The following is a 72,089-nucleotide window of genomic DNA, read 5'->3' as shown; positions in this document are numbered from 1 at the left end:
GACACTCTCAATGCTTGTAGCGGGATTGCAACACTGATGACAATTGAAGCAATCTAAATTACAAATATATAACCGCATATAAATACGCGCGTCGATTACTGGGGTCAGGAATTGACATTGAAGTTTTAGTTCAAATGCAAACAATTTTGCTTTCGAAAAACAAAAATTTTTCTGTGGCTTCGTATTCGAAATTCTATCAAAACCAACAACTGAAAGATGACAGCAGATAGGAATGAGAGTACAATTTTGTTTTTTTCGGAAATAAAAACAAAATAACGGGAATTTCAAAAACTGCGGAAAAAACTTTAGTTTTTGGTTTCTTAATTGAAAGTAAAATGCTGTAAATATAATTTTTCACTGTAAACAATCTCTATAATTTGTTGTTAAATTTTTTCATTTTGTATAAAACTGATATATAATGGTAAAAAAATTTATTCCATTGTGACTTAGTTTTAAGTAAACTTGACAATGAATGCAATTTTTGGAAACGGTCGCTCTTGAAAAAAAAATTTTGATTGATAATTCTTTTTTCTCTGAAGCGCTCTCAAAGGAACCACTTGTATTTGTAGATTTGTTCTTTTGCGAGATAATTGTCCAGATTTCTAATGTATGCTGTTTGAACAAATGGAGGTTTTTTCTCATTTGTGTCATGTTTCCTTACAATATATGATTTTTGTTTTGTTGCTTTGAACAAACATTTTTTTTCATAATTTCTATCTACCTATACTTCTGCAATTTTTCATTGGACACTAAAAAAGTTACAATCAGATCCTTTTGCTGCATTTTCTAGAAAACCTTATGGTGTATTATGGTTAAGTGCATTACGGTGAATTATGGTGAATTATGCATTATGGGGAAGCTTTCCTCGTTATTTGAGTAGCAGAAAAACACTTAGAGAGTTATACCTGAAATCAAAAGACTTCTTTATGCCAAATTAAATTGGTTTCAATTCATCCGCTCATTAGAATCGTTATAGAATAGTCAAAAAATTAAACAGAATAAAACAACTCGCCGTGTTACTGCTGATGCAAAAAAATACTAAAGTGAATTATAACGTTATGACGCCTGGTTCGTTAAAACAAAGAATTAAAAGGAATGTATTTTAAATAAGTATCTTCTGAAGATTTAATCTCAACACCTGTCAGTTCAGACAATTTTTTATGGAAGCAATGAATATTCTAAACAACTGTATGCAAATGATATTTACATTGAACAGGATACAATATAACAAAACCATTTCGATGGTGTTTGGGAAAAACTTGTCAGATCTTGCAAAAAAGCTGTCTATAATGTACTCAACAGACAGCCAATGAAGGAAGATTCACTCTACACATCACTCTGGATTGTCAAACAATTGATGAAAAAGCGTCCGATAACAGAAGTGCGTGGAGACGTAGAAGACCTCGAAGCATTAATCTCGAATCTTTTCCTCGTTGGACTCTGAAACGTAATTTGGCCGAATCTTTTGTTCTCTTGTAATTCAGCCAGCTACAGATGAGTATCCAGAGATCAGCAGAAACTGCTGACTGTTATCTGGAACAGATGGATGACAGAATAGTTACCATCGCTGCAGCAGAGGAACAAATGATCGAAAGAAGAACTCAGCATTCCAAATGTTTGAGATTTGGTCTGGCTAATTGAAAACGACGTACATCCATTCGGTTATCCATTGGGAAAAAAGGTGGAATTATCCACTGGAGACGACCACACATCTAGAGCTGCAATGGTCAGTATCGCTAATCGAACCTACAAAAGGGCAATTGACAAATTGATACCAGTTGATAAAGATCGCAAGTGAATTATTTTTGAATTTACCCAAAAACTGGGCCGGCTATGTTGCGATCAGAAATTTAGGCTTATACAGATACAAATACATATACAGGTACACATAGAGTCAACGACAAATTTAAAAATTTTGTAAATCATTTCATTCCATTGCGATAACAATTTATAGTAAAGCTGATAATGAAAGCAATGTTCGAGAACATTTGTTTTTGAAATCATTTCAGCTTTTAATTGACAATTCCTGCTTCTCTGGTTCTTTTTTCTCACAACGTGCTGCGATCAGAATCTTATGCTGGGAAACCAAACCCTAATTTTGACCAAGAGAAAGCATCTTTCAACTTTGTTGATTGTACTGCTTAATTTTACCTTAAATTCTGAAACGAAAATAGCTTTATTTCTAGAAATGTCAAAAATTAGTTCAAAAAAATTGGCAATTTTGCTATCTTAAACCTGGCTTCAATGCTTCCCCTTACCTATATTGTGCTAACAAGAAAGAGTCTAGTATGTCGTGGTAACAATGCTAAATCAACCTACGCCGTAATGAGGTGTTTAAATCCCCGAAAAAGTGAATATTTGTCCAAAAGAACCCGTGAAAACGCGAAACTTGACCTCAAATATCTCTCAATGTCAAAAAACTAGGACCCTAGGGGGGCCGGCACACTCCCTGGGGCAATTCCTACAACATGGTGCCACTCACCATCGCTAGTTTCGCAAGTTTTTGAAGTGCTGGCGTACGGCGCAAACCTGATTTTTAGCTGTTGTCACCAAAATATCTTAAATTTTTTTTCTGCTACGTTTCATACCGCAACCATTGTAAGCATTGCAGCTAACAGTGATGCCTTCTAACGTATTCAACCACACTAGATATCAATTAGAAGCGACGTAAAATTTTTAAATCGTATTTTTTTACGATAAAAAGAAATTATAATAGAATTTCTTTAAAATAGTGCTAAATTTGATAAGTTGTGTCATATGTACATGATTTGTGTTGAATGCGTTTGCTCTGTTAAAGAAGGCAGGAGACAACCAAGTTACTCCAGAGCTTTACGTGTTAAACTAATAAAAGATTTTATGTTTTAACAAGGAATGATTAAAATTCAATACGAAATGCGAATCTCGTTTCACTTTCATAATGTTTGTTTACAGTTAAATATTCTGTTTCAGCCCATGATTTTCACCAGAGTAATAGATTAGAAAGTTCCCCATTTTAACAGTACAATGGAATTTTATTGATTAATATCACCATGGACCTCAGAGCATGAAACGATGGTCAAAGACATTTGTTTACTCAAAGCTTATTCAGTAATTCAAGTAGATTTCCATTATTTAGTCTTCTTAATGTTCATAATTCGTTAAACAACGTTAATAATGCTGTTTTCTGTTGTTTGTGGTATATTTTGTGTCATTCTGGAATTTTAATAGACTTTAGATATCAATTGGAACGTTGCGACTTTTAACGGTTGCGTAATTTTTTTCTTCGGCTTGCATGAAGGATTTTTTTGTTTAGACTTGTTGAGGTCAACAAAACTTGAATTAACATGAAACAGAAAGTTTTGAGAATTTCAATTAAATTTTTTGGAATTCGAACTATTATTTCAATGTCAATTTCCGCCACCGGTACTCGTCGCGCGTTTATAGTTGCCGTTCCAATTTTGTGATGTGGCAATTCAAAACAGTTACAAAAAAGACATGAAAATCAGTTAAAAATCTTTTTAATCAGAGCAGTCCATTTAAAAATCGATTTTCAACGATCATTTAAAAGACTGAAATCACAATTGGTAATTCAAAACAGATAAAAATTTGAAGCTCTATATGTTATAAAGATTTACATGTAATGAACGAAGTTCGATCATTTTTGGCCATGCTATTCAACATATTACCACCAGAACTTCGTAAAATGACAAGAAGGATTCTCCTGTGGGCTATCACCTCGTTGAATATTGTAGTACAGAGCAAAATTTTGAATGGGACACTCTCAATGCTTGTAGCGGGATTGCAACACTGATGACAATTGAAGCAATATAAATTACAAATATATAACCGCATATAAATACGCGCGTCGATTACTGGGGTCAGGAATTGACATTGAAGTTTTAGTTCAAATGCAAACAATTTTGCTTTCGAAAAACAAAAATTTTTCTGTGGCTTCGTATTCGAAATTCTATCAAAACCAACAACTGAAAGATGACAGCAGATAGGAATGAGAGTACAATTCCGTTTTTTTTTGGAAATAAAAACAAAATAACGGGAATTTCAAAAACTGCGGAAAAAACTTTAGTTTTTGGTTTGTTAATTGAAAGTAAAATGCTGTAAATATAATTTTTCACTGTAAACAATCTCTATAATTTGTTGTTAAATTTTTTCATTTTGTATAAAACTGATATATAATGGTAAAAAAATTTATTCCATTGTGACTTAGTTTTAAGTAAACTTGACAATGAATGCAATTTTTGGAAACGGTCACTCTTGAAAAAAAAATTTTTGATTGATAATTCTTTTTTCTCTGAAGCGCTCTCAAAGGAACCACTTGTATTTGTAGATTTGTTCTTTTGCGAGATAATTGTCCAGATTTCTAATGTATGCTGTTTGAACAAATGGAGGTTTTTTCTCATTTGTGTCATGTTTCCTTACAATATATGATTTTTGTTTTGTTGCTTTGAACAAACATTTTTTTTCATAATTTCTATCTACCTATACTTCTGCAATTTTTCATTGGACACTAAAAAAGTTACAATCAGATCCTTTTGCTGCATTTTCTAGAAAACCTTATGGTGTATTATGGTTAAGTGCATTACGGTGAATTATGGTGAATTATGCATTATGGGGAAGCTTTCCTCGTTATTTGAGTAGCAGAAAAACACTTAGAGAGTTATACCTGAAATCAAAAGACTTCTTTATGCCAAATTAAATTGGTTTCAATTCATCCGCTCATTAGAATCGTTATGGAATATTCAAAAAATTAAACAGAATAAAACAACTCGCCGTGTTACTGCTAATGCAAAAAAATACTAAAGTGAATTATAACGTTATGACGCCTGGTTCGTTAAAACAAAGAATTAAAAGGAATGTATTTTAAATAAGTATCTTCTGAAGATTTAATCTCAACACCTGTCAGTTCAGACAATTTTTTATGGAAGCAATGAATATTCTAAACAACTGTATGCAAATGATATTTACATTGAACAGGATACAATATAACAAAAATTCCTTCACGCAAGTCAAAGGTAAAAATTACGCAAGAGTTAAAGCTTTAAAGTCTAAATTACGCAAGAGTTAAAGAAGTTAAAAATTTTAAAGTCTATAAAATTTCAATATGACAGAAACTATACAACAAACAACAAAGAACAGCATTATTAGCGGTATATAACTAATTATTAACATTAGGAAGACTAAATAATGGAAATCTACTCGAATTACTGAATAAACATTGAGTAAACAAATGTCTTTGACCATCGTGTCATGCCCTGGTTCAAAATGCCATTAAACAAAAAAATTCCATTGTACTTTTAAAATGGGGAACTAAATAACCTAATACTCTGGTGAAAATTATAGGCTAAAACGGAATATGTAATTGTAAACAAACATTATGAAAGCACAACGAAATTCACATCTATATTGAATTGTAATCATTCAGTGTTAAAATATTAAAATCATTTGCAAGTACAACACGTAAATCTCTGGAGTAACTTGGTGGACCCCTGCCGTCTTTAGCAGAGCAAACACATTCAACACAAAACGTGTACGTATGACATAACTAATCATATTTAGCACTTTTTGAATGAAATTCTAGATTGAATTGGTTTTATCGTAAAAAATACAACATAAAAGTTTTAAATCGCTTGTAAGTCATAGCTAATGGGATTGAATACATTAGGGGCATCACTGTTATCTGTAATGCTTACAATGGTTGCGTAATGAAACGTAGCAGACAAAAATAATAAATGTTATTTTGGCAACAACCTGCTATAAACCAGGTTTACGCCGTACACCAGAACTTTCAAAACTTAAAAAATTGCACTGGTGAAAAGCACCATGATGTTGGACTTTCCTCAATGAGTGTGCCAACCTCACCCCTTTTTAGGGTCCTAACTCTTTGAACTTGAGGTATATTTGGGGTCAAATTCGCGTGTTCACGAGTTCTTTTGGACAAATCTGCACTTTTTGAGGGAGTTAAAAACCCAACGAATTACACCATTGGTTGACATATTATCCTTAAGCAATAAACACGATAGACTAGACTGGTTTTCTGACCTAATTTTCGACATTTCATGAAATAAATCTATTTTGGTTTCAGGATTAAAGGTAAAATTATGCAGTACATTTTATAAAGCTGAAGTGTTCTTTCTATTGGTCAAAATTAGAGTTTTGGTTTCACAGCTTAAGTTTCTGATCGCAACACGCCGTCAGAAAAATGAACCAGAGAAGAGGGAATTGTCAATTAAAAGCTGAATTGATTTCAAAAAAAAAGTTCTCGAACTTTGTTTTCATTGTAAGCTTTACTTAAAACTGTTATCGCAGTGGAATGCATTCATTTACAAAATTTTCAAAATTGTCATTGACTTTATCTGTATCTGTTTCTGTATCAAGTTACGTTCAGGTGTACCACGATGAAATGATTCGGGGTTAATGCTTCGTGGTTTTCCACGTCTCAACTCACTGCTGTTATTGGACGATTGTTTATCAATCAATTGTTCGACAATGCAGAGTGTTGTGCGGAATGAATCTTCTTTCATTGGCTGTCCTTTGAGGACAATATACTTAACTTTTTTGCAAGATCTGACAAGTCTTTCCCAAACACCATCGAAATGGGGTGTTGCTGGAGGATTGAAAGACCGTTTGATAAATTTCTCAGCCAGCTGATTAGTGATTGCCTCCTCTGTCAGCTCCCTGAATGCCGCCTTGAATTCGTTGGCGGCACCCATGAAATTGTTACCGTTGTCAGGCACTTTTGTTTTAGGCTGCCTTTTTCTAGCTATGAACAGCTCCATAACAAGTTTCAAGTGGACAGCTCGCACACAAAGACAACTGAATATGCATAACCACTTTTTATGTTTCTTTTGAAGAGCTTGACTTCTAGAGGTCCAAAGAAATCTATTCCGCAGATTGTGAAGGCTGCACTCGGTCCTCAACTCTGCTTTGAGATAGATCGCTCATCTGGGGTAAAATTGCACAGGCATTACTTCTCTACGTCACAAAATTGTGTTTCACTGATCTGAGAGCATTTAGTAACCCAGAAAACCAAAATCGTCTGTGAATCATGCTGCACCCTCATGATGGTACTTCTGATGTTCTTGATTGAGATAAAATTCAGCTACCCGATTATGGCAGCTCAAATCGATAGAATGTTTCTACTCGAAATCCATCTTTGCTCTCCGTATTGGTCGTTTGGCTCGTAGTGCAACTTTGGCATCAAAGAATGGAGCCAAAGTAGCAGTTTCATTGTTGGAAGAAATTTCCTGTCCAGAAAACAGAGCTTTCTTCGCATTTGGAAATAGTTCAGTTTGCACTGATTTCCAAATAGTCGACTCAGCTTTTGAAAAAAGTTCATTTACATCCTTATTCGTTTTCCACTTTAAGATGTAAGTGATTGTTCGTCGTAATCGTCTAAACTGACTGAAACGTTGCCACTGAACAACTGTCTCTTTCGATGTCTTGTTTACAAAACATAGATATTCTTCAATTTCTTTTGTTGCGGGATGATGATTGTCTTTGACCAGAGCAACCGGCTTTTTTAACCAGTCCGATCCTTTGATCCAGTCTCTGTTGCTTAGTTCTTCAAAACTAATTCTTCGAGTTCCGAGGTTGCTTGGATTCTTTGCTCTTTGTATGTGATGCCGCTCATGTACAGTAGAGGTATCCAAAATTCAGCAACTCTGTTGGCGACAAATGTTGGCTACTTGTCGTTGCTGGATCGTATCCACAGGATCACGGTAATTCGGTAGTTGATTCCGACCACATAAACACTTGGTGGAATTGTGTTTAATATTCTGCAAGAATAGCGTTCTTTAAACAATTTCCTGTTAGCGCAGCATTGAGTTATAATATCGGTTTTGTGTGGTGCTTCACGGGCGCAACTTTAGCTTTACCAATATTTATGATACATCACGTTCTTGAGCTGAGTTTTCACTCAAATTATACGCCACCGCTCAAAATGCATCTTCTAAAGCATTACCGAAAACGTGAAGCTCATTTTTCACTGCTTCATCAGTTGTTCAATACCATCGTGGTACATGAAAATGGTTCTCCGCGTTGAGCTCAGATACCCAACTGAGGAAGTCGTCATTTAGATCGCTGCTGATGTTTGAGTCCCCTTGTTGACCACGCGTTTGCCATATACGTTTAGGATTATCCGGCCCCGAATAACGAAAGGCGCTAAAAATTCCAAAGCATCAAATACACTGGAGACTACTGATAAGACTTTTTGTTGCTTCCAGTGCGGTGTTGGCTCAAAACTGAGTCCTCGGCAGACTTTCAACGTGTCAGTAATGTTGATGCACTCCATTCCAAGCATCGTTAGTGCTTTTTCGCTTTCAATCTGTTCGCCGAAAGTCGTGGCCCACTTGGTGAGCTTGAATCCGCCATTAGTAAGCACATCAGTGTGATCCTTCTTGATAATAATCATCTCCTACTTTGTGTCAACAGAAACGAAAAGGTCGCCCATGTAAAATTTGTTTTGAACGGATTTGAGCAAAAACAACACCTGGCTCGCCAAAACAAAATCATCAGCATTATCCCGCGAACATTTTTGCAACGCGAAGTTTGCGTACGTTGGAGATGATTTGGCTCAAAAATGAGACGATTGTAACGGTAAGTCTGAACATTCCAATCTGCAATTTGCCACAGAAAACGTAAGTACTCAGCTCGTACTTCTACTTGTAAGAACACCTCTTCAATGTCTGCATTTAAAGCAAAAGATTTCTGTCGGAATCTAGCGAGATTTCCATTAAATTAGCTAATAAATCTGGTCCTGCTAGCAACGTCTCGTTCAAAAAAAAGCCACGGAACTTGCTAGCAGCGTTGTAAACTCCTTACATTATCCGGCTTATTAGAGTTACGCACAGAATGACGAGGCACATACCAGACGCCTTGATTACTTGATTTCAGCTCCTCACTCGTTAGAACAGAAATCTACCCTCCTTTGGTTATGTCAGAATGAATTGTCGCAATGTACTTGTCGAGTAGTTGCTCGTCCGAATTGAGTCGTCTTTGTAAGGGTTTGAGTTGTCCGAGAGCTGACTAATAGTTGTTGCTCAAGCCCTTTTGTTTTTCGTTCCAAAGTATTCTTACTTCGTAACGGTTACTTCGAAATTCACCGTTGAATTCCAATTGTTATCCGCTATTTTGTCTTCATGGGTCCGTTGATCAGCAAATATCAAAGTTCCGTAGGATTCCATATCCCACCACTTTTTAACAACTTCAGCCAATTCCGATATTTCCGGGTTCGCTATTTGACAAGAAGCATCACACACTTTCTCTCTTTGGCAAAGGTCCACTAACTGTCCAACCAAGTGGAAGTTTAACTGACTGCCCATGGTTTGTTACGTCCACTATTTTTATTTTCTAGCGGTCTAATCAACTCGTAAGTGTTCTGGCCCAAGATAACTTTGACTTTCTTCAAATCAATCTCTTTGAACGAGACGCAACTTAAACATGGATCATTTTTTTTCATTTCGCGAAGATCGTACACATTTGCATTGACAACTTGCATTGACTCTTGACTGTTATCCTTATCTGGAGACAGCTCTGTTCTTTTGAAATAGCTGGCCCAACTTTGGCCTGTGCTAACTTGCAGGTCAAGTTCGTACTGCCTTTAGGATTCTCTGCACCAACTTGTTCCTTCGTTTTCTGATGCAACAGTCTGTTGAGTGTTTTATCACAACCATCAGTTCCACACTTTGATGATTTCTGACATTCTCTTGCTGAGTGTTTTTCTCCGAGGCAAGACAAAAATAAATTTTTCTATTTAACTGCCGCATAGCGTTTGTCTACCGATATTGTCTTAATATTTTAGCAGTTCCAAATGCAATGGCTATCATTGTCGATTGGACATTTTGAACTCAACTTCGAAGAATCGTTTGATGCTTTGAACGAAGAACCTTGAGGTCGTTTGCTTTTCTCGGCATCAACTCTTTTTCATTTGACCCTGTATTAGGAGAGTTACTGTAGTTGAAACCACTGTTACCGCTAACTGAAGATCTATTGACAAGGTGCTCATGCTTTTGAGTCTCCTCTTGCACCCATTTGTTCAGTTCCATAAGAATGGGTAGCTATTGTCTCTTGAATTGACTTTCCACAAATGCGAACTATCTTCTTTTGATTTCAGATGGCAATTTGCTAACTGAGAATAAACAAATTGCTGCAAAATTCCAACAAAAGCTGCTATTGAGTCTACGAACTCAATAAAACCTATTGAATCCTGATGCTTGATAGCAGTGAAGGTTTGAATTTTCGCTAATTGAGCTGAAACAATCAAACTTGTTTGTCCAAATTTCCTCTGCAGAGTGTTCCAAGCTTGCTGATACATAGCTCCTGAGTACCCGAGTCCTGCAATGGCTCTTTTTGCTTTGCCGTTGACCAAGCTTTTGAGATGACCCATCGTCTCTTCGTTCGTGAGTGGACTGCCAGCAATCATTGAGAGAAACATTCCACTCCATTTCGGCCACTCCAGAGGGTTGCCCCCGAGGTCGTGATTCTTCAGTTTAGGTAAGCTACGTTGATGAAAAGATGATAAATCCTCACCAATAATTGATGATGTTGGGGTGAATTGAGATGATAATTTTACCGATTTTAAAGGACTTTGTCTGCGTTGCAAACCCTTGTCTGCGTTGCAAACGGATTCATCCCTTCTGTGGGTTTGTTGAAGTTTCCACCAGAAACATCTGTTTCCCATCCATCAACTCTTCTGCTGATTTTTGCAAGCAATGGTGCGCTGTAGATTGAAAACTCATTTTGCATAACTGATTCTCATAGCTCAACACTCTCTTGCTCAACATTGTTACTATTGATATGCTTAACGATTGGTTCGAAATCTGACGCCTTCTGAACTGTTGAATGCATATCAACGTGGCCTAGTTTTGCTTCCAAAAGACAAATCTCCTCTTCTTCTTAGAGACATCGCATCTTTTCTTCGTGTTTTATTTGCGCTTGTCCGAACTGTAACTGAAGTTTTCTTTTCTCGAGCTGCGTGCGTTATTTGACGTATCTTTATCGTCGTTCTTTTTGCCATAATTGCATCATCGCTTCACGTTTTGCGTCATGATATGACTTGCTGAAAGCTCCTTTAGCAGAGGAAATGGAGTTGTCTCTTGGCTGATCCTTTTCGGCTGATTCATGATGATTTACATCAGCGTCACCAGACGACTGTACAATTGTTGCTCTCTTTGAGCCTCCAATACCTTCACTATCATGAACAGAGAAAAAAGACACAACAGATTCATTGTCAAATCAAACTGTATTGCTCGGTTCTGTTTCTGTAGCCGTTCGTTGATAGCTTCAAAATTGTGTCTTTATGCTGCTCTAACTGGTAACGGTTTTCCCCTGTTCGTCATTTTCGTCTTTGGAGAACTCCGTTTCCTAGAATCTTTCGTTCACTTTGTCCTGTAACTTCTGTAACTCCTCCTCTTCAGTGAAGTAGTTGGGCACGTCTTAACAGATGCCTGTAAGACGGAAGTTGCTTTTATGTAGGAAGAAAACGTCTTCCCGTCTTTTTCTGAACTTTGAGTACTCTTGGTTGACTTTCACGAAAACTTCTTCTGCTGCTTCATCGTCGTTCCTCATTTTCTCATAATGTTGTTTTTCTATCTCATGGATTTCTCAAGGATCCCATGGGAACTTGTCGTCTTTTTTCGGTTATTGGAATTGCAATCATTCCAGGCCTTGAGCTGTTTCTCTTGAAGTGGTATTGATATGGTGCAGCAGTCACCTCGCCATGCGGCCCGGTCGTCAGTGAAATTGAGGAATCCTTTGGAGCTGGAGAAGTAGATTGAGTAGACATAACGCTCAAACTCGGCTTCCTGTTGATAAACTTCTTGAACATTTTGAAAGGAGAACAATGATTTTCAATGATAAATTTCTGGTTTTCGAGTAATTCTGCCAACGAATGTTTTTTAAAAGTGTGCGTTCATCGTTAGTTTTACTTAAAATTGATTGACGATCGAATAAATTTATTTACAACGTTTTTTTTGCATGTCCTTGACTAAATATATATGTATATATATATATATATATATATATATATATATATATATATGAATATATATATATATATATATATATATATATATATATATATATATATATATATATATATACAAATAGATTTCTGTAAATTGAGTTATAGCAAGAACGAGTAACTCATTTTGAAATCATTTACAGTTAAATTTGTATTTACATTTTAGTTACCTTTAAAACACCAAAAAAAATTTAAAACACCAGAAATCTTTATTCCGTTTTTAAAATTTCAAAAGTTTTTAAAATTTCCTGGTACTTTGTTTACATTTTCTAAAAAGGAGTTTTCCTCTCATTCCTATCTGCTGTTGTCCTTCAGTTGTTGGGGTTGTCAAAAATTTGAACTAATATGAACCAGAATATTTTTTGATTTTCGAAATTCTGTTTTTTTTTGCACTTCAACTAACACTTCAATTCCCATTCCCGTACCCGGTACTTAACACGCGTAATAATTTGCGGTTTTAAATTTTTGAATCTTTCAGTTGATGTTTCATTTGGTGTTACAAAAGTCTAGTGGTAACACGAAGGCTAATTTGGCCAACATAGATTGAATTGCATTCATTACAGGTAACTCCATCTAACACATGGGGTTTCGAATTTTTAACTGTATTGAATTACCACATGTAATTTCAAAATTTTAAATGAATTCTGATAACTGATTTTTAACTTTTCTGATTTCAAAGATTTTTAACTGATTTTAATTCCCAAAGATACTTTCAAGTTCCTGAATAATTTCTGATAATGTTTTCACTCTCCCTTGGGAGAGTGAAACAAACAGTTGTGAGAAATCATTTTATTTCATGACGCGATATTCGATAGCAAAACCATTTTACAGAAAAATCGTACGGTAGAAACAGCCAGAAAAAAAATTAAGAGATATTCTGACGCCAAAAAATGCAGTGATAGAAGATTTCCAAGTCGCTGTGATCAAAGACAATGAGGACCAATGCAGATTAATAACAAGTTAAATTAATAGGTAATAGCAAAATCTAAACATTGAGTCCGGATTACTGAAGTTGAAAGACGATACTGCACTTCCGGACTCAGTCCGAAAAGCAAAAACTGAGTAAACCTCATTCAGAAAGTCCTCTGACAGATGATATTGCCTATAAGATCAGCAGCACAAGACGGATAGTGGTCATATACGCTTCAAAATGTCCTATTTTAATGTTTAAAATTTATCCAATGAAAGAAATGCACTTAGTTCACGCCAACCATAAAAACGTCACAATTAACTTCTCGGAAAACGTGTTGTACCAAATGAAGAAACTCAAATTGACTTCAGTTGCCCAAGTTCCAAAAAACAAATGAAAATTCAATATTTGGCATGCATTGACTTTCTGTCAAAAAATTTCTCATTAAAAACATATCAAAAACAGTTGGTGACTATTTAGTGACGTTTTTGTAAGAATACATTAATATCCACGAAGTACCGTGCAATATATGTTTAGATTAAAGAAACTGTTGGTTTGGCAAACAATTGAAGATCTCTTTTGTTCAGAAGAGCATACGCGCAATTGCAGCTACTGTTAGTGATCAGAATGCAAATGGATTCGAAAAGGGGATTAAACAAACTGTTGAAAGAAATCTGTTGTGTGTCGAAATAGCCACTTCAAATGAGTATTTCTCTGAAAAAGATGTATTTTAATCTTTTTTTTGTGAAATCGGAACTCGCAAAACAACAAGCCACAAAAGTTCGTACATATCCGATAAATTGGAAGAAATCTCCACAAAGGAGTAAATGAATTGGAAAAACTTAATTTAATTGACAATTTCGAATAGTTTGAAGCATTATGTTGATCCAGAAAAATTCTTAGTTGAAGATTATCTGGCAACCTGCGTTCAGTAGCGCTACACCCCAGAAATGACTTCAGAATCGGCATTGGAAGAAGACAAATCTTATTGCTGTTGATAAAGAATCTTGTTTGCTCCGACATGCAAAACTCATAAAACCTAATTCCTGAGCGCAAAACAAGGTTAGGGTGGCTATCAAGCATGAGTTGTACAAAACATTGGCATTTTGTGCAACGGTCATTAAAACCCTCCGCCAAAATATTGACAATTGAAGAAGTTCGGAAGGTGGATGTTCGAGTATATAACACCAGTTTCCTTATAATTTAAACGGCACCACATGAAAATATACAGAGCATGCAATTGCGAAGCGTATTCCTGATATAAAAAGAAGTACGCCTTTGAAGTAGGTCCCTACTTCAAAGACGATTTTTTTTATATCAGGAATACGCTATAATTCAGTCGCACTATCGACAAACATCAACGTTCGAGATTTTTTTTATCTCGCAAGCCCAAAAAAAAACAAAATTTGCAAGAGCGCGGCTGAAATAACACGGTACAGAAAAATCAGCGTCCCCAGCAAATTCACAAGCTCAGACCAGCACAGAAACAGAGAAACGTTGCAGAAATGCCTTTACAGAACAATGATTTTGAAAGTAAAGGCAGCGGAAGAGCTCAAATCCATACGCTTAGTGCAAGTCAGCTCTGTCAGCTCGCAAAACAGCCGAAAAGATCGTACAAATGATACAAGAACTGATCTTTGGTTATCCAGAACAAGTAGTCGAAATAACTCACATTAGATCAATTAAAACCAACTGATCGACATATACGAGAAGAATGTGATCATTTTTACAGCTAAATTGATTTTCCAATTCCCATTTTCTAAATCAGGCGCCAAAAGTTAGACATCGAATCCGCTCAACAGATGTAAAACTCAAAGTCATTATTTGATTTTTAAAAATTCTTGCTCCCTTATTTTTTGAAAAAAATGGAAGAACTTTATGCTGACTATGGGCAAATAATTCGCCCCAAATGCATGGCGCGTGTATTGATATATCATAGCTCATAATACGGCGCCCTCCCGACATAAAAAACAAGGGAATGGTTAGTCACAGTCAGTGACACCAACCTGTAGGAACATACCCTCAATTTGAGTCGACATGGCAAATTGATATTGACGGAACCTAGGTATCAGGATTTGGAGCAGGTTGGCGCCAGAGAGCAAAGGTTTGTTCTTTAGTACGGATGATGTGGTAGGTATCATTCTTTAACCGACCTCTTCTCGACAATGCAAGCGTCACGAATTGTTATTCCGTAAAGTTTTTTAAGGTCTTAGATAGTTTCTGTGTAATTTTTTTTTTCTATATTGTGTTACCGGAGAGCCGCCTTATTTGGGAACTTGATAGCCCACAATATACCGAAATCGCATCTCTGGCCATTATGAAGGGTTGTTGTTTTATGTTTTCACGGGTCGTGTGCCAACCTGCTTGTACATGCCGTACGATTTCGTTTCGTAACAAGACATAAACTGACAAACCAGTTCATAATCCTGTTCAACATTGTCAGCGAAATGCATTGAGGCTAAACTTGAACTTGACGAAAGTGAGCCGCTTAGAACACAAGCGAACAGCGATTGGTGAGCACTTATTGTCTGCTGCAAACGTACTCAAACGAACGGATGGCATGGAAGACATCTTGTCCAAGTATCATCTCAATGACTCCAAAACTGTATCATACTGGATCTATGTTGTGGGTAAGTTTCTTGCATCGACTGAACGTCAATGATGTCAGAACAAACGTTTAATGGTTCCGTCACATAGCAACGTTCGGCGAAACCTTTGAAGTATTGACCTCTGTGAGGTGTGACAGTCATTTCAATCACTTTTGTGTCAATGAGTTCGTCCATATTCATAACCTTGACTGCCTATGCTCTACCACCGTTTTGATAAATTCAGAGCGGTACCATGCTAGCGGAATCTAACTTTGACGATATGGACGCAAAGAATTACTGCAATTTCGCAAAAAAACAAGACCGTAGCATTAGTACCGGGAAGTTTAGTTAGTTGCAATTCTTCACCTGACGTTGATATTTTGATGTTGTTTGTGGAGTTTTTAGCTGGAAAAATTATTCAACTCCATGCAGTAAAACGTAATGGGGGAGTGGCCATCTTTCCTACATCTACGGGGACACGTGCACGGCCTCAACATATGTTTATCAAGCAAACAAAAGAGATGCAATTTTGTCTCATCTAAAACCATGACTCGCTGCGCGGGAGCCTTTTCTTTAAAGGCTTTGCGTACAATGCAGCTAGCGATTACTGTTGAAGGTGATCTGTGTTGCGAAGTATGAAAACCCTAAAACCCTATTGTTGCGTATGTTCAGCAAAAGTTTTCGAGGCAACTTTTGTTTCTACTACTGAGTTGTTGGTATCCTCAGTCCTAACTTTAGTGGCGGTATTCTTCACTAAACTGTTTTCTTTGGCCTGCTCCTTTAACCAGTCGTTAAAATCTAGAGGAGTGGGTTTCACCCAATTTTTTTTGAAAGTGAAGATTGACCATTTTTCCTTTTCGGTTGTATTTTCTGCAGGGCAGTGTAGAGAAGCACATAACTCTTTAAGTCCAAGTCATATGATTCAGCAACAAGACGAGACCTGAAATCCACCCTAAATAATTAATATTGTTATTGCTAATAGGCATTTTCAATAGTTGAAAGTTGCTGAGTTTGTCCAGATGGATTTTACAATCAACTGTGGTTGTCCAAATTCACATTGTGAGTGATTTTCAGTGCTTCTTTGTACTTCAAGCTGCAGTATGCGAACTCAGAAATAGCTGTTTTAGTTTTTCGAGTTTCGAAGCTTTCGAGGTATACAAATTCAACATCATCAGATCTAATCTGAGAGTCAATTGCGCTTCTAAACTGACCAAACCTTTCGTGCCACTGTAACGGATCCCCACCGTAATGGGACAACTCTCACTCTGGTAGCTGATCATTCCTCTTGCCGGTTTTCGCGTCAGCCAATGCCTTAAAAAATGTCGCTTTTCGCTGATGGGGCTCGATGTTAAGGTGGCGCGATGTTAGTTGTTGTTGCGCAAGGGGGTTAACGAGGATACTGCAGGTTGCTGCGTGGTTACTATTAACAATTTGTGGGGAAAGAGATTGCCAAATTGGATGGCAGATAACAGTGTTGGCAGTGCCGGGTGGTAGCATCAGTTAAAAGTTATGAAATACGATTGGATTCTTTGTCAGGTTTAAGTAAAATTACACTTAAGGAGATATTTTGATGCAATTATGTACTGTGCCTGGCAGGCTTCAAGGTAATGGACAGAGTGTTGCTTTGGATTTTTGGTAACGTGTAGGTATGTCGTTGCGATTGCTGGTGTATACGACGGAATCACGAGAAGCTGAAGACATGATATTTGGTGAGGTAAAACTTATGGCAGCAAGTTCACAAGTGGGTTCCGATTTGGAGGAAGATTACGCCTTAGATGGATCATAGGGAGTTTCGCTCCATTTAGAAAGTTTAATTGTGGTGGAAGGTGTTATTTTTTGCAAAATGAAGGATGGGTAGATGCAACTGACCTTTGGTCTCAAGTGAACTTTTCAGTCTCAAGTGTACACTGATCGGTTTTGCAAAATTATGTACAAAAACATTTGGGTTCAGTGGTGACATAACAGATGTCTACGCCCACGGAGGTTGCATAGGTGGGGGAAATGGTGGTTGAGGAGCGAAATTTTGCAGGGCGGGCTTAACTTGGTTCCCTGGATTCTCAACACCACTGCCTGATTGACTGTTTGCCTGTTCCAACCTCTATCATTGCCCATTTTCTGCAGTTCAGCATTGAGACATTCTCGTTAGACCGCCTCTTGCAGCTCAGTACAGAGGGCATATCCGGGCAGTATGTACTGAGATAGCATTTCAATATGGTATAAGTTACCAGCAACATTACTTAAGTTTTCCTGAGGACTTTTTAGGTCTGCATCTTGATTGGTAAGGTTGGGCTTTACTGATTAACGACGTGACAAGTGCGGTCCGTTTGTCGCAGTCTGGGTATTACCAGGAGGAAACGAATTTACCAAATCCGGTGCAAGCTTCTGGTTTTAATCGGTTCCCCCATATTTATAAACATTCAGCTTGCTTCGCAAAACAATGAACGATTATCAACCAATTCGGCCTCATTTTTTATAGCTTCGGCAACACGCTGGCGATGATCTTCTTGAAATGCCATCTGTTCCAATTATATTACCACTTCCTTTTTTCACATGGCTATTTTGTATTTTTGTTTAGCGAGGCAATGGGCAGCTTGTTCTTGTTTCTCAATCTCCTCGCGTTTCGTTTTGCCATTAAAACGTCATGTTTACGCTGGTGGGCAGACATGGCGCGAAATTTTTTCGAATGAACTTGCGGATATTTGCCTTCGCCTCTTATGTTTTGGTCTGAGACTGAGTCAATGTAGTGCCGAGCCGCCTGCAAGATTTCATCTTTTTTTCTCAGTTACATCATCCAACCCCTTCTCAAACACAAGATAATTTGAGTAGGGGCTCTAAGTTTAACGTAGAGGTCAAAGAGTTGCTCGTTTTTCTCAACCAGATTGAGGAAACATCCTTCAACTTTAAGTTTCGTGTCTTGACGATCTAGGGCCTCAGTGATGTCCATGTTGATGTTAATTAGGACGGAAACCCCGGGCAAACGATGCACGACGAAGCGGAAAACAAAAAGGAAGTGATAGAAACGCCCGGCGAACGACGCACGACAGAACGGACAAGGAACGGAATTGCAGGGCAAGGAAACTGAAACGCAATGCACGGGACAGAAACGCCGGCAAAAGATGAAAGACGAAACGGAAAACGAAACGGACGGAACGGGATTGTCGGGAGAACGACACACTACGCCAAAGGACAACGGGCGGACTTAACGTAACAGTCGAGCGGTTTGCGCGCAACGAATCGCGAAGACGGGGAAAAACGGGCAAGAAACGGGCAAGCAACGAGTTAGGAGGCGTGGAAGAAAAATGCTAGCAGACCATAATAAGCAAGTCGACCAATTAAATTAGCTGTAACTCCAGAACAGACTTATATCACACCCTAGCAATACTCAAAACAAACCAAACAATCAGCATACTATTAATATGAAGCAAACTACAGCAAAAAGTAAACAAACTACATGAGCGCATTTGTAGACTATGACTGACAGCTGAAACATTCACAAAAGCACCTTGCCGTAACTGCAGAACAATTTTAGGTCACATCCTAGAAGGCAACAGGACCAAAACCAACTAACAGTCAAATCATACAGTTACACATGAAACTACAGCAGAATTTTGAAAATATACTACGGAAAGAGAGCCAGTAAACCTTACGGAAATAGAGTAAACCAAACCCTTCGTGCCACTGTAACGGATCCCCACTGTAATGGGACAACTCTCACTCTGGTAGCTGATCATTCCTCTTGCCGGTTTTCGCGTCAGCCAGTGCCTTAAAAAATGTCGCTTTTCGCTGATGGGGCTCAAGTCGTGGCATGCCTCAATCCCCCCAGCACAAAGGTGTAGGAACGGTATGCCCTTTTGTTGAAGGTATAACCAATGTGAAAAAAGGTGGCGCGATGTTAGTTGTTGTTGCGCAAGGGGGTTAACGGGGATACTGCAGGTTGCTGCGTGGTTACTATTAACAATTTGTGGGGAAAGAGATTGCCAAATTGGATGGCAGATAACAGTGTTGGCAGTGCCGGGTGGTAGCATCAGTTAAAAGTTATGAAATACGATTGGATTCTTTGTCAGGTTTAAGTAAAATTACACTTAAGGGGATATTTTGATGCAATTATGTACAGTGCCTGGCAGGCTTCAAGGTAATGGACAGAGTGTTGCTTTGGATTTTTGGGAACGTGTAGGTATGTCGTTGAGATTGCTGGTGTATACGACGGAATCACGAGAAGCTGAAGACATGATATTTGGTGAGGTAAAACTTATGGCAGCAAGTTCACAAGTGGGTTCCGATTTGGAGGAAGATTACGCCTTAGATGGATCATAGGGAGTTTCGCTCCATTTAGAAAGTTTAATTGTGGTGGAAGGTGTTATTTTTTGCAAAATGAAGGATGGGTAGATGCAACTGACCTTTGGTCTCAAGTGAACTTTTCAGTCTCAAGTGTACACTGATCGGTTTTGCAAAATTATGTACAAAAACATTTGGGTTCAGTGGTGACATAACAGATGTCTACGCCCACGGAGGTTGCATAGGTGGGGGAAATGGTGGTTGAGGAGCGAAATTTTGCAGGGCGGGCTGAACTTGGTTCCCTGGATTCTCAACACCACTGCCTGATTGACTGTTTGCCTGTTCCAACCTCTATCATTGCCCATTTTCTGCAGTTCAGCATTGAGACATTCTCGTTAGACCGCCTCTTGCAGCTCAGTACAGAGGGCATATCCGGGCAGTATGTACTGAGATAGCATTTCAATATGGTATAAGTTACCAGCAACATTACTTAAGTTTTCCTGAGGACTTTTTAGGTCTGCATCTTGATTGGAAGGGTTGGGCTTTACTGATTAACGACGTGACAAGTGCGGTCCGTTTGTCGCAGTCTGGGTATTACCAGGAGGAAACGAATTTACCAAATCCGGTGCAAGCTTCTGGTTTTAATCGGTTCCCCGATATTTAAAAACATTCAGCTTGCTTCGCAAAACAATGAACGATTATCAACCAATTCGGCCTCATTTATTATAGCTTCGGCAACACGCTGGCGATGATCTTCTTGAAATGCCATCTGTTCCAATTATATTACCACTTCCTTTTTTCACATGGCTATTTTGTATTTTTGTTTAGCGAGGCAATGGGCAGCTTGTTCTTGTTTCTCAATCTCCTCGCGTTTCGTTTTGCCATTAAAACGTCATGTTTACGCTGGTGGGCAGACATGGCGCGAAATTTTTTCGAATGAACTTGCGCATATTTGCCTTCGCCTCTTATGTTTTGGTCTGAGACTGAGTCAATGTAGTGCCGAGCCGCCTGCAAGATTTCATCTTTTTTTCTCAGTTACATCATCCAACCCCTTCTCAAACACAAGATAATTTGAGTGAGGGTTCTAAGTTTAACGTAGAAGTCAAAGAGTTGCTCATTTTTCTCAACCAGATTGAGGAAAGCATCCTTCAACTTTAAGCTTCGTGTCTTGACGATCTAGGGCTTCAGTGATGTCCATGTGGATGTTAATTAGGACGGAAACCCCGGGCAAACGATGCACGACGAAGCGGAAAACAAAAAGGAAGTGATAGAAACGCCCGGCGAACGACGCACGACAGAACGGACAAGGAACGGAATTGCAGGGCAAGGAAACTGAAACGCAATGCACGGGACAGAAACGCCGGCAAAAGATGAAAGACGAAACGGAAAACGAAACGGACGGAACGGGATTGTCGGGAGAACGACACACTACGCCAAAGGACAACGGGCGGACTTAACGTAACAGTCGAGCGGTTTGCGCGCAACGAATCGCGAAGACGGGGAAAAACGGGCAAGAAACGGGCAAGCAACGAGTTAGGAGGCGTGGAAGAAAAATGCTAGCAGACCATAATAAGCAAGTCGACCAATTAAATTAGCTGTAACTCCAGAACAGACTTATATCACACCCTAGCAATACTCAAAACAAACCAAACAATCAGCATACTATTAATATGAAGCAAACTACAGCAAAAAGTAAACAAACTACATGAGCGCATTTGTAGACTATGACTGACAGCTGAAACATTCACAAAACCACCTTGCCGTAACTGCAGAACAATTTTAGGTCACATCCTAGAAGGCAACAGGACCAAAACCAACTAACAGTCAAATCATACAGTTACACATGAAACTACAGCAGAATTTTGAAAATATACTACGGAAAGAGAGCCAGTAAACCAGCGATGTTGAAAGAAGTCAAGAAACAAACCAGCCGCATTTCGTGAATCAACTAAATCAAACTATAGAAGGCAACAAAACCAAAACAACAGAACAGCATACCGGCATAATTAACATACTGCAACGCAAACACAACCTGTTTCATCACATATTACAATGTACTACATTAAAACAAAATAGACAAGATAGACCGAAAACGGAAACCAAGATTCTGAGAGAGCAACGTTTTAGAAAAAAACCGGAAGTGAAGAACAGCCAAGTTGAGGGAAGAAAAAACAATGACGGTAACGAATCAAAGCAAGGTGAGAAGCAAAAAGTATGACACCGCGGCAATTTTGTTGGGTTTCACTCAACCAACGAACCTTCAAATAGAAAAAATTCATTTTGACAAAATTGTCAAGATTGTATATGCTTCTGTCGAAAGTTCTCTTTTTTGATCATTCCTTCCAAACTTCTGATTGCAGAGCGGTAATCCCCTAAACTGGACCGTTTTTCTCTTAAAAAGAGGGTATTCCGGATTCGCTATTTAGCTATTTTTTCGCATTTCGTTAAATTTGACCAACTTTTTTTTTTAAAATTGAACCTTTAAGTGTTACGTTCTCACATTTTGTGTCAATACGTGTTTGATTATTTCGCTATATAATCTATGTATAAGAGATTTTGCGAATTTCATAAAATTCGACCAAATCTTTTGACTCGGACAAATTTGATGTTGTTTTGTTTCCACAATGACAATGGTGAAGGCTATTTGTGGCCGATAACTATATTATATTGTTCATAGCGGGTAATCTTTTTAAACTCTCAAATGTATTTTCAAATTTCAAGTTTCGGATAATACTTTTTTCCATCTAACGGCATATTTTTTTTACAGCAACTATTGTTTGTTTGATTTTTCTGTCTAACAGTATTTTTTCAGTCTATGTGCGGTGAAGAACATATGAAGCACTTTTTTTCCTCTAAATAAATTTTTTTTTGTTAGATTTTGGCAATAAAGCAGTCCACACAAGAGGACAAATCCGGTCAATTTTTCTGTTGTTGTAATGGACGGGCCCAGCGGGAATCGTTCCGGACACTCCGGGCAGCGCAACGTAAACGATCTGCCATCTACATTGTGATCACTAGAGCAGAATATTCAATTACAAGTAAATACATCAAATGGTTTTAATGCGCGTCGCTTATGTTTGCTTTTCACTGAGTAAAGTTTCGGGTAAATACTTTTTTTTCAATGTGAAATCAACGAAGCAATGATCGTTTGTATTATTGAATTCGATAATTCAATGTAGAAAATCTTTTTATCCAAAACCGAACATCTCTTTGCTACGTTGTGCGCCGTAACTTGGAAAACTTTCGCACGTTGAGGATGAAGTTTATTATAAGTTTATTATAATCGGAAGATCGATTTCAAGTCAACAGTTTATGGAGCAATCAGATGTCTTTTTTATATCAAGTTAAAACACATGAGACAACGTACTAACATTGGTCCGTACAGGAGAACAAGTGAGATTTAGACGGCAAGGTTTTTTGAAGCGCTTTTACCGGTTTTTTGTCTTATGTTATTGACGTCAAAATTGCCTCAATCGATCAGCAATCTTCCCGAAAATGTAAAAATATTAGGCCAAATTTTTGTGTATTTTAATATTTTAATATGCAATTTTGTATATTTTAATATTTGAATCTGCTTTAATAATGTTTCGCCCGCTGCATATATTGTTCATTTCATTTTATTTATTAACAGTAACTAAGAATGAAAGTTTCGGTAGCAGAATTAACAAAAATGGAATGCTTCACTGGATTTGTCACCTTACTAATATTCAAATTAGAAATATTGGAAGAATGATTTTACTTTCAAGGATTTGCTCTCATTAGTTATTTTCATCTATCTACCCATTTAGCTCAATAAAATTATGTTCTATTGAGTCTATTCAAAACACCTATCCAAAAAAATACAGCAAATTATTTTTAAAAAAAAAACAGGAAATTTTTGTCGCATCTGGACAGACTGAAAAATGTTAAGAAACTGCAAATTAGAGTAAAACAATGCCATTCAAAAATGTTTTTCATTGTTCTTTTTTATTGAGTATCCTGAAAGAGGATTTTTATGTCAAATCTCTCTGTGTGTGTGTGTGTGTTTGTGTGTGTGTGAGAGAGTGTGTGTGTATGTGTGTGTGTTTGTGTCCCTCTCTCCCTCTATCTTTCTCGTTCTCTCTCCCTCTCTCTCTCTCTCTGTGTGTGTGTGTGTGTATAGAAGTGTGTGTTTGTGTGTGTGTGTTTGTGTGTGTGTGTGTGTGTGTGTGGGTGAGTGTGTGTGTGTGTGTGTGAGAGTGTGTGTGTGTGTGTGTTTGTCTCTCTCTCTCTCTCTCTCTCTCTCTCTCTCTCTCTCTCTCTCTCTCTCTGTGTGTTTGTATATAAGTGTATGTGTTTGTGTGTGTGTGTTTGTGTGTGCGTGTGCGTGTGTGTGTCTCATCAGCCAAGGCAATGAAGCAATGTCGTGTCAGAATTATGCACAAAATTTTTATTGCCAACAGAAATTTGAAAAAATGCTAAATTCAAAGAGAAAATTGTCTTTTTCTTATTTTTATTCATATTCTTTTTTATCAAAATTCAGCCAAAAAGTGTTAGCTTAATGAGTGCTCTTGCTGTTACTTGCGTTTATCGCAAATTAAACATGGCTATCTTATTTGTTTTTTACAGGTGATAATAAAAAATAAAAATAATTTTTTCCTGCGTAATCGCAGCGGAACAGCATCAGGCCACAGCGGCCTGTTCTCCGCTGCCCTTTTTTTATTCCCCACATTTCAGACTGTTCTTTTTATGAGCATCATTGCTCTTTTTGGTGACGCTCGCCACTATTTTTGCGTCTGAAACTTTTACGTGGTACCATCATTGCAGCCAACATTGGTCAAGCTATGGTCAACCTGAACCTATGGTTAAGTAAGAGCTCATCCTTACACAGACAGCTTCACGGAGGCAGGGGATTGAGCTCTCAATCATTGGCGTGTGAATCCCACACCTTACCTCTCGGCTATCACGCCACCATAATGTTAATTCTCCATTTAAAATCCAAATATTAATTTTAATTTTGATTTCCAAAATCTATGAATTATAATACTGCGGGAAATATAGAAGGTTTACAATAGTCGAGATCCAGACTTCCAAAAATAATGACCTCCGCCAAAGTTGTCTATAGCATGACTATGAAACGAGTTTGTATTGACATTGGTGAGAACCTCGCCTTCAGCTAGACTCAAAATTGTTCTACCTTGATAGAGTAATGATCAAATAGAGTAATATGAACTTCTCGACAACTTATTGATTAGTGAGGAACACCCCAACCGAGTATAGACTCAGAAAAAGGAAACGTGTCAGGATCTAAGGATCTACATCAGAGTTATTATGTTTCAATCCACGGTCTCTTCATGGGTCTTATTTCTTAAAAAAAAGTTTGTTTGCTGTAATGTTTCATTTTGCAGAGCCTTCCTAAGGGATTTGAGGTAAACCTAAAACGATGTTTTTTTCGGGGAAAATAGTGCAAGAGTGTATTTTTTTTAAAAAGTACACCGTCTTCTTACTGTTGTTTTCTCCACTCTATCTACACTCTTCGCAAAGAGTGTAATTTAGGGTGGACTGATTAAAAAATTTTAGGGAAAATCCTCAGCCCGGGCATTAATATTAGTTCAACTTTATAGCTAAAGCGATAAATGAATTCGCTCTCAAAACAAACTGCAAAGAACATCAGAAAAATTTAACGCGCACACATTTATTTCAAGCAGGTCAAGTCTTTCGAGCATCTTGGTATGTTACAATACTATTGCAGTTGCCATGTAACAGATGCAATGAAATGGGATCCATAATGTTCTGAAACTGCTTTCGGTCATTTTAGTCAGATCATTTGTTCATTCCTAAGCGCTGAATACAGACTAAAAAAAATTCAATAATTCTGTTGAAAATGAAAACAGTTTTGGTGAAGAATAAAAATTTTAACAGTATAAATGCGGAGAATAGCTTATCGGTGGGTGACCTGATGGCGCCTTGTTACTACATAAACTTCACATTCTTCTATGACTATGTGATTGATGAGGCTACTTTGGAGTCGGCACTCTCTAAAACTCTGGAAAGATATCCGGAGCTGAGTGGCAGGTTTGCTAAAAGACTGTTCCATAGATGTACAAATGTGAATGATCATCGGTTCACTATGCAACTCAAAATTCGAATAGCTCTGACACTAATATTGATAATGAATGTATTTAAGGAAGCTGGCTTACAAAAACCAATGTTCATCTATTTAATCTATACCCAGGTTGCTACTGGATGTTTGACTCGTAGGAACTTGCACGTTTGTTGCAAAATTTAACATACTACAAGTTGTAAGAACTTGCAAGTCGAATGGCTAGCTTGCACGTGTTGTTCAAAACTAAAAAGACATTAAATAGAGTTAAGGATTGATTGGTCACTAAGAATTGACCAGCTATATTACTGTGGAACAAAATGAGGAAGCACAAAACAAAGGTTATCAATTTTACGGTGTTCTGAAACAGACAATTTCAAGATTGTTAACTTTTAATATTTTTGCTCTTTTTTCGTTGATTCATTGTTCTTCTATATAGAAGACACCGGGCTCGAAATTTGTTTGTCCTGCTGTCCTTGCTTTGATTTGGTCATAGAATAAACGGTCGATAAAAAATACCCATAAAACAGGATTCCAAGTGAAACACTGTTTGAGAGTAATTACTCCTTGTGCTTGTTTTTTGTAGCATCGATAACTCCAATTCAGTTGATGGTCCTGTGTGACATCAATTCATTTCTAATGCTGGAATGTTTTCATGAGTTAAACATTAAGCAAAGATTGCGATTGACAGGGTTTCAGACACAAGTTAATATGACCCACTGAGCCTAATTACCTTCATTGCCATACCACTGTAGACCTTTATACCAGACTTTGGCAGATTTGGACTCAAACACTCAGACGGAAAACGTAAAATAACCATTTTAAGCTGCAAAATTGCCTGGTCATGAACGTTTGATAGCATCAATCTTGTTTAAACTTCACCTAAAATTTGAGGAAGATTTTTAAACTATTGATTTTTTAGACTTGCAATTGACCAGAAACAGCTGAAGCTAACAAACGAAGGGGTGCCGCTTCGGCATTTGGACACTTCCAAATTTTCACTGCAAGACCTCAAATTGAACAAGTTCTCTTACGAGTTTATCTCAGAACACTTCAAGCAAAACGTAGAAGGTTACAGTGAGGTTCCAATGATAGTGACGTCACAAAAATTGGCCGCAAGTTCGGGAATGGTGTTGCAGTTTGATGTTTTTCACACAGTGGTGGATACCAGTGCATGTTATCTACTGATTGCAGATTTCTGTTCAATGGTGAAAAGCGGCTCTTATCATTTTGAGGAGGTTAGTGATTTTTAATCGATGTTCGGGTAACTTTTGATGAAATTATCCCGACTAACAGTGAATTTCCATCACTTGATATAAATTTACTCACCCATAGTGGTCTTGATTAAGTTTATTAGGTGGTACCTTATTAGGAGGTAGTAAGTTTTATACAAGAAATTGTTTACTCAGAATTAGATCGAAATGGAGGGGGCTTCCAATAAAGTTACTGCTACTATATAAGGCTTTTGAATTGCACAGTCGACAAAATTAATGTAAAGCTTCCTTCGAATTATAATAAATGGGTTAAAAGTTATTCGAGAACCGAACTGGAATTCGACATTTCCTGAGTTTTGTACGTTTTATGCATGGGCGTCTCCAGCATCTGCAGCATCTGCAGGCAAAAATACCACTGATTAAAATATAATTTAATTGATTTTTTCCGGGACAAAACTATGTTCGAAATCACCGCCGACCAGACATATAAGAATTTATCTATGGAAATCAGAACTGTGCTTTTCATTATTGCATCGGGTATAATTTAAATTTAATTTTTTAGCCGTCAATATAGAATTTGTATCAGTTGATGTGAAACGTTTGTTTAACCTCACTGACCGTTATATTGGAGACCTTCCCGTTATAGCCCCCCGCCCACGAAACTAATACCCCATTATTATGTATTTACGGCAAGGTTTGCGTGTGAGAAAGAGGGGGTACGTTATGTGACCACATGTAAACATTTTTTTTCACTTAGCATGATTTTTAGTAATTTCTGTCTCCGATTTAGGTAGAGCAGGGGGTCAGATGCAAATACTTCTCCCCATCTGGAAACCCCCCTAGGTATCCACACCATGAAGTGGTACCCTTCGATCAGCCTCTCATACTCCAGTTTCCTCCCCAGTCGCCTTCGGAGACTACGACACTCTACATTACGAAGGACAAGTTGCAGCAACTCAAGAAAGATGTGTACGATTCGGGACTGGAAATTAAGGTAAAAAGTATAGGTTACCTGACTCTGCCTGAAGTAACTGGGAACACGTTGTGGTTTGGGATGTCATTGAAAATGCCGATATCATTCTCTGGCTGCATTGTTCTCTCTATGTATACAGGAACTTTTTAACTGGCTTTTTAACTTCGGGCACTGCAGACTTTGGACACTTGCTTGTTTTAACGCAATATACAGCATAGAAGACTTTGACGCGTTGCAAGAATGCAATCAGAAACAGATGCAATAAAATTTTTAAGCTTAGCCTCTGCTCAAGGATCGAATCAGTTTTATGTTTTTTAAATACCAAGCCTTCAAAAATTACCTGAACTGTTCGGTTTCAGTTGCAAACTTTCAGTCTGCACAATTGCAGACTTTCACTCAAAATAGAGTCACGCAGTTGCAATTCTCTGGAAGTTTTGTTTTCTATCAATTTTAGGGAAGAACACTTCGGGAGATAGAATGCAAACCTTCTACTAACGACTGCATGATCAGTATGCTCCACAAAGCGTATGTTGAAACATTGCCCTCTACTGAAGAAATCTCAGATGAAACCTCGTATGCTCTCGGAATAGCAGTGAACTTGCGGAAAATTCGAATACCCCCTGCGGCCAAAACGTTCTTCGGGAACATGCTCACGTCGTCAGTGACTCCATTCTCGAAGGGATCTGTTTTGAAAAGCAGTGTGTTCGATATGGCAGTCGAAGTCAGGAGAGGGATAGGGATGTTAAGTGAAGAATACATTCAGTCGTGCATCGACAAACTGGATCAGTTGAAGTTCTATCAGCATTACGGTATAATAATATTAAAAATGAATTCATGCCAATCATGCCCGGGTCGAGGATTATGGGTAAATTTTTGTAAGAAATGCGATGAATGCGGTGAATTTTTCTAAGAAATGCGGTGACTACGGTGAATTTTTCTAAGAAATGCGGTGATTGCGGTGAATGCGGTGAAAATAAATATTTCACCACATTTCACCGCATTTCTTACAAAAATGAACCGCAAAGTTCACCGCATTTCTTACAAAAATTCACCGCATCGAATTTTGTGGCAAATTAATGTAAGAAATTCGGTGAAAGTGGCGAATGCGGTGAAAAAAATAATTCACCATATTTCACCGCATTTCTTACAAAAATTCACCGCGAAACTCACCGCATTTCTTACAAAAATTCACCGCATATGGTTTCCAAAGTTTACTCAATCTACTTGAAATTCACAAGAAAATTCAAAGCTGTAAGGAACAGTTGGCGCAGTAGACTAAGCAGGTGAAGGCATGCAGGAAGTCAGAGGTTCGAACCCGTGTTGGGACGATCCTTTTTTGGAAGAATACTGACAACGCGGTGAAAATAAATAATTCACCGCAATTCACCGCATTCACTGCAAAAAGATTTAAGAAATACGCGCTGAAAATTATTTTTTTTTTCACCGCATTTAACCGCATTTCTTACGAAAATTCACCGTCAAACCTCGACCCTGGTGGTTTCCACTATCTTAGTTTAGCCCTACTTAGGGGAGGTTCAATTTGGATTAAGGTTTTCTAATGGATTCCATCCAGAAGGATAGCAGTAGTAACTGAATTTAGTTATTGCTTCCGCCTCAAAGAATTTTGCCATTTCTTTTTGGGATTTGTGATACCTCTAACTATAGAGGTATATAAATGAGCCACGAGTGCTTGTTCAATTTAGATAGATTGGATTCGAGGCGCGGATCCACTGTGATTGGTGTAGCGTACAATAAAAGTTCTTAATTTCACTGCGCAATAGTGTAGCGAATGGGACCTTATCCCAATGACGTAGGAATACTGTCTCGATTCTTCAGTCAGCTATTCTTGCATCAAAACAAGAGAGATTGAGATCAACTGAATTTGAGAATTACTAAGAAGAGAATGAAAGTTGATATTGGTAATAAAGTGGGGAGTGTGAACACATCTGAATATTTAACTTTTTAGTGGGAGGTAAAACAAAAGTGAAGGACAAGGAGGAATAACTTAAACTTAAACGACACAAAGACAACTAAAAATTTAGAACACTTTTCAAACCTTTACATAACCGTATCAAATATCCGTTTCTTTGACAAAAATTTGAAAACTGCAAGTGGACAAATTTTAAATTAAAAATAACATATTTACTGGTTAGTTTAATTATTATTTTAGTGCTCACAATAACGTTAGAAATTTCAACAAATAATGACACCTGGAATTGCTATGGCATTCCCAATTAAACTAGAGAACATTTAAACAGTCAACATTTATAAAAAAAATTAAACAAACGGCGCAATATAAGAGGCAAAAGCAGCGCCAATGTAACCCTTCAAATTAAAATATAATTTTATTACACGGAAATTTTTCCATTCAATTTGTTAATGATTAGCACAAAGTAACCTTTTTAAATGAGAATTAAGGTATCAACAAATAAGTTAAAAGTCCAAATATAAATATGAAATGTTAAAATTAAAACTGAAGAGTTTTAATTTAATTGACTATAATTTTGAAACAATTTAATATTTTTTCGAAATTGGTTCTGCACATCGAAAACGCTCACACTGATTTCCCGTTCACATTCATCATATTCGTAATCCTCGGGGGTTTGATGTCCCGAGGATTACGAACATGATACGAGGGTCCGATGTGCTTACAATTGGCAGTTCGAATGGAGCTTCGACTGCTGGTGGTTGTTATGTCTCCTCTCGTATGACCGTTTCGATGACAGGATTGTTTTGTTTTTGACGTTTGGGAGCGGGCGTTGTCTCTTGGTCACTGACGGAGCATACTGAGGTCTCAAATAAGTAGTAGTCCGGTGCCTTGTGATTCCTTTTCCCTTTCGAGGTCTTCGTACTTGCTGTCGAAGAGGCTTCAGATGTATTGGGTGTGGCGGACGATATACGGGTGCAACTTGTGGAGGCTTGAGGCTTTATCAGCTTTCCAGAGGACATGTCCTTCAAAATTTTACTATTCGCCGACGAATCTCTTGATGTGTTGTCTACTTTGCTATGCCTGATTTTGATGTCTCCTCTATATTTGTTCTTTAGCTCCTTCGAATGCAGAGCAATTTTCTCTTCAGTGGTTTTATCATAAGGGAGTGGACGCTTTTAAGCATACTGCCAAAATTCCGTTTTCCGTTCGGCTTTTGTGCCGAATTTGGCAATATCACTATTGCGCACCTTCACTTCAAGGACTTTTTATTTGCAAGGACACGACAGGCTCTTTAATTGCTGTCGTTGCCGGGGATGTGCGTACGACTGTACTACCGGGCGCTATTGTCACCCAAAGGCCTCGCAAATCCCGCTTCTACCGTTTCGACACTTTGCTGGTCAACTTTAATTCCAATGACCGTTCCGTAGAGGTATCGGGTTGATTAGCTTTGGAGTATAAAATGGGATACCGCCTGTTTTTCTCCCCGATATATATTCGGCCCGCGTCCACTTGTGCTTTCGTCATCGCCTCTTCAACAAGAAGGTCGCTCCGTTCCTCCGTTACCCAGCTCTTGTGGCCAGGGTAGTTTTCCAATGAGACTGTTTCCGCGTCTAAATAGTGATTGAGAATATTTTCATATGAAATTTAAGATGATTTTGGTGTTGTACATTATTACTGAGTGGTGTATTTGGTTTTCTTCCAAAATGTGCTTGGAAAGGCGTCACACTTGTAATCTTTGGTTTGCATATACGTAAATGATACACTTTTGACTTTATGAATTCTTTAATTGTGAATGTATTATTCTTTTCAGCTGATTCAACGCCGCTTAGTCGTCTTTTGATTGTTTTTTTTTATCAAACGCTCTACTAATCCAATCGCTCTGTGATCATTTGCAGGAGCTGTAAAAATGTTGATATTATTTTCTTTACAGGAATTTTTGACCTTTTTTCCTATTAAACAACGTGCTTGATCTAGTCTAGTATTTCGAGGAACTCCAAGCATTTGTATATTTTTGTCTAGGAATTTAACTACGTTAATTTCGTTAGCTTTATCGAAGATTTCTATTGTAGAATACTTAGAGAAGCGACCAATACATGGGAGGAAACGTATATCTTGGTCTTTTTCACTTGTAATTAGTCCACCAAGGTCTAGTTGGATGTCTTCATTAGGTTCAGAACAATTCACCAAAGGCTTCCATTTCGACGCTGGAATTACGGCTTCAAAATTTTTACCAATCTCAGTGCATAGTATGCACTTTGCAGCCTTATTGAGATTTTCAAAATGAATATAGGGCCAGAATGTATACTGCCCAAGGGTGATCATACCCCAACCGCCTGTTTGTGTGAGGTGCAAAAATTCAAGCAATTGTCTCGAAAAGAATTTAGTATAGCCACTCGTTCGTCAACGCACACACACCCCGAGCGAACGTGCAAGTCTCTCCAGTACAAATGGAGGAAATGATTGACGTCCTTGCATCTGTGTTCGTCTCCCTGGAGAATGCAATCCCTCACTTCTTTAAGAACTGCGTCCTTGCTTGTCAGCACCGCAAGCAATCCCTCTGTGAATAGCTGTGTTAATTTACTTTCAAAGACTTCCTGCTTTGAAAGTTCCCAAATGGGTGATGTAGGGCCCTCACTCGACGAACGGTTGGATGTGACCCCCGAATTAAGAGTAGACTGAAAAGTGACTCGGCTAGTTGTAGGTATTGGTGGAGTTTGTGGAGATGTATGGGATGCGCTCATCGTTGAAGTATTTTGAGACTGGAAAAGTGCTGTGTTTGTAGAGTTAGAAAGAAGCAATTGATTTGTGCGGAGATTTAAGGCAGAAAGCAATTTAGAATGGTTTGTTTGGTGGGCAATTGAGGCACGTGTGGAATGTGTGTGATTCACGCTGTTAAATTGCTGTGATTGACAGTTTTGTGGTGTGGAATTTATAAAAATAGCTGCAATTGCGTAACGAATGCGGGTAAATGTTTTAATCATAAATTCGCCATCATAATTATTTGTAACTTTTGCTTTTTGATTTGATTGGCGAGAAATGTAATCTACCAGCGCCTTTTTGCGCCTGGTATATGTTCAAAATTAAAATCAAAAGGTAGAAAGCGATCTACCCAACGAGTTAAATGACTATTGAAGGATTTGTGAGGTCTGTGTTCCTTCATAATTGAAATCAATGCTCGATGATCAGTAACATTGGTCAATGATTTTCCAAATAAAAAGTATGTAATGTATTCAACAGGCCACACTACTCCTAATAATTCTAGTTCATTAACACCATAGCGTTTTTCATTTGAGTTAAGAAAACGAGACGCGAATGCGTCTGTATGCCAAATTGTTGGTGATCGCTGTTCTAATGCAGCCCCTAATCCAGCTCTAGATGCATCGCATTTGATTCGTGTTTCCAAGTGTGGATTATAGTGTGTATGCTAATTTGTCTTTAATGTGTTGAAAGTGATTTTCAATTTCATTATTTCAATTGAAATTAGTGTTCTTTTTAAGTGAAATGGATGGCATAATTGAAAAAGATTAGGAATGAATTTACTAAGGTTGTGTACAGATCTTAAAAATGAGCGTAGTTGTTTTGAATTGTTAGGTGCCGTTAAGTTTAGGTTTGCTGATGTTTTAGTCTCGAGTTGTGCAATTCCAGACTGAGTAAACTTGTAACCCAACCAATCTATTTCTGTTTTAGCGGAGGGACATTGGGATAAATTTGTTTTCAAATTATCTTCGTCTACTTTTAGACTAACTTAAGTGGTCTTCTTTTGAACCGCGAATAACGACTATAATGTCATCTAGAAAACAATGAGTATTATCTAGTCCAAATAATGCGTAATCCATTACTTTTTGAAATGACGCCGGCATGTCGTTTAACCCGTAAAATCCAGTAATAAAACTATATATACCTGTAATTTAGACACTAACTATGTTGAAATTGCAATGGCGAGAGGTTTCCGGGTCTAAATTTAATTGACTGTAAGCGTATTTAAAGTCTAACTTCCAGAAATAAGCTGTTTCTTGTGAGGCATTTGTATTTAAATTTTGTTGTATCATGTCTATTAAATTATCATTCTTGGGCATTTTTCTGTATTGGTTTATTAAAGATCTTGTAATCTAATGCAAATTTAACAGTTTTATCTATGTCACAGTTATAACAATTGGAGATATGAAATTTGTATCTGAACAACTTTTCAATTTTATGTGTTTCGCATCTAAAAATTTTTAGGCTTTGTATTTACTAAGGGTTGAAGAATTATAGGGAGTCGACATCTTTTTAGATGAGTTTGTGTAAACTGTTTCTGGAATGTAGGTCTAACTGTGTGTTTTAATGCTTTACCAATTCTTGAGATTAAACCAGGAAAGTCAAGTGCTATTTGTTTCTTTATTAAACATTGATTTTCATCAACGTTTGAGATTTGTTTAGTTTTTGTCAGGGAAAGTCCAAACTGCGGGAAGAGATCTCGCCCAATTATTTGTCTATGACCATCCTCGACAAACGTAACATTGACATCTTCAACTGCCCAACCGTTGCATTTCCCCGACGTGTTATTTACACCAATAGTCTTGATTAATTCATTGGAGAAAATTTTCAGGTCGATATTTTCCGGAGAATGTACCCAAAAGCCTTCTTGACTATTCAATACCACTGCGTTTGCTAGTCTTCTAATGATGATGGTGCAAACACTCCCCGAATCCACTAATGTTTTTGTCTCGGTTTTTCCGAAGCGAATATGCACATTAACTGGTTCCACTTCTCTGATACTGTCACTATAAGAAATCACAGCTACACAGTTGTCATCAAATCCCTCATAATCACAGTCATAGTTAGCATCATAAATACTGTTTTTGCATCATAGTTTCATTCTGATTTACTTGTTTTCCTACCGTGGCAGAAGTAACAATAGTTGCAGCTTCAGACGAGATTTCATCGACTTTGTTGACCCTTGGCTTTGGCTTCATTGGAATTTTCATTTTTCGGTCAAATTTTGCAAAATGATTAGCTATTCCACTGTTTTTTCAGTTTTTTCCTCGTGCAGGACAGTTCTGATTGTGACAAGCTGACCAGCCGTAACCACAAATCGTTAGCTTTACAAATGTATTTGATGTTGGTCTGGGTCTGTTCCGAGAGTTTTGATTATCATTGATTGACGTGTTTGCTGCTTGATTCAAAACATTATAATCAGCTGTTGTTGATATTTTCAATTGAATGCCCATCTCGATGTTTATTTCCACTTCTAATGCTTTCTTGGCCGACCTCGTTTCTTTTAGTAGTTCATTCTGTATTTCTCCATCTTGCATATTTGCAATGAAAACATCTCGAATTGTAGATTTCTCGTGGCTACCAAGATCACAGTTCAGTGATAGTTCTCGAAGACATCCGTAGAATTCTTTGAACGGCTCTCCTTTGAGTAGTTTTCGTGTTAGGAAAGTGTAACGGTCGAAGGTTCTCTGCTTGGTTAAAACGTCATCAAAAATTTCCGAAAGGTCCTTTGTCGGGATTTGGTCATTTTGTATAGTTGGTTTTTGAAAACCAAATATCCGACGGCCTACCGTGCCACGGCTGAGGTAAGTAAGAGAAACAGCTTTGGTGTCAGAGAACGTCCATGGTCTATAACCACACAATGTTTCCGCCACGTCAATATTCTGACATTTGTTGAGCCACGCATTCTTAAGCTATCATTCCGAATCAGCGGTCTCTTTTACTTTGAGCCGTGCTGTTGTCCATATCTACTTCATAGATAGGTTCAGGGGGAAAATAACCTTATCTAGTGGTGCCTCTCGTAAGATGTCGATCAAAATGTCTTCGTTAGCGAGATTGGCCTGCTTCAAGTTTATTCTCCAACGTTCCCATCTCAACGGGGGTTCCAGTGTAGGTTGTTCCCAAAAGGTTTCTATTCCCAGAAAACCTTGTTCTTTAGTTGCTGACTTCGCCATGTGATACCTTTAACAATAGAGGTATATAAATGAGACACGATTGCTTGTTCAACTTAGATAGATTGGATTCGAGGCGCGAATCCACTGTGAGCGGTGTGGCGTACAATTACAGTTCTTAATTTCACTTAGCAATAGTGTAGCGGAAGCGGCACTATTCCAATGAGGTAGAATACTGTCTCGATTCGTCAGTAAGCTATTTTTGCATCAAAACAAGAGAGATTGAGAAGAACTGAATTTGAGAATTACTAAGAAGAGAATGAAAGTTGATATTGGTAATAAAGTGGAGAGTTTGAACAAACCTAAATATTTGATTTCTTAGTCGGAGGTAAAACTTACCTAAGTGAATGACAAGGAGGAATAATTTAACCTTAAATGACATAAGGACAACTAATAATCAAGTACACTTTTCAAATTAATATATAACCGTAACACAGAACTTTTTGGGATTCATCGGAGCTGTGTAAAAAAAAGATAGTAGATGAACGAAAGCGCATTGTTATACTTAGCCGCGCGAACAAAAACATTTTCTTCGCCCGCTTCTATCTCATTCCTCTAGCATAAGGCAACACTTTGCCACTGGACCTTGTATTGCAGACGTGTGATTTGATCTCCCAGAAATCCCAGTATGTATAGGTCACATCGCTATACACATAAAAATTGGCGTTAATCGAGAACCACGTAGTAGTTCGAGATGCAAGCAAGAATTGCAAAGTGACTGTAGAAGGATTCACCTAAAATTTTTATTGAAACCCGAAATGGAAAGTTTGAGACCTGGCACTGTACATAGGAAAACCTGGAATTGTAAAAACTGGCCTGGCAGAGATCTGGCATTTTAAAACTTGCGCGTAAGTGTTTCGAGGTAAAGTTCTGTTAAAAGCTCTTACTGCAATTGATAATATTATAGTAAACCAGGAAGATAAAATACTTTCAACTCAAGAACGTCCAACGAAGAGTACAAAAAACAATTGGAGAATCTGCAAATGTTTTTTCTTCCATCGCTCACCGTTTAATGATCATTATCATAGAAATTTTAGTTAAATTCAGATTCATAACATTAACTGCCTATTATTTTGTTATTGCAGTTAATGCAATAACAACTTACTGTTGTTTTGCAGTTACTGTTATTCAGCAGTCACTGTTTTTTGGTTATTTTGTTACTGCCTATTATTTTGTTTTTGCAGTCTTGAAAAGACCGTAAAAATGTTTAGCGACTAGCAAAATATAAAATGTACAATTTTTTTGCGAAATAGCTCTGAGACAGCTGATAAACTTTTGAGACAGCTGAAAAACTACAAAGAAACAGCTGATAAGTTTTGTGATGAGATAGATACTAGTGGCGCAAATGAAAAGCTTTGACAGCGCAATTTAGTATTTATCTTGCAGTGCTGTACAAAAACAATCTAGACCATGAAGTTAGACAGTAAAGACTTGAAAATTTTGACTCTAGATCCGATTTCTTCCCACAACTAATTCTCGAGAACAAAATCTCTGAAATAAGTGTTTCTTCATGACTAGAAGGAAGTAATCCGAATAATAGTTAACATTGCTTTAGGTGAACCCTCTTTGAACAAAAGCTTCAATTTACGTCCCTAAACGCCTTTTCAAAAAACTAGACTTGAATCTCCAGTAGAAATTACGACACCAGAAAGTCTATCAAGTTTTGAAATCCGTGCTGGGCAAAAAAGCAGCGCCCAGTGGACGTCGCATCAAAAACATAATGTAACCAGACTGCGCGACGCACAAAGCACAAAACAAAAGGCCAAACAGACGAAAGACCAAGATTCTAAACACATATATCTTTTTGAGTCAAGTTTTTCAATTACAGACGTTACCCAGCAGGGCGAGTTATTAGTGGGTGTCAGACATTAATACTGGTTTTTTCCGTTACGGTCTCTGATTTCGCCTTAAGAATTCCCCGGAATAATCAATCCAAAAACCAATAGTTTTCTTTACAGGTCCTCAAAAAAACAAAAAATCTGAATTTGTCCCACTTATTAAACTTTTAGCACTATTATGGACACTATTTCATTTACAAAAGGCTTGTGTCAAAAACTGAACGCAGTGACAAATTCATACGGCAAGAAATTGTTTTTACAAAACAATTTGACACAAAAACGTTTTGTCACAAGAAATTTGAAAAAATCCAAAATTTTTGGCTTCATTTTTTGATGAAACTCAATAATAAGAACTAAAACTCACTTTGGAGTTATTCTGCGAGTCGCATAAGTCATTTCTAGAAAAAGTGCAAACAACGCTCGAAAACGAAAATTGATGAAAAAGCATCATGTTCTGACTAAATATAATTCAAACAAATTAATTTTTATGTTGCATTGAGATGTGAAAACAGACGTTCAAAAACCAAAACAGAGGAAAAAAATCTTGTTGAACCCAAAAACTCAAAAAACGTCGAATTAGTTTTTGGCTGCATATTCTGATAAAAGTCAATTCCAATAAATCAAACTCATTTTTAATTTGGTTTCGAGAGTCAAATTGTAAATTCTAGAAAAAGGACAGATAGTCTTTCAAAAACAAAAATTGATGAAAAAAAATGACGACAGAAATTTCAAAAAACGTCGTATGAAGTTTTTGCCACGTTTTTTTCAGGATACTTAACTAAAAGAATCAAAGTTATTTGTGAAAAAATGTTGCCAGAGTTACCCAACGGAGGTGTTTTGAGAGGAAAACTCAAACCGTCAAAAAATGAAAACTCTTGCCAACCCAATCAAAAATACAAAAGCAAAAAGAATTTTTTTTGAGCAAAACATAACTTTTTTCAGACACCTTCTGTCTTACATATTGCAGTCTGTGAATCCTCTTATCCAATTCTGATTTCAGATGTTACCAAAGTAAGACGAAAAATGTCAAAAAAACAGTTTGAAAAATTTCCTACCATTATCATCGATATAATATTTTCATAAAGATCTCAGAAGTTATCTCATTTGAGCAAAAAATATGTAATAATTTAAGAAAGCAAACATTTGCAAAGATTATGCTACCTTAAGATTTTGAATTGCAGAAAAGTTTCACAAAAGCTCCCCGATTGACAAAATAAAAGAACAAAAATGAAAAAAAATAAAAATTTCAGTACCTACCACTTTTACAAGCTTCTTCCGGTTTATTAAAACTGTTCAAATATTCAGACTTTTCCTGTTAATTTTTTTCGCCCGAAAACATCGCATTATTTATGTGGAAGAGTAACATTAGCAGAGAATAAATCATATCGAGATTTTGAAAGGCAAAAAAGTCGCAGAAGACCAACCATACTCACAATAACTTCACAGAAAAAAACTAAAATTTCCGGAATTAATTCAGCTTGGATGACTTATACAAGCGTGTTGTGGTTAATTTAACTTGTTGAACTTTTGTACTCGTCATATAAAAATTGCTAACTAAACGCATCTCATTTGAAGCAAATTTCCTGGCTTAAGACCCACAAAAACATGAAAACTCCTAGAAGAGGTTCCAAACTTCTCAATTGAGAAAAATTCTGAAAAGTAAGCATAATTAAACTTGTGCGACTGGGATTAGAGAAGTAGGGGAAAGTTTCTTAGACAGTCTTTTAAGTGTGGTGGCAGCTTACAGGCTTTTTTTAGAGGAAATGATAAAATTTATGTAACAATTAATTCTGTTTTAAGTAACAATTGATCGAGTACGTTTCTAATTTTGATTTCGTGTGTATTTGTTACACAAAGAAGCGTTCATGTCAGTAGTGGATAAAACAAGGAAATCAACCACCAGCAAAATTTGGCCTGTTCTCCAAACGCTAATCGCGCATGTCGAATAGTGCCAAATTTTACTACTTGTTGATTTCCTTGTTTTACCCACTACTATACATTCTCTCTATATTCGGTCAAAAATCAATCAGAAATCAATTAAAATCAAAAATTAAACAAAAAATCAAAAAATCAAAGCAAAAGTTACATTTCACTCTTTAAGAGCGATTCACTTTTATTCGGGGTGATCCCCCAGTAGAAAGATTGCTCTTTGTCGCTCTTAAAGAGTGATTCCCTCTTTTTTTGATATATATTTTTTTACTTTTATTTCAAATTATCTATACTCTTCAATAAATTTATATTTTCTTTTACTTTTTCTATATTTAACCCATTATTAATAAGAAATGATACAAAATTATAATATTTACGCGAACTACTTTCCTCAGTTTGGCTAATAACTAAAGGACTTACAGTCTTGCTTTGCCAACTAGGATTCATTGTTTTCTCACTCAAATCAGTGTAAGGACCTTCGGTCTTGGTTCCCCAACTGCTTGGCTTGCCATGGACTTCGTCCGTTCGCAGATTTCTACTAAATCCTCTAGGTAATTCAACATCTGGATGTTGTTTCATTACATGAGCCCGTATCCCATCATATCTCACAACAGAAGTACAACATGGACAATTAACTTTAGCTGAAGTACAACTTCTAAGTGTATACTTACTCTCATCAAAATCAGTTAGTGGTTTTACATGATTACATTTATTACAACTTCTAATTAAGACTTATGGGCTAAGGTTAAGGTTAAGGTTAAGGTTAGGGTTAGGATTAGGGTTGGGGTTAAGGTTAGGGTTGGGTGTGGGGTCAGGGTTAAGGTCAGCGTTAGGGTTAGGGTATGAGTTAGAGTTAGAGTCATAGATAGAACTAGAACCAGAACCAGAGCTAGAACTAGAGCCAGAACTAGAACTAGAACTAGAACTAGAACTAGATTCATTTTTTAAAGAACAACCCCATGGAGAAAAATCATTAGCACAAACACCACTAAGTATTATATTACCACACATACATTTATAAGTTTTATCTTTATGACATGATTCATAATGATATTTTAAAACAGCAATGTTTCCATTTTTATAGTTACACTCTAAACATTTTGAAAGCATTTATATTACAGTAAACTATAATATTTACCTAATCATTTCGCAGACAGGACTTTGTCCATGTTTCACCATCGGTGTAACCACTTCGCAAATAATATTTAGCCATGATTTCAATTAAAACTTTAGTATTATCTTTAGATGTGATACACTCTGCTATATATTTATTTCCTAACGTATTGAGTGTATTAGTTTAATATCTCTTATCTAAAATCAATTCAAGGTCTAATTCTTTTTTATCTTTAACAAAATTTATAATCTCTTCTCTAAATTCTCCATTATTTCCATATAGTCTGGTTAAAAACTTTCCTCCCTTTCTATTCAAATTTCCCATCTCTTCATTTATATATTCTTATTGTCGTTTTTCTAAGTGTGTAGCAAGTTTACGTGCCTCATTAACAAAATCATTTCTAAGATCAGTGTAACTGGTTCCCAGATCGGTATATTCACTTTGCAAAGAGGACTTTGTCCATGTTTCACCATCAGTATAATCACTTTGTGTATTAGCAAAGCTACTTCGCAGCTCAGTATCATCATTTCCCATATCAGGAAACCTGCTTGACAGATCTTCTCCATATCCAACGTTAAACAAAGTGTTTGCTCTATTCAACATATTGCTTGCACTCATTGCCACCGCTCCAACCATTTTTTATTATTGAATCAGGATAAATATAACTAGTTATAACTAAACCCCAACCTAAAATTCCACCAATATTTGATAATTGTTTTAAACCTTTGCTTTAACCATCTCTTTTGTTAAAAAATCACTCTGAATTTTAAAATTGTTTGAAGTAAGAAGTTTATTAAAATAAAACTGATAATTATCATGATTTAATGGTATTTCAATCTGTTGCATTTATCATGAGTGGTTTCATATATGCTATAAGTTTACTTATCTCTTCTATTTCTAATTCATCTTATAAACTAAGAGCTTTTAAATCAAGGAAACACACTCTTGAATCATATATCATTGTTCTATTAATATTTATAATAATAAAAGTATTTTCCTTTTTATTATATTTAATTATACCATAACGAAGTTCATCTGACATTCCATCTGTACAATTATAACGGTTACTATTTAACTCACTAATTATTTTTCTAAAACCACGTTCACATTTATATATCTCATTAATGTTTTTAAATAGATCAGGTCCATTATAAGTTGTTAAATAAATAGTATCACAACTCATTCTTGCTGTATTAATTATTTGAGCTGGTTTATGACACATTGCAATCATTTGATTATTATGATGTCTTCCTTCTGTAAAATAATAAGCTATATCCTTATTTAACCTATCACCCATATCATCAATTACTATTACACAATTTTGAAATTTATGCATATTATTTTTTGTGATCATATTTATATCAAATTTATTAAACCCAGTATAAAACTTATTAGACTTAGGATCTATCCAGTCTCTATCATCTTTATACACTATAACTATATTTTTAGTCTGGTTTTGGTTTTGGTTTTGGTCTTGGTTTTGGACTGAGTATAACTTTAAGTATTGTCTATTAAATATGTTTTGCCTGTACCAGTTCCACCATAAACAATAGTATGTAATGATGACTTTTTATATTCAAATCTAACTAGACTCCTATTCATAATTCCACCAGTTTTCTTCTAGTTTCGTGTATTTACTTGGTATTGAATCATATATTATATAACAAATTCCAATTAAGAAAATAAAAATTATAACTGCGCTACCTGTCTTCATTTTCATAAAATATAGACTTGATTTAGACTTAGACTTAGACTTATTAAACTTATCATATAAAAATGCTTATCCTAACTCTGGAGGAATTCAATAATAAATTTACTATTGATAATAGTGCTACGAGTGATATCAGAATAAAAGATATAGGAAAAGATATAAGTCTTACACCAATTGAAATAGTAATGAGAGATCAAAGTCCTAAAATAATCAGGGAACCTGCTTCGCAGATCTATGAACCTAAATTCAACATTATTGTAAATCTACATCCAACTGATGGCACACATTGGGTTTCAGTTATAAGAAGAGAAGTTGGTCCTGTGTATTACTTTGTTAGTTTTGTGGTAGAAACCCCACTATTATTTTTAGACGAATATGTTGATCTAGGCTCTAATGAGAGAATACAACAATATGATGAATCTTATTGTGGGGATTATTGTTTATATATGATCTATCTTATTGATAGAGGATTTAGAATTAAAAGTGCTTTAAATATTCTAGTTAATCAATGTAAATATCCGGGAATATATAATGAGTGTTTTTGTTTAGGTTGTAATGTTAATCAGGGAACGGACTCCGTCCGTGGCATGCCAACCTGCTTCGCAGATGTTAATGATAATGATAATGTTAATGATAAAGATAATGTCAATGATAATGATAATCAGGGAACCTGCTTCGCAGATGATAATGATAAAGATAATGATAATGATAGTGTTAACGATACTGTTAATGATAAGGATAAGGATAATGTTAATTTTAATGATCATGATAATGTTAATGATAATGTTAATGATAATAATAATGATAAGGACACTGATAATGATAATGTTAATGTTAAGGATAATGATAATGTTAATGATGATGTTAATGATAAGGACAAGGACAATGATAATGTTAATGATAATGTTAATCAGTGAACCTGCTTCACAGATGATATTTTTATATATCAGGGAACCTGCTTGGCTAGCCGCGAGCAAAGCTCGTTCGCAGATCTATTTGATGAAAAACATCAAAAGGGTAAACCTGAAAATAATACCCCTACTAGTGATATCTCTGTTAATATAAATGATGATCTACAGTCATGGCTAAATGATGATGATATAATTACTGAAGCTGAATTCCCAGATAACTTTAGATGTATAATATTTGGTCCTAGTGAATGCGGTAAGACATTCTTATTAAAAAAACTAATTCTGTCTAGTATATCTTTTGATATCCTACACATCATTGGACCTACTGGCGATCAATATCAGGGTTTAGAGAGAATAAACACAATAGCAGTTATCTAGTTTGTTAAAGATATAAAAGATTTACCCTCTCCCGATGAACTACCCAAAGACCTAAAGAAACTAATGATCTTCGATGATGTTAGAGCCAAGAACGAGTTATTAATGAATACTTTTGTAGAGGTAGACATAATAATTGCAATATGATATATCTTAATCAAAACCTCTTCTCTCTGGATAGGCAGAGTGTTAGAGAGGACTGTAATCTATTTATTTTATTTGAACAGAGAGGTAAAGTCCTAGCATCGATATATCAAGATTTCTTTAATAATATTGAACTTAGTTATAACGATTTTGCTAATATATGTAATAAGGTATGGAAAGAGCCTTATAATTATATTGTCATTGATATAACTAATAATAAAAATATTAATGGTAAACTAAGAATTAATTGGGATCGGAGAGTTTTGTAAATTAATTATTATTATACAATTTAATGTTTCACTTGGTTTCCATGCTTCACTTGGTTTCCATCTCCTAAACTTTTTTTAGTTCATAACCTACAATAGAATTGTTTAAATCTATACTGAGAGATATGTTTATATACTTTACACTTTCTACATGTTAGATATTGATCGGGATTATTATAATGTTCTAGTAAATGATCATGTTTATCGCTATATGTTACAACCCTATTACATACAAAACATTAATATGCTTTACCCTGACACCAATTACAACTTTGAGCCCAGGACTTGTTTTTACATTCATCGCATTTAATACTAAACATTTTTTAAGGAAAAACACAATTTCAAATATGTTATGATTATAAAAAACAAGGCTTTGCCTAGCTGTTACACTAAATAGGGCTTCGCCCAGCTGGTTACACCAGTTGGACGTTTGGTCAGCTAACTATGTTAGATCAACGAAGTTGTTGCTGGTTACACCAGATGCAAAGTAAAACTTAATACATCGCCATTAAAGTCTATAAAGTCTATAGGTCTTCTATGCTCATCTTTAGTATGAAACTCTATATATTCTATTCTATCTTTAGTTACATTTTGATACAAGATATTATTTGGTATAATATTTATCAAGTAACCTGGTGGTTCTGTTAGAGTAAAAGTAAATAGTATGTCTGTTTTATTCCCATTATCTTTTACACAAGATATCACATTACAATGAATGTTAATAGTACTAAAACCCATAATATCAACAATTTTCTGAGATGTATATTTACCTTTTTTATAAACTATTATTCTAAATCCTAGTAATGAGGCTATTGAGTTTTCTATATCAAAGCTAATTGCACCCTGTTTTATTTCCATTAAACATTTCATTGTATTCTTATCAGGTTCTATTAAAACATTACCATTAGTTTCTTCTTTTATTAATTTTGCTATTTCAATTAATTCATATGCACCTGGTATAACAGCTAAAATACGGGTATCTGTCCATGTTTCACCTCGTGTATCATATAAGAATTGATTGTTCCTTCTATTCACATTAAACACCGAATTATAAACAGATAATCTAATTAAACCTAATTTTGACGAGTTAAGTATAGGTTCACTAAAGTTAAATTTTTCTGTTGGCTTTATCATTCTAAACTTAAGTGTATGTTCTTCTTTAGTTTTAGTTAGAGTTTCATTTATCTTTTGTAGTTCATAAAGAATTAATTTGTCGGACATTTTTTGACTTACAAAAATGGATTTTAATTTGGATACAACTTATATTTATAATAATGATATACACAAAAGTAAGATTATAAAATATAAACCAAATAATCTGGCAACAATGAATACAATCAATACTAATATTAATATCATACTCAATAGAGAAGAGAGTCATTTAAATTTGCGTGATTCATATCTAGAGATAGAGTTTGTTGTATCAGATAATGCTGGTGGTGTATTTGCTAATAATGCTAATATCAGATTAGTTAAATATGGTTTGATTACATTATTTAGTTCAGTTAAGCTTGAAACTAGTGGTGGTAGGAATATTGAATATATAGATCATTGTCATCCTAATCTATTGATGTATAAGTTATTAACTAAAATTGATGATGAATATGAGAGTAGTTTTGTTAGAAATCAAGGTAATAGAGATAGTCAAATTAAAGGTGACCATATTGCTGCAGAACGAAGTCATATGTATATGATGATTAAGATGAGTGATCTGTTTGGTTTTGTAATTGATTTAGAAAAGATTACACATGGTTTAGGATTTAAACTAATATTAAAAAGAAATAATAATGATAGAGCTCTATTTAGAGTTAATGCTGCTGCTGATGCAGTTGGCAAGGATGGTAATATAGATATTAGAGATATATCATGGTGTGTGCCCAGTATTGAGCCTAGTAATGACAATATAACTATTGTGCAAAAAGTTTTAAGTAAAAAGAATAATGTAGACTTTAGTTATTATGAAAGAAAGACTTTTTATAAGAATGTACCCAATGCTACTAACTTATTGTTTGATCTAGGTATGGAAAGTGGTATGGAAAGACCACAATATATAGTAGTTGGTTTTGAAAATAAAAATGTTAATGAACAAACTCACGATGCAAGTATATTTCATATAATGAATGTTACTGAATGTTATTGTAAGATTGGTAGTGAGTTTTATCCCGAGGATAGAATGAATATTAATTATGGTACCAATAATTATAATGAGGCTTTTAAAGAGATTGTTAGCTTTAATAAAGATTATAATGGGTTACCACATAATATAAAACCATATATAAATCATAGAACATTCAAAAGTAGTTATAGAATATATGTATTCGATACTAGATATCAAAGTGATCATATAGGTCCACAACCAATACAACCTAATTTTAAATTTAGTGCTGCAGTTGCCTATGTTATATGTCATGCATTAGTATTTACTAGAAAGGTTATTAGTGTGAATAGTGACGGTAATATGATGGTTGATATTATATCATAGACATAGTCTTCATAGACATTATATCATAGACAAAACCCTTAGCAAAAATAATATCTAGTTTCTTTTCACTCTCTAGGGCTGAGCCTCTAGCCTCAAGTTTAGTTTGGGGTTTGGGTTTGGCTTTAGGTTTAACCCTGGGCTTAGGCTTAGGCTTAATAACAACAAAGGGATTATACTTTTTAACTTCCATTATTTTTTATATTTAGAAATGAGTCTTTTAAATAAGTTCAAAACTAATTCTTATTGTGTTAGAGGTAGACATTATAGTAGTACTAATAATATAAGTGGAGCTATTACTTCAAAAGGTACTAAAATGTTAAAGGGTAATTGTGTTAAATGTAAGAGAAATAAGTCAATGACTGTAAGTGATACAACAATAGAAGCTGAGGGATTGAACGATTTCTTTAAAAGTGTTGGTAACGCTACGGTTAGCTTTGGAAAGAAAGTTGCTAATAAGCCAGTAAGAGCATTAGAAATAGCAATTAAAATAGGAAGGGCAGCTGCAAGTAGAAACCCTAGAGCTGCTTTATCAGCCACACCTGATTTAATTAAATTTACAACTACTGGTGAAGGTATAAAGGTAGTATAAAAAGGAAGAGGGTTATACTTAGGTACTAAAAAGAGATAATTATTTGATTATGATTATGATTATATTTTTTTTTGATTATTTTTATGATTATGATTATATTATATTTATGATTATAATTATGATTATGATAATATTTATATTATGTTTATGATTATCGATAAATATTAATACTAATATTATTATTACTAAACATACTATTACACTAAACACGATTAACTTTAGTTAAAAAAAATACTCAGCTTGTTTTTCTTGTTCCTCTTTTAATCCTCATATTCCTTATCTAATTCATTATAGTCATCATTATCTATTTTATTATCTTTCATTGATTTAGTATATAGTTTATTAAACTTGTCGCTAAATTGTTTAATTAAAATATACATTTGTGAATACTTTTTAAATTTATTTCTTATTTTAGTATTAATTGTTTTTGATAATGAATCACAAAGAGTTGCTGTAGCAAAAGCTGTTGGTATAGAAAAAGGTAATCCTATACCTGTTAATGCAACTAATGTTGTTGTTGCTGTTGTTGATAGATGTTAATACTATTTCTGTTATCTCAGCTATGTTAATCTAATTTTTATATCTACTTAACTTCTTATTGTAGTTGTTAGTTTCAGTTTCATAATAATTTCTAATATCTTTTTAATGTTAATATTGTTGTTAAATTTATAATTGGCTTGAATCGTTTCATTTATGTATTGTTCATTAACGGTTGACAAGTTGGGATATAGTAATCTCTCACTCGGTGCTGTTGGATTGGTCATGGACTCCGTCATAGCTTTGCTTATTTTCATTAGTAAAAAAACTTTCTATTTCTTTCGTTATATCTTCTTGTTTAAAACCATAATGCTTCTCAAATCTTGCTTGCTCTTTATTATCAAGTAACGTACTTCGTAAAAGTATAGCAATTATATATTGTATTATTGTCCTTTTATTCTTTATAAGTGCTTCATCAACGGCCGAATTAGTCTTTTTTATTAATTTTTTTAAATTTTTTTAGACCCGCAGTAAACATATCATCTAGTTGTATGTTAGTGATAATCTGATTAAACTTATTACTTATCAAATTCTTGCTCTTTAATTATATTTAGAGATAGTATCAGCAGCGACTTTATTACAAAACTTAACAGTATTTGTGACTTCATTTGCTGATTTAATAAATTCTTTAATTAGTTCTTCATTAACTTGTGTTTCATTCAGTTGTAATTTTTTAGTTGTAACTTTATCAAAGTCATCTTTTCTTAGCTCAGTTATGTTTTTACTTTAAATATCTATTTTATTATTAGAAGATAATAAGTTATTGTCACAATACTCTTTATTAACAACATCTTTTTCATCTATCGGAGGATGTACATTTGAAATTTTATAGGTATCCTTCATATCAATATTATCATCATCTTCTAGGAATAACCCAAGAGCCTTACTTAGTGTTAAATTTTTTCCATTTCCCATATGATGTTTCGCTTGGTTAAATCTATTTCTTGTCATTATCTTTATTAAGAAATATATTTAATGATTCTAAAACCTTATTATTAGATTCAAAGTCAAAGTCGGATTTTAATAGTTCCTATTCATAGTACTTACCTTCTATTATCTCTTCATTCATGTATTCTATTTTATATGTTGGTTGTTTTGTTTTTAGAACTTCATTAACTTTAAACAATTCTCTATTCCAATTAGAAGCGTAACCTTTAGAGAAGATATTGCGTTTATCTACATTTCTAACATAATCACCAACTTTAAATTTTGGTGTTGCTTTGGTAGAATTAACATAGTATTTAACTTTATCGGGATTATTAGAAGCATCAACAGGTGTCATATTAATTGTTGAATGAATGTTATTGTTATAAGTTACGACTGCATCATTTAGTATACTCACCCAATTACCATCACCCTTGATGAACGTTGGTTTATTAATTATGTGTAATATTGTTCTATTGAATCTCTCTATAAACACAGCCTTTAAATCACTGTATGTAGAATATACTTTTGTTTCATATTCTTTAAGTAAAGATTTAAATGTTTTATTGTAAAACTCACTACCTCTATCTACCCATAACTTTTCTGGTTTTCTGCTTTCACCTAATACTATTTTAAAACCATTAGTTAGAGATAAACCAAATTTATTCTTTAAAGGAATAGCCAATGCATATTTTGTGAATATATCTATAACAGTTAATATAAACTTATAATTATTATTGTATTTACTTAGAGATGACTTATCAATTATATCAGCTGACCATGTTTCATCTTTATAGAATGGTATTTTTCTTTCTCTTCTAAACTTTGTTATTTGAGGACTGAATACCTCTTTAGCTAATAAATGTTGGTGTTGTTTTTCCATCATTATTCATTTACCATAGTTAAAAACAAAATTATCTAGTTGCTCTTGATTAATAGTATTCATAGAAAATAGTTGCTTAGATATATCTAGCATTTCATCATATAATCCATCATGACCAGCTTTTGTTTCCAGTATTAATAATTCTAATTGTTCTATTAAGTTACTTGGGTCCACGTAGTGGTGGCAACTTTGTTGGTTAGGGTTGCTTTTTGAATCCCTACATTATACATCATCTTTTACCCCTATTATACGTTTTATTGCTCTATATCTAGCACTTTTCTTATCCCCTTTTCCTAAATCATATCCAATATCAAATAAAAACCTTTTAATTTTGTTTTCATCTTCCTCGATTTCACCATATTTTATATTTGGGGTGGAAAGAAAATTTATAAACACATCTGAAAATTCATATATATTATCCTTAACTATAAATGCATTTTCTTGGTAAATTAGTTTAACACCGTTCATTTCAAATTCACCAATATCCAAATTTCCGAACTTTAACTTTAAAAGAGGGTTAGATTGAACTGACATTAAATTAATAATTTGAGCTGTTTCTTTATCTACTAAAAGTCCTGGTTTATCTCGAGCTTTCTCTACAGCTTTGTCGTTGGACTTCATTAATGCTTCATTAAACTGGGAGCCAGCTTGCTGGAACATCTTAGTTTGTTTATCTAACTCTTGATTTTGCCAATCTATTGCTCTTAATGTTTGTTCACTTAATGCTAGATTGTGTTCATTATGAGCCAGCCATGTTTCATTGTTTGAATTTAGTGTTTTAGTTAAAGGATCAAATAACTCTTCTATTTCACCATAATGTTCTTGTTGTTTTAATTTATCTTCTAATCTATTTCTTCTGTTCTCTTTTTCTAGATTATTTAATTCTATAAGTGTTTCTAGTTTAGTCATTTTTTTATATAAAAATATTATCCTAAGTATGAATTAGATCTATAATTATAATTAAAATAACTAATTATAATAACTCATCATATATCTCATTATACTGGAATTATTATATCCTTATCCTTATCCTTATCCTTATCCTTATCCTTATCCTTATCCTTATCCTTATCCTTATCCTTATCCTTATCCTTATCCTTATCCTTATCCTTATCCTTATCCTTATCCTTATCCTTATCCTTATCCTTATCCTTATCCTTATCCTTATCCTTAACCTTATCCTTATCCTTATATAGTTTCTTAATCGGTGAAGCCGCTTTTCGGATCCCATTCAACAAATCCCTTTTAATTAAATATAGTTCCTTATCATGTGGATAACTTTTTATATTGTTTACATAAAGCCTTTTATCATCAAATATATTTAAACTAATCTTACTTGTTTTTGTTGTTGTCATGCTATCCCCAACTTTTTGTATTCTGATTTCATCTACTGTTCTCTGTGTATTATTCATTAATGCATCATAATATTCTATGTGCCTAGCATTATTATGCTTCTTTATTCTCTTTTCTTTAGTGTTTTTAGGATAATTTTTGAAGCTATATGTTTTGGGGGACAATGCTATAAATTCCTCAATAATCCTACTCCCCAGATCGTTCTTAAACTTGCCGGGGACTTTATTCTTAGTTTTTTAGGTATGTCTAGATTACGTAAGTCCATATGCTCATCATTAACTTTGCATTCACTATACCTTAATACGAAACTGTCCGTATCCATATAGTGAAGTGTTAGATCTTCGAGGGATGGTTGTAGAATATTATGGAATACATCAAACATATGTAATTTGCTAAGTTCGAGTATTGTTACTCCTACATATACAGGTGAGATTTTTTCTAGTTTTTTCTTTATATATTCTATTTGGCTATAATCTCTATATCTAGTTATATTCCTAAATGTTGGTTTACTGACACTTTTCATTATTTTTTCTTCATCATGCAAGAACTTGCTTTGAAAGAAGTGTAGAGTATTCATGCACATTCTTCCATATAGGCAGTTATTCATTAATTTCCTTACATCCTTTTCTGCTTCAGTTTTAGCTGTTGCTCTTTTTTTGTATTGTTTTGTATATAATCTCTACATATATAATCTTGTTTAAATTTAATTACTCTATGTATTTTTGTTACTTTTACTCCCATCTTAACATAGAACTTTAACATCCTATAATGAACCATATAATCTGTTTTGTCGTTTTGGTCTAAGATTAATTTCTCTGACCTTGCCTTGCCTCCATCTCTTTCTCTGTAACCTAATCCATTATCATTTATCTTTCTCTTATTAGGCATTAGTGCTAACTGTTCTGTTCTCTCTTTATATTCATTAGTATAATCATTATCACAAACTATATAGTAACCATGATCACTATCATCTGGAGTTCTTAAAATAGTATCAAGAGTAGTAGTAGTAGTAAACTGGAAGTCCTTATAAGGTAGCTGTTGCATCATTGCATTGCCGTATAGGTTGTTCGCGTCTATGTAACAGATATTTATGTTATGGGACTTCATCCCTGTTTCACCATCCTCGAAGCGGGTTCCCCGATTGTTGACTATCCCATCTCCCATTATACTGCATATGCCTCCTCTCTTTGCTTCAACAAAATCATCTAGCATTTGTTTATCTTGTAATGTATCTAAAGGAACACCGCTTGACATTAACCAACAATCAAAATTATAAGCTGGTAGACCTACATAGTGTAGTGGGTTGAGTCCAAATTCTTTCATACTTAATTTGACATATTCATTCATGCAGTAATCTAATATTTCCACATCATTCTGTAAATACTCAATAGTTAGATCTTTACGAGTTTTATGACTGTTGTCTTTATTAAAGTTATCCACTTCTTCTTGTGTTGGTAATTTATTATGTAGTGAGGAGTTGAAGTCTTCAATTTTTAGATTACCTATAAGATTATCATAGGTAGCTTTGCTACCACTGGTAGTTCCACTACCATACGACTTCGTCGTGGTGCCCAACTCATCTAAACCAAAGTATTCACATGGATATAATGTCTTAGGTTTACATCCGTATATCTTTGCCATTTGATCTAGAGGCATAGCTAAGAAGTTATAATTATCTAAGAATTTAAGACAACCAATGCTAAACATCTTAGACTCACCAGCAGCTAGTGGTATGTTATCGACTTTTCTTTTATCATTATTCTGTTTGAAGAGCTCACTGTATAGTAGGTTGAAGTCATAGCCGGAGCCATTATGGAATATTACTGGAATGAAATTTTGGTGTTTGTATCTTAGATTACATATTTTACATGACTGGTCCTCTATATTTACCAGTTTCGTGACAATAATCTCTTACTTTATTAATACATGTTTTGCTGCAGATATGACAAGTGTTATTAGTTTCATGATATAATTCATCTTCTTCTGTGAATATCATATTTTCATTATGGTTGAAATTATCCTCTGTTTCTATTTCTAATAGATCTCTAGCAAATCTGTTGATGCAGCCTAGACCGAAGTAGTGCTTGAAGTTACTTTGCCAGGTGTAACCCACAGCTATTGGAATATGTTCAGCTATTACATATTTACAGTCATTAGTTGCGACTTCAACAATGCAATATTCTATATCAGCAGTTATAATATTTTTTATATTCTGACGTTTGTGTTCATTTATAAAAGTAATATGTTTTTTCTTAGGACAAACAATCTCTGGCTTGAATGAGTTGTTGCATTCGTGTTTGTCATATTTTATTTGTGAGTTAAACCAATAGGTACACCTATCGCAATAATAATATTTAATGTTATTTTTATTTGGGCGATCTAACAGGGTTTCTATATTTTTTTTAGGGCACAGTGTTCTAATTGACCATTACTCCAAACTAGTATTCCTACATCTTTTCTATCTTTATTAAAATCATTCACTTTTTTAAACAATTCTACTTTACCTCCACCACAGGGGATGTATAACCAAATATTAATATTGTATAATTTCTGTATTCTAAATATATAGCGGAAGTCATCTTCATGTCCTTGTCTTGGTTCAATTAGTTTATCTACATATTTACTTTCTCGAGTTGCATTACCTATGACTGGATGTAACCATGCGGTGATAGTTAGTTGCAAGCAGTTGTCTTTGTAACTTCGTATATTTAATATCGATTTAGAATTTTTGAGATCATCTGGTAAATCTATATGGGTACCAATAGATGTTTTAGTTGGTTCAATGTTTAACTGAATACTTCTTATTCCAAGAAACTCGAAATCATAACCATAACCTTCATATATTTTTTTTCATTATTTAGCCAATACTTTAAGTCTCCGTTTTCATATATTGCGTTATTAATAATATTGTCAGTATTGAAAAATATTTTAGTTGTTTTAACTTCTTCTTTGGTTCTCTTTTTATACTCACACTCGGCTGTGATCTTATATTTAAAACTCCTAACTTTTCTGAACTGGTAAGTTTTTAATTTCTTCTAAAGAGTAATTAGTTGCTTCATCTATATCTTCAATGTAATTCCCACCTTTATCTGTAATAGAAAACTCTCTCATGTTCTGACTGGAGTTTATATCAAAGTCTTCTGTGTTTTCTAGATACTTACGATTATGACTATATGAGTGAGTAGTTAGAGCTATTTTATTCATAAACTCTTCACGACATTCTTTACATATAAACTTAATTTTAGAGTAGATGTTCTTTTCAGTTTCAGTTTCAGTTTTAATAATATCCCTAGTTTTAATAATATAATAATCTTCATCCGAATTATACACCCTCTCCGAGATTTCTTCTTCTTCAGACTCAAACAATTTTTCCAATAGTTCCTTATGTTTGAGATCGTATGATTGATGCCTGTATAAACCCTTCTTTGTTTCAATTGATAAATTACAGACATCGCAGAAGTTTATGACACTAGTATAAGTTGATTGAGACATGATGTATATATTTAGGGAAATAATCAAAAAATAATTTTACGAAAAATGAAAATGAAATGCAATAAGTGTATAAATAAACTTTGGAAAGAATGTTGTAATAATTGTAAAGAATTAGAATATTCTTGTTATGTATGTAATAAAATGGTAAAGTGAAAGTTTATATAGAACATTTGGGATATCAATATTCTGATCCTGATCAATATCTAACATGTAGTATGTGTAATGTTTATAAACATATATCATTATATAGATTTAGAAATAGGAAATGTAGACTATGTATTTATCTTCACAGATATAGATATGGTCATACTAGAAATCAATTCCGGGAGCATGTTTATAAGTATAATATTCAAGAAGCTAATTCTTCTTCTTTTAATTTATCTTTCATGTACTTTTTGGATTTTATTGATATATCTGCGAACAGACTCCGTCTGTGGTTATCCAACGAGCTCTGCTCGTGGTAAACCAAGCAGGTTGGTATGCCACGGAGGGAGTCCATTCCCTGATTTTTTAGATTTAGACCTTTTTTTCTTAAATAATACCAGATTTAGAATAAATAATAAGCTGGTTTTTTATTCAAGTTACACTGAAAAACACTAATCACTGTGTATCCACCGATCTCAGTGTTTTTTGACTGTATACCCATCACATTGTGTCCCATATACAGTCTCAAAGCAGGGATCATCCTTTTTAAGAACTGTGAATTTGGTTTTTTATCTCACTTAGTTTCATAGTAATTCACATCAAAGTCGGGAGACGTTCACTGGAGTTAGTGAGGAAGGAACCCCAAACCTTCCGTTTCCTAAGGCAACTTAACTAGACCCGATGATTTAACCACTACGCCAAGTGAGACAGAAAGTTTAGTTTTAGATTGATTAAATATTGATTAGGGGATATTTGAAAATTTTTATTATTTTAATATTTCTTTATATTTTTGTTCAAGTTTTTTCGCAAGTTTGTTTACGTGCTTGTTACACGGTCTCACTAGTTTTATACTAGTATCTGGGGACGTCCACTGGAGTCAGTGGGGATAGAAACCAAACTATCTGTCTGATGACGATTCATTACCAGCTTAACTCGACACTAGTGGTTTGCACCAAGTGAGAAAAGAAATGATAGATTTAAAATATAAAAGAAGTGAATATGGAGCTAATATATAGTAGTGGATAAAACAAGGAAATCAACAAGTAGTAAAATTTGGCCCTATTCGACATGCGCGATTAGCGTTTGGAGAACAGGCCAAATTTTGCTGGTGGTTGATTTCCTTGTTTTATCCACTACTCATGTCTGTTTGAGTACCGAATAGCGATTAGTCAGAATAGATGAGGTAATTATTTATATGAAAAATGTGCCTACTTGACAGAAAACAAACAATTATTTGGAACTAAAAGACAATCAAGAATCTCGAATGAAGCACGCAAATATTCAAAAAACGTTTTTGAGAGCAAAATTTTTCAGAGCAAAAGTTAGATTTACTGAACGAAACACTTCTTAGGGCAGTAGTTTTTGGGAACAGTTGCGTCGTTGGTCCTTTCAACAGAAAAAGAACTCGATCTCTTAAAATGGAACCTCAATTTTTGAAATTCAAGTTTCCACTGCTCCGGTTCTCAAAGCCGTTTTTAGTCTTCAAATATGAGTTACACAGACTACAGCAGTAACAACCAGACAAGCAGATCAGATTCAGCACGAAAAACAATGGAATGCCGAAGCAAAATAGTGTAGGTTTTCAGTTTGCCAGTTGTTCATAGCGACAGAGATGTCAACAAAAAGCGAGTTCAACCTTAAGAGAAAAAAACTCAGCAACTGAAGAACTTCATGTCTTTTTCTCCGCTGATTGAAAGAACAAGAGTAAAAAAAAGAGTCTAAAATATTGCCTGAACATAAGATGAATCAGCAGCCACTTCAAAACTTAGCGATATTCAATCCTGAGCAGGCAAACAAAACTGTTCAACTGCCCCAGCAAATACAGCTGCAATTTGACTTTTAGAGAACGATTGTCAACTCAGCTAGCCTTCTAACAAGATCACAATATGACGTGCGCGTAATATCCAGAAGCCGATACGTTTACTGTGCTTCATCACCAGCACCCATCAATGAAAAGCATGGAAACAATCATCTTCAATATCCAGAAAAACAACAAAACACCTTCAAAAGATTCCATGAGCCATCACCAATGTGACCAGGACCGCTAGGCCTTCCCTCTTTCTTCATCACTCATTTCACCCAAAAACAGTTTTTCAGTGCGTGCGTGACGTCAATCAACGGAGACCTCTATTATCAGTTGGAAACACACCTCCAAACGGAAGTCAGTCTTCCCAAAGCGAAAAGTGATTTCAATCTCTTTCACGCTCATCAATAAATTCAGCTCCCCAAAAGATAATTCTACTGTTGACAGAGAAATTCAGTGCACATCAAAACAGTCTAAAAGTCCTCAAAGAGATCAAAGTGAGCATTATGATAACGAGCATAAAACAGACCTGATGTCAATCACACTGCCTCCCATTGTTAACTTTAGCAAGGATCCGAGCATTTTTAGCAAGGATCCTGTCGTACAGAAATCGTCTTCTGTAGTCGAGTGTATTTTGCTGTGCAATTTTACAATTTAAATTGATGCGGAATTCAAGTGTTTTCGCGGTGCGTTTCCACTACTAAATTTGAATGTTGTGAACTATACTTTTTGAGCCTCACATTTTAGCGGTATTCGCTTCGCGATTGCAGCGTGGGTTTTTAGACTATTATTTCGTTTAGCGAAATGTATTTATATCAGAGATTTTGAATTGAGCGATCCGCGGAGCGGAATTCGAAATAAAGAGATTCAACTGAAAATTGAATTTGGATTCAAGAGAATGACAAAAGAAAAATGACAGAAAGTTGATCAGCAATTTGATCATATCATATCACAACTTCAAAAAGAAAATTGCGGCAAATTAAAATTAACAGACAGCATGATCAGACATTCAATCACAACATTTAAGTAAACAAACTTAAGAACAAGAACAAGGAAGATTTGATCTTCAAAATCAAGAATGAAAAAATTAATAGTGATATGGCTAAAATTGAACTAAATTTAAAATAAAATGAAATTAGGGGTTTTAGCACTACAAACGACTTCGTCGATAGTACACCTATATCACATTTCACCCTCAGCAAAAATAAACAACGAAGTATGTTTATGATAAAACTAATAAAATATGTACTGATTACTATAAATAATAGAATATAGCCTAAGGGAAGTTTTTGCTTTAATCAGAATCAGTTTCATAGATTCATTCCGCCTGGCGGACTGTCATAGAATTTTGAGGTCCTTCAAAATTCGGGGAGACGTAATACTGTGTTGGATACGTCTGAACTGGTGAACAGGGACCTACTGAAAAGTCCGTTTCTGCATTTCGATTGTGGGCAGCCGTATTCTGGATTGTTGTAACAATAGATTTATTTTAGATATTTTGTTGTTTTATCATCTGCCGTCTCTTTTGTCTTGAGGGTGCTGACGTTTAGGATAAAAAGGGTGGACAAGTTTGCGTTGATGTCATTGATTCGTCCGATTCTGTTATAGATAGTGACGGGCGTTTACGTTTTTTTTTGTAGGTTGCAGAGCTTCTGTGGCTTTAGTAGCTGCTTTTCGTTTGGGTGGAGTCGGCGGCTCTGCGATCACAATCGATGTTTGTGGCAAGACCAATCGCGGCGCGAAATCAGTGACCAATTCTGTGGGAGGCTGTGGCGGTGCGGGAACGATTGTCTTCTTTGGTTTTGTTGGCATGCGCACACGTAGTGCTCTGGACACATTAGGTTGGTTGATGAGGTCTTCTGTTATTTTACCCGTAGGTACTTTGGGTCTCCGGTCGGCATACCATTTCAAGTCTGACTGCCTTTCTGCTTTCGTCACGAATTTGGCTAAATTGGAATTCCTTATCGTCACTTCCCTTTTGCCTGGCTCTTTTATGAGCGATGTATGTTCGCTGGTTTTTATCACAGATGAGCCTGGTGCTAAAACCTCGTATAATCCGTCCAGACTTTTTTTTGGATCTTTTGGTCTTCGGCTTCTTTTTCGCGGGCTTCAATGTCAAGAAAGCCTCTGTTTTAGGTACGGGTCGACCAACATCTGGATATGAGATCACTCTTGACTTTTTTGGGCGATCATTGCATCGTCTTACTGCGTCCCTACTGAGTTGATCTCTAATTTTTTCAAGATCAATGTCGCTTCTTGCTTCGTTGTCCCACTGATCATCTGAGATGAGCTCGTCCCGGCGTACTGTCTCAATGACTAAATATTTATTCAAAATTAGTTCATATGTGAGAGTGCTAGGATCAGGGTCAGTTGAGATATTACTTAATGCTTAGTTATTTTTTCTTCCAAAATGCGCTTCAAACAAAAATGGTGAAATATTAATAGTCTTTTGACGACATATACGGAGTTGATACATAATTGAGTTTATTGACGCTTCTAAATTAAAGCGATTTCGCGCCGCCGTTTTAATACAAGCTAAACGATTCTTGATTGTTTGTATTAGCCTCTCAACTAGACCAATTGCTCCGCGATCGTGTATTGGAGCTTCAATTAACTGTATTTTATTTTGATTACAAAAGGTTTTAATTAGATGACCAATTTGGCACTGTGCTTGATGTAATCTAATCGTTCGGGGAATTCCAAGTAATAGAAAAATATCTTGAAAAATTTTCAGCATTTGCCTGAAAAATTTCAGCATTTGCCTGTCAAATACCTGTGCTGTTGGAAATTTAGAGAAACGATCTATACTTGCGAGAAAACAGACTGCGAGAAAAATGATTCTTTTCATTATAATTGATCCACCGAAGTCAATTTGAATTTCTTCATTTGGTACTTTACACAATATTAGTGCCCTTTTGCTAGAAGGACTAATAGACTTTCAATTTTTACCAATTTTGACGCAGTGGTTACATTTGGGCGTTTTGGTAAGGACGTCCCGATGCATGTACGGCCACCATGCGTGCACCGCCATGTCTGTCATCCCCAAACTCCCATAATGTGTGGCATGGATTGCTTCCACATAGGCGCCTTTTATGGAGTTGGGGATGGCGATCCGATCATCGATGCATACACAGCCATTCCTCAAGTGGAAATCTTTCCAAAAGTTATGTATATAGGGGCTGATCTGACGAAATCTGTCCTCGTTGTCTGTTAGCACGCAATCTCTTACTTCCTTGAGACTTGCGTCTTTTGAACTTAAACTTGACTTAAGCGTGCTAGAGAAGATTTTCGACAGGGCTAAATTGAAGGCATCGGTATGAAAAACGTCCGTTGACGGTGATGTTACTGTGGTTGTCTCAGTACCTAGTGTAGAAGGTGTGGCTGGTACTAATGGGGCTGTAGATGGACCTGCTTCATCGGCGAAACAAACTTCGGATGGGGTAGATTGCTTTATTTGCAAAAGAGTTTCCTCATCGCACTGAGACATCATCAGAACGTTTTGAAATCTATTAGCTATTTGTTGAAAATTTCGTTGATTCTTTATCCGACTGATAGGTAGGGCGATTTACGGCAAAAAGCGAGTGAGGAATGTTGGCATTCACATTTTTGTCAGTGGAATGAGAGTTATTTGGTGTTAATTCGCTAATTGTATTGCCATTATCCGTAATTTCAGAGAATTCTCGATTTCGCGGTGCAAATTCGCTGCATATTTTGTCACTGGAATGTGAATTATTTGAGGCCGGTTTTTAAGAGGATTTCGCGCCGCAAAATCAGTATAATTTTCCGCATTCTATGAAAAGCGTTTCGCACTGCGTTTAATAGCGTCTAATTGAGCAAATATGAATTGCTCGTCATAAGTAGAAATAATAACAGCTTTTTAATGAGGTTCGCGTGAGATATAATCTACCAACCCCATTTTCGAACCAGGAAGATGATCTATCGAAAAATCGAAAGGTAAAAGTCGATCATCCCAACGTGCAAGGCGACTATTGTAAGATTTATTAGCTCTGTTTTCTCTCATTGTAGACAATAATGCTCTGTTATCTTTTATGACAGTGAAAGGTTTACCATAAAGGTAATATTTGAAATGTTCAATGGACCAAACAACACCCAGGAATTCAATCTCATTAAAACTATAACGATCTTCAACTGAATTCAAAAAACGGGAGGCAAAAGTTACAGTATGCAAACCGTTCGGATTTCGTTGTTCTAAAGCACAACCCAAACTTTTTCGAGATGCGTCGCATTTTATCCGTGTTTCAAGGTCAGGATTAAAGTGTTTATTTTTGGTCGCCTTTGCAGTTTTCGTTTTTACCAATTTAAAATGTTGTTTATGCTCATCTGTCCGGATAAATTTAGTGTTTTTCTTAAGTAGAAGTCTGAGTGAGTGACACATTTGAGATAAATTTGGTATGAATTTGCCTAGGTGATGTACAGATCCCATAAAAGATCGCAATTTTCTGAGATTTGAGGGTGAAAATAATTTCTGAATGGCGTGTTTTATTTGAAAATGGTGTTATGCCAGATTGGGTGATACGATGTCCGAGCCATTCAATTTGGTCATTAGCAAAGTGGCATTTTGCTAGATTAATGTGCAAGATTTTCCTGATCAAATTTTATTAAACATTTTCGTACAAGGTTGAGATGATGTTCAATTCTACCTCTACTCAATATTAGGATATCTTCTAGAAAACAGAATGTATTAGTCAAGCTGGCGAGCGTACAGTCGATTGCTTTCTGAAATTCTGCTGGCATATCCGTTAATCCATAGAAACTTGTTTTAAAGCGGTAAGTGCCAGTCATATTGCTGCTGACAATAATAAATTTACAATAGCGGGCCGTATCATTATGGCGATTTAACTGGCTATAAGCGTACAGCGAATCTAATGTTGTAAAATAGGCCGTGTCCTGCGGTTCATTTGACAGTGTTTGTGAAATAGTTTGTATCAGAGGATCGATGTTTGGCATCTGATAAATATTCTTGTGGATTGCTTTATTCAAGATTTTCGAATCTACAGCTTTTTTGGTTGATTGGTCTCTTTTGATTGAGATAACAATTGGGGAAACGAAAAACTGGCCGGAACAATTTGATAATTTTTCAATATTTCCCTCGTTTAACAATTTTTTCAGTTTAATTTTTACTTTTGGTAGCAGGTGAATTGGTCCTTTTCCCCCTTTTTGATGGGTGACACGATGATTTCTATGAAATTTTGAATTGACAGTATGGTGTTTTGATTTACCAATTCTCGCAATTAGTTCTAGAAACTCTTTTGCTAAAGACAGTTTTATTGCGCAAGGTGTTTCAACTGCATTTACTTCAGTTTTTGGGCGAGGATTTGTGAAATCGTTATTCCTAATTCATCAAATAGATCACGTCCAAGAATCGGTCGGAAACCGTCTGCTACTAACGTTATTTTTGCTTTTGGAATTTTTCAATCATTACAGCTGACTGGTGTTTTCAAATCTCCAAGTGTTTCGCCTATATCGCTGGAGAAAGATTTAATTTCTAGAGGTTTTTTCTCTGACCATTGTGATTGCATAAATTAAACATTATCTCCTTGGCAAGTGACATGTTTATAATAGTGCACCCACTACCAGAATCGAGGAGCAAACGGAAATCCGTTTTTGTCAATTTTAATTGTTATATTTTGCAAAGTTATTGGAGATGTATTAAGATTTTCCACCATTTCAACATAGTTATCGTCATATGAGTCGTATTCAGAAATATAGTGTTCATTGTAGTTTATGAAATTTACATTTTGACTTTCTTGTCGTTCTGTAGCTTCAAAATTTTCTACGTTATTGATGCGAGTATCTTGTCGAGAATTTTTTGTGTTATTTAATTTTTTCGACATATCTTTGCAGAATGATTGAGCAGGCCACAATGATGACATGTCTTACACAGAGCAGGGCAAATCTGGCGATTGGTTGGAGTCCAATTTTGACCACAGCCTCTACAATGGCTGTTTGCTATTCGATTGAATGAGTTTCTGCTTGTCTGATCTGTACGGGCATTCGCGCCGCAAAATCTACTGAATGGTTGTATTGCATTGATTGCATTGCTATTAGCGTTCATGTTGTTGGAAGACATTCGTTGCTGATTTTGATGTCCCATCTCCATATTGACTGCTATACTAACAGCTCTTTCTGGATCTATTGTATCACGAAGAAGTTCTAGTTGAATATCATCATCAAGCATATTGGTGATGAAAATGTCTCTGATTATTACTTCCTCACGACTTTCGAAATCACAGTTTTCCGCTAATTCTTTCAAAATGCTGTAGAATTGTTCTACCGTTTCACCCTTCTGCTGTTTCCTCGAGAAGATATAGCGATTAAAAGTGATCTTCCTGGGACGGTTGAAAGAAATTTCCATCATTTCCCAAAGTTTTAGGGTGGAGAGGTCGTAAATGTTATCATGGGGAAATTTTTGTGTTAATAGACGTCGTCCTTCCGTTCCAATACTGAGGTAGAGAAGTGAAACGCACTTCTGATCACATAGTGACCATGGTCTTTTGCCCCACAAAACGCCTGCTTCCGTGATTTTTCGTTATTTTAATTCCCATTGAAGTTTCACCTTACTGTTGTGGATTTGACAATCTCGTTCTGTTTGCTCTGTTGCATCCTCGATGGGCATTTCATTTTTTGGCTCTGCTGGTAGTCGTACGTGTGTCGGCTTCGGTTGTAGTAGTGTATCTAGTTTTATATTTTCTCTTGCAAGAATTACTAATTTCAACTGGATTCGCCACTTTTCCCATCGTATTGGTGGGTCTGATTTAGCCTGTTCCCAAAACGGTTCAATTGAAAGTGGGGTCTTGCACGATTTGCGTGCTGACTGCGCCATGTCGTACAGAAATTGTCTTCTGTAGTCGAGTGTATTTTGCTGAGCGATTTTACGATTCAAGTTGATGCGAAATTTAAGTGTTTTCGCGATGCGTTTCCACCACTAAATTTGAATGTTGTGAACTATACTTTTTGAGCCTCACTTTTTAGCGGTTTTCGCCTCGCAATTTCAGCGTGAGTTTTTAGACTATTATTTCGCTTAGCGAAATTGTATTTATATCAGAGATTTTGAATTGAGCGATCCGCGGATCGAAATTCGAAATAAAGAGATTCAACTGAAAATTGAGTTTGGATTCAAGAGAATGGCAAAAGAAGAATTACAGAAAGTTGATCAGCAGTTTGATCATATCATATCACAACTTTAAAAATGAAATTGCGGCAAATTAAAATTAACGGACAGCATGATCAGACATTCAATCACAACATTTAAGTAAACAAAATTATGAACATGAACAAGGAAGATTTGATCTTCAAAATCAAGAATGAACAAATTAATAATGAAATGGCTAAAATTGAACTAAATTTAAGATTAAATGAAATTAGGGGTTTTAGCACTACAAATGACATCGTCGATTGTACACCTATATCACAGACCGTCAAAAAGTAGAGAGTTTTAACCAAATCAAAATTAAAGAGCGAAATATTTCCAAATTCAGCAATTGCAGGTCATTTCTTTTCTCGATTCTCCAAATAAGACTAGTGATGTGATTGTAATACTGTGAAGATTTCGTGGATCATAGTTATTTTTTATTTCATTGGTCAATAAAATAGATCAGAAACCGCCAGTCTACTTCACTTAACTGGCCACCCAAGCAACAAAACTTGGATGCACAACCCCATCGCTACCGACCTTTAATTGAAGCCGTTTAACGACCGACCCTTTAATTACCGATCGTTTAACGAAAGAGCCGTCAGCTTCTACAGAACCGTCAGCTTATCGGCCGATCACAATCGAGAACCAATTTCGGCATTCTTATAAAACTTTTTGTTTATTAGTATAAGAAAATTGCAGAAAGACAAACAATAAGTAAACAGTAGTAATTGCGGGCAATGGCCATGCCTCAGCGGCCCGTGGGACTTGATATGAATCTATCACAACCGAACATGTGATCAGCGTGCCCTGAAAGTTTTTTAAATTTACTTTAGATGCTCTTGAATTCACAGAAAGACTCTTTTCATGTTTTCGGCACTCTTGAAATAAGTTTCACTTTCGGCACTCTTAAACGTCGGCCTAGTATTACGTCGGCATAGTTGTACGTAATAACTCCAACACAATTCTCACCGCAACCCGGCAGTTAGACCTCTCCACATCCCAACCAATTATTTAGCTGTTGATAACTGTAATAATCAACTGCAACACAAAACCACGCTTCCCTCAGTTTCTATTATTCTGACTAATCGGAAACTTACTGGAAGAACCCGTTTTAACGATGTATCAGTCCCCCAGCTAAATACCACTTACTCAATCTGTCAATTTGGTACCTCAACTAATGTTTTCGACAAATGTGTATCACGCCTCAGGCAGCCTTGTTGTAGTCAAAATTACACTCAAGGTCAATTACCTGGACATCCCAACCATCAATATCATTGACAGTGAGTATGCAATTCCGATAAACCTAGAGAACTCGGATGTTCTTGCCCAAAACACAAACTGGCATCACTTAATGAGCCTCAATGATTTTTATCGGAAGCGTCATAAAAAACAGCCAAATGATGCTACCGCAATAAACAACAGTGCACCAGTTTTGAGAAACTTTGATAACAAGCATTCACTTAAACTGCCACATTTGACAGGGCAAAAATTTCAACGGAAATCCTATCCATTCTAACGAGTGGATCAACAGTTCAATAACTGATACTCATCGAATAACTTATCTGCACAAATCTGGAACAAGAAAATTAAAGGGTTTGGTTCACGCACCTTTTGGTGACCCCTTTCAAAGCCAGATAGCATTAATGGAGCTAGTCAATCATTCCAGTGATCGAAAAAAAAGTGTCGAATGAATTCTTAAACCAGCTTGATAAAAGTGCAGTTTATTTTAATCGTTTTCATTATTATTTGTATAGTGTTCCATGTAAATTTAAACGAAGGAAGAATTTTATGCGAACTTTATTTTTCGCTTTGTTCTTATTTTCTGTGTACATCCAATTTGAGCGCAACATCAGACCAATTTGTGCGCAACATTACAATGTTCTCTGAGTCTAGTATTAAACTGTTATAAGTTTTTCTTATTAATTCCAGCCCTTGAAAAAATAATGACAGTTTATTATTTTACATTTTCAGTAGAAGTTCGACCACTGTATTTTGAAGAAAAAAAATAATAATTATATCTTGTTGTAGAATTTAAAATTCAGCTAAGGTGGTTCGGCGGCCTTAGCCTCTAAATTCCAACAAGTTTTGATAATAATTCCTAAGTATTGTTTTTCTCTAAGTTGGCCCTCTAGCCGACTTTAATTCTCTTAAAGACCTTCTGCCCTAACTAACACATAAAGAAAAACGGGCACAATTCTATACTTAGAAAAAGTTAACTTACACCAGCTAACTTCTAGTACTTATGCCTACTGAGAAAGTTATATCAAAAACTAGCCGAAATCTAACTACGAACTCTCTGTCTTACCAACAGAAAGGAGAGACTTCACTTACAAATTTAAATTGAAAGGAAGCTCTGAAAATCTGCAAAAATCAAGCGGTATATATACTCCGAAAAAGTAAATAACAGAGATATAATAAAGTCCGATTTCAAGATTTCAATTTACAAATTAATCTGATGCGAAAAAACCAAAAATTCACATGATTAAAACCATTTCATACTATTTTTAGAATATGACCCCTATTTCGGTTCTAGAAATCATTATAATTCTAGAATCCATTATAATTTGATTCTAATTCAAATCGAAACTTCTGAGAAATAACACAAGGTTAGTATTTTTGCTATATTTTCTTAAGTTTTCTTAAATCCCCTAAGATAGCTTAAGTTAGAAATTTCATTTCTACACTTGTAATATCCTTTGCTTTTTAACAGAATTTTTAAACATATGGTACCCATTTTTGATGAAATTTGAGCACATATCATACCATGAAATATATCTCAGATGAATGTTTCAATAACCAAAGCAACCCTTTTAACAAATAAAGTTTTGAATAGGAACAAAGCAGAAAAACGAAGACTTGAAGCTTTTCTGTTGAGTGCTCAGCTCCCTGAGTTTGTTTTGCTTTTTGAAAATTTTCGGAAATTTAAACTTTAACAAAAAACAATAAGATTTTTTGTTAATTTTTGCAACTTGCGATAAATTTTGTTTGTTACGAATTTGGATTTCCTTGCTTCCATTTTGGATGCATTGCTGTCTTTCCGATCCTCTGATTATTAAGAATTGTAAGATGTGACAATACGTTGTTGCCAGTGGATGTTAGCATGACATAGATGAACTTTGAGAAAAACCTTGATTATATCTCAAGTTAAAAAGTTTCTTTAATAATAATGGCATTTCAAAAATATATACACAAATTTCATCAAGTATAGAAAGATTTATTGAATTGAACATTAATGTTTTGAAATGGGCATTCAGCATCAATTTTAACTTTATTACCCTTTCAGGCGAAATTTTTGTGTTGATATTTTTGTCATTTTACAACATTCATGCTCAGTTTTGAACTCAAAATATCAGTTTTATAGAATTAAAAATTGTGATTTTTGTTTGAGCGATTGTATTTATACATCTGATCAGTTTTGATGGTCCTTTTCCGGCGTTGTTTTTTAAACTTTACAGACAAAAAAAATTTCCTGAGAGAGTTATGCTATTGATACAAAAAATATTTTCTGACGTCGCCTGAAGGGAGGTCTGCAACAGTTAATTTTTCAACTAAAAAAACGAAATTTTAAAATTTAAAGGTTCCCCAATTTTTAGTTTTTGGTACAAATGATTTGTCGCAGAGACGACTATGTTTCTCAAACTTTACTTTAAAACTTTGAATTTGAAATGTTTTTTGTCAGATGTCCTTCAAATCTTAGTAACATTACACTATGTAAAATGTTATCGCCTGTTTTCAGTTGCTGGCGACAGTAACAAAATTAAACCGACAAATTAGGTAATGTGTCAACGAGCGGTAACAATGACAACCAAACTCAAAATTCCTCAATTCTCAAGTGCAGCTAAGTATGTGTACCGCCATGTTCAATCGTGCTTCTTTTTAAAGATAATATTTGCCACATGCCCCAAGAATGAGACGCTCGATAAAGGTGTTAAAAATTTATTCTGTTTGTTTTGATAATGTTTTGATAATGTAATGCTTTGATAATGTTTTGAACAAAATTGATCCACTCATAAATGCACAAGAACCAATCTTTGGACCGTACAATTCGTTTTCGGTTCTTTGAGAGGATGAGACATTTCTATCGGGAGTAATTTTATAATTTTGTGCAGTTAGAAAGATGTCATCTGACTTTCATTTCAGATGTCTTAAACTGCGAAGTTAACAAAAATTTCAAACCTTCCTCTGAGTATGGATTCAATAGGAAAAACTAATCCCTAATCATACACGTGAAAGAAGTAAAAAACATACATCTTAACTTTTTATTTTTTTAAATTTCCAGCAGCCTGGATCAAAATTGTTTGCATAAATAAAAACTTGCTGCAACTTTCCTAATACAGTGATATTACGCTTTACATGAAATTAAGAATAAAGAAACATTTTTAGAAGTTTTTGAGGCTTGTTAAAGTCAAGAAGGCTATATTGCTGTTTTCACGCTCTTGTTTATAGCAGACTCTGTTTGGCGTACAAAAGTTTAAGGACACATTTGAAAACAGTTACAATAACCAATTTATGCGTTGTCTTTTTTCATGTCAGGCTTATTTTCCGGTTGCATGAAAAACAAGAATTTCAAGCGGTAAATTTAAGCAATTTCACCACTAAGTTGAGCGGTGAATTTAAGTAATTTCACTCTACCAAGCGATATATTTTTCACCGCCTGATTGATGTAATTTCACTGCTCATCTTAAAAAATTTTCCGCATTCACCGCTTATCTTACATAGAATTTGCGTTCAATGGCAGCGACACCTCGACCCGTGATTATGTAGGTGCCAAATTTCCTCCATGCGAACCACGAACATGACTTGCATACTGCTCTTGATTGTTCTTGATTACCAGTTCTGTGACGTCTACGCTTCTACTTGAAAAACTGGTTATTAAAGAGTTTGCACAGCACTGCAAAATTATCCAGCAACTTGAAAATTAAACGTATTCAAAAGATAACTGATTAAGTGGAAAATTTTAGCGTAAACTTTTTTAGTGATACTGAATCCCACCACGCTCATCCTTACTAATTGGAACTCAAATGAATGGGACTGGTTCAGAGCATCTGACATAGGAGGAGGAAAACCTGTGAAGTTTTCACGCCTTGGTTTCTACGACAGAGCTGGAGCCATTTTACCCTCTAGCAGAGAAGGAGATTTAGAGGTGATATTTGCAGTTCTGCGGGAGCAAATGGCAGATTTCAAGAAGCACCCTCATATACAAAAATACTTTCAATTTGACGATTGAACTTCTAAAATTTTAACGTGTTACGTTATTTGAGTCTGTTTATTCATAATATGCGTAGCAAAATAGTAACCACTTGTTGCTTGAAATTTAAAATCGCGTTTTTATGTCATACTTTTAGATTAGTTTTTAGCTTTCTCTGAAATATTTTGAAACAGTGTGAAAGTTATTTTGAAAGCTTATAAACATTGAGGATGTAAAGGAAACATTGAGGAAAATATTTCTGACTATAAAAACGAGATTAAGCTGAATGGTGTATTTTAATTTGGATAACTACTGACAATTCCAATTGTCTGCTGGACATATGTAGCAATAAATTATACTGTTAATCATTTTTCATCGATTCGCTTTGATATCTCATCAGTAATATTATTCAGTTATTGATGGTATGGAAATTTTGTTCGAAATAATTGAAGATTCATATATTTATACTGGTGCTCAAAACATTCAAAATTCCATAGTAGGTCAAAATTCACTATCGCAATCTGTATTAAAAATATATCATTTTTCTGGTAAAATCATAACAATTAATTCATCGGATTTTGATATTGTTGAGGTTTTCTTAATCAGACAAGAACTCAAAAATAAGCAGGTAGGGTAACATGGATAAGAGCATTATTATTTGTATTATTTGCGTTATTTTTTGTCAACAAGCAAGGAATAAACAGCTAATGTTCTAAATCATAGCAGACAGATTGCTTTACATTTGCTGCAAATAGACGGTTGAGATCCACTATTAAAGGAAGACCATTACGATGCAGAGGTATACCCAAATCCACGGGCAGATATGCCCGATGCGTGTATCTCGTGTTCGTTTTTACTATGTTAATACATTGAAAGTGGAACAATATTGCGGAAAATAGCTACTTTAGCAGAAACCGGCAAAAAGGAAGGGAATATCCCGTGTTTGCAAAAGTGTCCTAACTTTAGCCGCGAAATAAAAGTACAAACTTAAAAACCTATTTTTCGTGCGAGTTGTATCACGCATCCGCTCCATTTATGTATCGATTTTCCGCACGCAATGTAGCTCGATTTGGCATATAATCCGCAATTAAGCCTAACTTAATTACTACTTATTTAATTAAGCCTAACTTAATACTATTAGTAGTACTTTATTACCACTTTATTACTACTTATTACTACTTATTAGTACTATTTAGAACTAGTTATTAAACTCGGCCAGTCCCACATTGATATACAAGGCCTTTGATGTGCGAGGGATTTTTCGGAAAAAAATCAGTTTTTGTGGTTGCATGTATTTAAAGCACTTTAAAGCTTTAATTAAATCTTTATTAAAGTGCTTATTGCACGCTCAAAATGCGCGCGAATAATAGATACCTAAATTGAGCGGAAACGTGCTACAAGATTTGTTACCTACTTTTCGCACCGAATGTTCTTTTCTTTCGCAGAATTGGCGGAACCCCTTTTGCGAAAAGTAAGATACAAAGGAGGTCTCATTTCGTTCATTGTTCATTGTATGTATCTAATTTTCGAGCCAATTTTACTAAGACGGAAATTTTGGGGTATACCTCTGCATCGTAATGACCAACCAGATAACTGACAAAAAAGCGGCATCCAAAATAGGCGATTTTTATTTCAAATTTTATTGAAAAAAGTTTGAGAAAAACGTCTGACAATGGAATTGAAAAACATTTTACAAAAAACCCATCAAAGCTCAGAAAAAGCTAATCAAACTGTCAAACATGAGCAAAAATCAGCAATTGAGAAATCAAGTATTTGATCAAACAACGCCTTTCCACTATTCTGAAATAATTAAATGATACAAGGAGGCTCGGTAACGTGCGTCCGCACATATTGCTCCAACCCCTCTCAACCACGTTTTTGACTTGATAGTCCACCAAAAGAGCAAGAGCTAGAAAACTTTCAAAAATCACAATGTTCGAAAATAATTGGATTTACCACTTAAAAAATCGCTTTAAGCTCCACTCAAAACAAAATAACTCATTAGAGAGCCGAAGATAACTGCCATTAAGGAAAGTAAGATACAAGGCAAACAAAATCAACTAAATACAAAAGGCATTACTTATGAGCAAAACTCAATGTCTATCCATTTTTGTGAAACTTGAAATCCAAAATAGCATCGGATTAAACTTGCATTTTAACAGAAAAGATACGGGAATTGTCTTTGTTGAGAATAATTGACAAGTAGACAGAAAACAAAAAGGGCAAAGTCAGAAAACAAGTTTACACTTCTTCAAAACAAATAAATTCAAAGTCTGGGAAAGCACTTAGCTATCAATTGAAATCATTCAATGGCTTCATATATACCGTCAATCAAAACCATTGAGACCTGTTATTATCCAGAATGTCATACGACCACAACAAAAAGTAAAGCCAAAAATTGAGTTCAAGCATTTCGTAAACTCTCTTTGAATTTTAAACGTAAAGCCTATAAGACCATTGTTAACATTTTTATATTTTATCAAAAATTTATCAAAATCTTCGCAAAAATTACGAAAAAAGTGAACAAAACAACGGAAGTTAGGCCAACGTACACAAATGTTTAAACCTCCATAGTCTAATACGACAACAAAAAGAACAAATAAGGGCAAAAATCAAGTCATTTCAATTTTGCGGGATCAAAATCTATTCACTAAAAACATTGAATACAATCAATTGCTCCTTATTCCAACGCTATTAAAATGATAACATAACGACATGTCAATATTGTGCCGATAATATGACCATGGGACAAGACACTGAGAAAAAATTTTTAGAAATAATTCAGGTTCGATTCATTCTGGTCTGTAACTAAAATACAACACGCAAGTTTAAAAAAAACACTAAAACACCAAATAGGCTTTGAACAATAAAATTCCACATCTAGATCAAAACCGATCTTGCTCCCTATTCTTCTCCAATATAACAAAAAGTACCAAATGCTACCTATATATTTAATTTGACTTAAAAGTCACTTTATCAAAAAAAAAATTGATGAAATTTGATACTTATCGAGTTAATTTTTTTTAACCGAAAACGCATCAGTTTTCAGCTGAAAGTATTAGATAATTTCTTTGATAGCTCACCAGATATCAAATTAGAAATTTGATTATTTATTCTGTCATAAGACTACAATAAGAACATCAAATGCTTGAAATTATTAAAAATTTATTTAAAAAAATGTCGGAGCCATTAAAACCACGAGCTTTACTCATACAACACATTATTGTTTCATTAGACTTTATTGGAATGTAATGGGACCTACAATAATTAGCACCTGTGAATGAGAAAAAAGGTTATGATTGGGATGAAAAAAATTGCAAAAAAATTTCAAAAAAACTCAGCTATGAGACAGAAA

At 35.2% G+C, this 72,089-nt stretch overlaps 1 protein-coding gene across 1 annotated transcript; it reads left to right on the top strand.

Annotated features, from left to right (window-relative positions):
• The first annotated feature begins 25,578 nt into the window (after positions 1-25,578).
• Positions 25,579-69,321, top strand: LOC142349495 (uncharacterized). The gene is made up of 5 exons (XM_075401092.1): positions 25,579-25,822; positions 26,773-27,088; positions 27,855-28,058; positions 28,492-28,846; positions 68,523-69,321. Exons 1-5 carry the CDS (start codon positions 25,632-25,634, stop codon positions 68,771-68,773), a joined length of 1,317 nt encoding a protein of 438 aa, XP_075257207.1. The 5' UTR covers positions 25,579-25,631; the 3' UTR covers positions 68,774-69,321.
• Positions 69,322-72,089: the final 2,768 nt, after the last annotated feature.

Source organism: Convolutriloba macropyga, chromosome 1 (genome assembly GCF_964194025.1).
Source record: "Convolutriloba macropyga chromosome 1, txConMacr16.3, whole genome shotgun sequence".
NCBI classification, from domain to species: Eukaryota; Metazoa; Xenacoelomorpha; order Acoela; family Convolutidae; genus Convolutriloba; species Convolutriloba macropyga.
The sequence above is the reverse complement of the archived record's forward strand: the minus strand, read 5'-3'. Positions and strand labels throughout refer to the sequence as shown.

Bases quoted from the DNA above. Each gene is read 5' to 3' on its own strand.
- LOC142349495 (XM_075401092.1), top strand. From the start codon at position 25,632: ATGAAAACAGTTTTGGTGAAGAATAAAAATTTTAACAGTATAAATGCG. The intron at 25,823-26,772 runs GTTTGCTAAAAG...TTGATTTTTTAG, and splicing joins TATCCGGAGCTGAGTGGCAG to ACTTGCAATTGACCAGAAAC. The intron at 28,847-68,522 runs GTATAATAATAT...AAACTTTTTTAG, and splicing joins GAAGTTCTATCAGCATTACG to TGATACTGAATCCCACCACG.